General features: G+C 51.6%; 1 protein-coding gene across 2 annotated transcripts; it reads right to left on the minus strand.

The window, feature by feature from the left end:
* Positions 1 to 687: 687 nt before the first annotated feature.
* Positions 688 to 33,726, minus strand: PARD6B (par-6 family cell polarity regulator beta). 2 transcript variants are annotated; one of them, XR_011359724.1, is made up of 4 exons: positions 33,510 to 33,726; positions 19,337 to 19,559; positions 3,656 to 6,869; positions 688 to 3,535 (listed from the first exon to the last, which is right to left on the minus strand). XR_011359724.1 is itself a non-coding variant. In XM_069952463.1 (3 exons), the coding sequence occupies exons 1-3, from the start codon at positions 33,576 to 33,578 to the stop codon at positions 6,034 to 6,036; spliced, it is 1,128 nt and encodes a 375-aa protein (XP_069808564.1). In that variant the 5' UTR covers positions 33,579 to 33,726; the 3' UTR covers positions 688 to 6,033. The 2 variants fall into 2 exon arrangements, 1 of the variants encoding a protein (XP_069808564.1); XM_069952463.1 differs by having other exon boundaries at positions 688 to 6,869.
* Between the last annotated feature and the right edge of the window lie 25,008 nt (positions 33,727 to 58,734).

Below are 58,734 nucleotides of genomic sequence, written 5' to 3' on the forward strand. Positions count from 1 at the left end.
CAGGACAGGACTTCCAGCATGTGACCGGTGGGCAGCACCAGGACAGGACTTCCAGCATGTGACCGGTCGGCTGCACCAGGACAGGACTTCCGGCATGTGACCGTTGGGCTTCACCAGGACAGGACTTCCAGCATGTGACCGGTGGGCAGCACCAGGACAGGACTTCCAGCATGTGACCGGTGGGCAGCACCAGGACAGGACTTCCGGCATGTGACCGGTGGGCAGCACCAGGACAGGACTTCCAGCATGTGACCGGTGGGCAGCACCAGGACAGGACTTCCGGCATGTGACCGTTGGGCTTCACCAGGACAGGACTTCCAGCATGTGACCGGTGGGCAGCACCAGGACAGGACTTCCAGCATGTGACCGGTGGGCTGCACCAGGACAGGACTTCCAGCATGTGACCGGTGGGCAGCACCAGGACAGGACTTCCAGCATGTGACCGGTCGGCTGCACCAGGACAGGACTTCCGGCATGTGACCGTTGGGCAGCACCAGGACAGGACTTCCAGCATGTGACCGGTCGGCTGCACCAGGACAGGACTTCCGGCATGTGACCGGTGGGCAGCACCAGGACAGCACTTCCGGCATGGGACCAGGGGGCCCCACAAGCACCGTTACCCATCACAATACAACATATCCCAGAGACCACCAGGAATAAAAGCGTCAGGCGTCAGAATCTATTGGTTTATTTTTCCATTTGTAAAAATATAAGACATGACGTACTGCGAGCAATGATCCCATCTCATCCGATTGTGAAAAATTATAACTTCATTTTAGTGATATAAATGCATATTTTACAGATTGTAGTAAAAATACTGACATCCCACATAAAACATTCAGATTCATGTAAAAATCACATTATAGCCGTAGAAAGAGCAACGTCACATGTGACACACATTGGGGGCGGGGCACTGCCAGGTACTGGTGGTGCCATAGGGGTGGGGCATAGCCAGGTATTAGAGGGAACTGCAGGGGTGGGGCATAGCCTGGTATTAGTTGCATCTCAGGGGCGGGGCATAGCCAGGTACTAGTGGCACTGTGGGGCGGGGCATAGCCAGATACTAGTGGCACTGTGGGGGCAGGGCATAGCCAGGTACTAGTGGCACTGTGGGGGCAGGGCATAGCCAGGTACTAGTGGCACTGTGGGGGCAGGGCATAGCCAGGTACTAGTGGCACGGTGGGGGCAGGGCATAGCCAGGTACTAGTGGCACGGTGGGGGCGGGGCATAGTCAGGTACTAGAGGCACTGTGGGGGCGGGGCATGGCCAGGTATCAGAAGGAACTGCAGGGGCGGGGCATAGCCAGGTACTAGTGGTACTTTGGGGGCGGGGCATAGCCAGGTACTAGTGGAACGTGGGGGCAGGGCATAGCCAGGTACTAGTGGAACGGTGGGGGCGGGGCATAGCCCGGTACTAGTGGAACGGTGGGGGCGGGGCAGGTAATTATGACGCAGTTAGCCTCATGCCCCTCCACCACCAGCACTGTACTATTACATCCCATTAAAGTCAACATATAATGTTCAGTTACTTTGTCCTTTACTGATCCTGAGGATCAGAGGCTGCTTCGTGTCTCTAGTCACATCCAGAGCTGCATTCATAAAGCTGCTAGGAGTTGGGGAGCATAGCACCCATTAGACCCAGAGCAGCAATCACAACCCTGCCTTACATCATGCAATGCAATATGGGAACTCAGTTGCCACCTGCCCAGATTCAGGTCACATGACTGTGGAGTGTAAATGCAGCTCTGGATGTGACTGGAGTACATCCAGTATCGCCACCGCCCTCGGTCAGCTTGCCGCAATGCACTGTGCAAGATTTAGAGATTTTTTTTTTGTTCATCATCACTACATCACCCATAATCCAGAAAAACAGAGGAACCAACAGAACTACGAATGCAGCTCTGGATGTGATGTGAAATTATGCAGTTACTGGGCATTATATGCAGATTACATCCAACAACTCCACAGGGTCAGGGAGCGGCCATTGAGGTGGTGAGGGCCCCGCCCCCGTGACTTCATTGCCTTGTCTAGATTGCTCCAGGATTACTTACATCAGAATATAACAGTCATGTGATCCATCACAGATCTAACCTCACCCACCACATATCACACTGGGGTAGTCACCGACTTGTGCTTCTAGAGAGGCTCCCCTAAAGGGGAACACCACCCATGAATTTCCCACTTGACAGCTCCACCATTGCAGCGGCAGCCATCTCATTTTCTGTGAGAAGTGGAGCCCCCCTTTAAGGGACTGTTACATTATGTTCACACAATTATAATCTATACTGGAACACAGTTACTGCCCCATAAGGACTGGCCGGTGTGGAGGATCTGTGGCGGCTCTGCGTGGCGTCTAGAGTCGAGGCCGGATGCCGCCTGCACCATACGCTAACATATGGAGGGATTTGTGCTCTCCGGGGTTAAAGGGATCGTTCACCAAAAAAGGTTTTCTTTCAAATCAACTGGTGTCAGAAAGTGCCAGAGATTTGTAATTTACTTTTATATATATAAAAAGTCTTCCAGTACTTATCAGCTGCTGTATGTCCAATACACCAAAGAATACACCACTTCCTGCAGGACATCCAGCATCTGATAAGTACTGGAAGATTTTGTAATAGAAGTAAATTATAAAATCTCTGGTACTTGCTGGGAACAGTTGATTTGAAAGATTTTTTCATTAAACATTATATAGAAAAATAAATATTATGAAGCGTCTGCAATAAACCTCACCGGCTGTGACAGCGCTCTTATACTATAGAGAAGATGGCGGCATTGTTATAATACAGAGACCCCACCATCTAGCTGGCGGGAAGCATGCGTCCTTTATAGTGGATATGCCCAGTACCTATGGCCGCCATATGTATCCGCCGAAGGGGATTGTGGGTAATGTGCTTCCTGTCCGTCATTAGTTACACAGGATTCTCAGATACGGAGATTATATACACAGTAATAAATTATGTTATCAACGTAAAAGCAAAAAAAACAAACAACTAAACGGCTCCGAAAGGCGGTGAGCGGCGTCTGTAACGGTAGCAGTCATGGTATAGGGGAGGGGTCTGATGCTACGTCGGCTCTGATCGAGCGCCTGTAACGGTAGCAGTCATGGTATAGGGGAGGGGTCTGATGCTACGTCGGCTCCGCTCGAGCATCTGTTACGGTAGCAGTCATAGTATAGGGGAGGGGTCTGATGCCTACGTCGGCTCCGATCGAGCGTCTGTTACGGTAGCAGTCATGGTATAGGGGAGGGGTCTGATGCTACGTCGGCTCCGCTCGAGCGTCTGTTACGGTAGCAGTCATGGTATAGGGGAGGGGTCTGATGCTACGTCGGCTCCGCTCGAGCGTCTGTTACGGTAGCAGTCATGGTATAGGGGAGGGGTCTGATGCCTACGTCGGCTCCGATCGAGCGCCTGTAACGGTAGCAGTCATGGTATAGGGGAGGGGTCTGATGCTACGTCAGCTCCGCTCGTGCCCCTGTAACGGTAGCAGTCATGGTATAGGGGAGGGGTCTGATGCCTACGTCGGCTCCGATCGAGCGCCTGTCAGTCATGGTATAGGGGAGGGGTCTGATGCTACGTCCACTCCGCTCGAGCGTCTGTAACGGTAGCAGTCATAGTATAGGGGAGGGGTCTGATGCTACGTCGGCTCCGATCGAGCGCCTGTAACGGTAGCAGTCATGGTATAGGGGAGGGGTCTGATGCTACGTCAGCTCCGCTCGTGCCCCTGTAACGGTAGCAGTCATGGTATAGGGGAGGGGTCTGATGCCTACGTCGGCTCCGATCGAGCGCCTGTCAGTCATGGTATAGGGGAGGGGTCTGATGCTACGTCAGCTCCGCTCGTGCCCCTGTAACGGTAGCAGTCATGGTATAGGGGAGGGGTCTGATGCTACGTCGGCTCCGCTCGAGCGTCTGTTACGGTAGCAGTCATGGTATAGGGGAGGGGTCTGATGCTACGTCGGCTCCGCTCGAGCGCCTGTTACAGTAGCAGTCATGGTATAGGGGAGGGGTCTGATGCTACGTCGGCTCTGATCGAGCGCCTGTAACGGTAGCAGTCATGGTATAGGGGAGGGGTCTGATGCTACGTCGGCTCCGCTCGAGCGCCTGTAACGGTAGCAGTCATGGTATAGGGGAAGGGTCTGATGCCTACGTCGGCTCCGCTCGAGCGTCTGTTACGGTAGCAGTCATGGTATAGGGGAGGGGTCTGATGCTACGTCGGCTCCGCTCGAGCGTCTGTTACGGTAGCAGTCATGGTATAGGGGAGGGGTCTGATGCTACGTCGGCTCCGCTCGAGCGCCTGTAACGGTAGCAGTCATGGTATAGGGGAGGGGTCTGATGCTACGTCGGCTCCGCTCGAGCGTCTGTTACGGTAGCAGTCATAGTATAGGGGAGGGGACTGATGCTACGTCGGCTCTGATCGAGCGCCTGTAACGGTAGCAGTCATGGTATAGGGGAGGGGTCTGATGCTACGTCGGCTCCGCTCGAGCGTCTGTTACGGTAGCAGTCATGGTATAGGGGAGGGGTCAGAACAGAGAGCGCACCTCTGGAGCTTAATGCACATTGATGTCCTGCAGAAGAGACTGTGGCCTTTATACCCCAGAGACGCTCAGTGTGTGACAGGAAGAGGTAGGGGCTCCGATACACGTATAGTCTATTGCCCAGCCGCCAGCCCATTGGTAGATATACCTACGCTGTAAGATGCTGCATTGATATTAAAGGGGGTTCAGAGGACCTCCTTCCGTCATAGAGCAGATACCACCAATCTACTGTTCAGGACTGTGGGCTGCGCCCAGCGCCGCTCTCAGTACTGGCAGGTGATCGGGTGGGTGAGGGGGTTCTCCACGGCTCCTTTATAGCGGACCTGGTGCAATTAATCTTTTCATATACAATCATAACCCATCTGTTATAGCAGCATCAGACTTATATTATATATACATTTGTAGTATGGTGTCAGACTAGGCACTGGAGCCGTGGGGACAGGGGGGCAGAGGAGTCCGGCCTGTGCCCACAAATCCCCCAAACCAGTGCCAGCCTTTACTTATACAGAAAGCTGGGGTTTGTGTATACAGCAATGGGGGAGGGGGGGGGGGGGTGTCACATGTATCAGTGACTCCATATCCACAGACCTGACGACTACACACAGGGATCACATGATGGAGGCCGGTGGGTCATTAGAGAGACTGCCATGGGGCAAGAGATGAGGCTTGTGCCCTCCCAGTAGGCATCTAAGGTCACTAAGGCCTCCTTACCTTGGAGAAGATGTTCTGATTGGTGGTGTGTCCTGAGATTGACAGCTGCTTCACCAATCAGAATAGAGGAGACTGACTGATATGTATATAAGTGATATGTATATTCGCCATAGCCTCTATGGATTGCAGCTGTATATAGGATATAGCTACCTCACTCCCAGCATCCTCTGTGTGTAGGCGACAGAACCGACCCCAACCACTGTATTACCGCCATGTGCAGTTACATCCAGTTACAGGTAACTATATACATTAAACGCTAAACCAGGCCTAACCAGTAAGAGATACCGGACAGGGCTGAGGAGTCGGTGACCGTCGGGTCCTGACCAGCACATCACTACTGGGTCAGTAATTCCAGTGTAGAATACAAAGTCCGATCATGGTACACAGACGCCAAACCCTCACTAGCCGCCGACATACAACGGAACATTTCATTTCTGCTCAGACTGGACACAAACAAAAAAATGAAAATACAAAAACGCAGACTATTGTGCACACAGATGCAGGCGCCTCGGCGGGGGTCGCGAGGGCCTTTTGTTCGCCTATGGAATGTAAAACCAACGTAAAAACACTTAATTCTGTTTTTTTTCCTTCATTTCACAAAAATAGAATTGCAAGCTCTGCGGAGATCGGACAAGGACCGCGCATGAGATAAACTATACAATATATTTTCTTAATATAAAAAATGATTGCGCAAGTAGAATGTCACACGAATCAAAAGGCTAAAAACTAAAAAAAATAAAATAATAATAATAATATGTGCAAGGAGGCAGCGCCAGTCACCACGCCTGGCCTTCACAGTGTAATGATGGTGCCGTCTTCTTCTAAGATCTTAGTGTCGTGGTTGTGGCCAATGTGGTCCAGGCTGCCGGAGCTGGCAGATAAGTGTGTGCGGTACGCGGACGATATAAATCCGTTCTGCGGAGAGTCATGGTAAGAGTTGTGTTGGGTCAAGGACTCCAGGCTGTCGGTGGACGGCGCAGCTCGGGGGATGACGGAGGTGCTGCCCTCCTCTATGATAATGTCCTCGTCATCGCTCTGTGCCTCTTCAGGATGGAAGTTCTGAATGATCTGTTGTGGGGGGAGGTTGCTGTAGGCACTCGTGCTGCTGTCTGTCGACTGTCCGGAGCTGCCAGAGTTCCTGCTGTTGCGTACCACGTTGTTGCGCTGGTTGGCCGGTCGCACCGTAATGATGAGGTTGTGGCTGTTTGCAATCATCATATCGGTGACCTGGTCCAGGCTCTTTCCGGAAACTTCGATGCCGTTGACTTCGAGGACTTCATCGTTTACAGCTAATAATCCGGTGCTTTGGGCGAGTCCTCCAGGAACGAGCCTAGATATGAAGATGCCCGGCACTTTCTCCAAGCCGTGTGGTGTCACGCGAACGCTGGAGCCATCCCGGATGTAGAAGCCCAGAGGTTTCTCCATTCCGTGTTTGTAGAGTCGCACTCGGCGATGGGTTTCGGGAAGGATGTCGACATCGATGATGGAGGATACCGGCCTAAAGTCGCTGGGCATCCCGATCACAAGGTGAGGCTTCTTCTTGGTGATGTCGGGACGAAGAACCGTTGTAAGTACATTCTTCTTTTTGGTCAAGGTGTCGGTACCAAAGGCGCTGTAGTCCGCTTCTTCTGTAGGGGGATGAAAAAAGCAAAATTAACAATGAGCAGGAAAGAGACAAGATCATGTAAGAACATTTTGTACAGGGCGAGTCTCCTCTCTCCCACTTACAGAGAGTCCTGAGAAACCTAGAGACCATCTACAAAGAGTCCTGAGAAACCTAGAGACTATCTACAAAGAGTCCTGAGAAACCTAGAGACCATCTACAAAGAGTCCTGAAAAACCTAGAGACTATCTACAAAAAGTCCTGAGAAACCTAGAGACCATCTACAGAAAGTCCTGAGAAACCTAGAGACCATCTACAAAGAGTCCTGAGAAACCTAGAGACCATCTACAAAGAGTCCTGAGAAACCTAGAGACCATCTACAAAGAGTCCTGAAAAACCTAGAGACCATCTACAGAGATTCCCGAGAAATCTAGAGACCATCTACAGAGAGTCCTGAGAAACCTAGAGACCATCTACAGAGAGTCCTGAGAACCCTGGAGACTACCTACAAAAAGTTCTTAGAAACCTGGAGACCACCACAGCAACAGCATTGTAAATTCTGGTTCCACACTTACAGGGACTCTGCTTATAATGAGACGAGGATGAGACCCCCCCATGGACCTCGCTGCCAGGGACGCGCCCAGTACCCACCACAAACTGCCTGAATTTCTCTCCCATTTTGGATGAATTTACTGGCTCTATAAAGTAGTTTGGTTACACGGCAGAGTCTGGCGATTGTTATCACGGACAATTCCTGTTTTACTTTGAAGCCGCAGGATCTATAATATGAATTATATATGCTGAAGGAGATGGTTACCGTGCCGCAAATGAAGGTGAAATTAGAGGCCGAATCCGTATAACCCGAGCCAAGGCAACAAACACTTGGGGCTGCAGCCATACACTGCTTCATTGTTTACAGGCGAAACACATGACCCTGGCCTGCTCACAGCTGAAGGCTTGTTACTATGGATCAGCGAAGGTAATCCTGTGAGAGCTACACCCAGCAAGGAAGGCCCCTCGCTCTGACCTACACCGTATACACAGACCCTGGGCTCTCACATACACCGTATACACAGACCCCGGGCTCTCACATATACCGTATACACAGACCCCGGGCTCTCACCTACACCGTATACACAGACCCCGGGCTCTCACATACACCGTATACACAGACCCTGGGCTCTCACATACACCGTATACACAGACCCCGGGCTCTCACCTACACCGTATACACAGACCCTGGGCTCTCACATACACCGTATACACAGACCCCGGGCTCTCACATATACCGTATACACAGACCCCGGGCTCTCACCTACACCGTATACACAGACCCCGGGCTCTCACATACACCGTATACACAGACCCCGGGCTCTCACATACACCGTATACACAGACCCCGGGCTCTCACCTACACCGTATACACGGACCCTGGGCTCTCACATACACCGTATACACAGACCCCGGGCTCTCACATACACCGTATACACAGACCCCGGGCTCTGACCTACACCATATACACGGACCCCGGGCTCTGACCTACACTGTATACACAGACCCCGGGCTCTCACATACACTGTATACACAGACCCCGGGCTCTGACCTACACCATATACACGGACCCCGGGCTCTGACCTACACCGTATACACAGACCCCGGGCTCTCACCTACACCGTATACACGGACCCTGGGCTCTCACATACACCGTATACACAGACCCCGGGCTCTCACATACACCGTATACACAGACCCCGGGCTCTGACCTACACCGTATACACAGACCCCGGGCTCTCACATACACCGTATACACAGACCCCGGGCTCTCACTACACCGTATACACAGACCCTGGGCTCTCACATACACCGTATACACAGACCCCGGGCTCTCACTACACCGTATACACAGACCCCGGGCTCTGACCTACACCGTATACATGGGCCCCGGGCTCTGACCTACACCGTATACACGGGCCCCAGGCTCTGATCTACACTGTATACACGGACCCCCGGCTCTGACCTACACTGTATACACAGACCCCCGGCTCTCACCTACACTGTATACACAGACCCCCGGCTCTCACCTACACCGTATACACAGACCCCCGGCTCTCACATACACCGTATACACAGACCCCGGGCTCTGACCTACACCGTATACACAGACCCCGGGCTCTGACCTACACCGTATACACAGACCCTGGGCTCTCACATACACCGTATACACAGACCCTGGGCTCTGACCTACACCGTATACACGGACCCCGGGCTCTGACCTACACCGTATACACAGACCCCGGGCTCTGACCTACACTGTATACACAGACCCTTGGCTCTGACCTACACCGTATACACAGACCCCCCGGCTCTGACCTACACCTTATACATGGGCCCCGGGCTCTGACCTACACCATATACACGGACCCCGGGCTCTGACCTACACCGTATACACAGACCCCGGGCTCTGACCTACACTGTATACACAGACCCTTGGCTCTGACCTACACCGTATACACAGACCCCCCGCTCTGACCTACACCGTATACACGGACCCCGGGCTCTGACCTACACCGTATACACAGACCCCCGGCTCTGATCTACACCGTATACACAGACCCCGGGCTCTCACATACACCGTATACACGGACCCCGGGCTCTGACCTACACCGTATACACAGACCCCCGGCTCTGATCTACACCGTATACACAGACCCCGGGCTCTCACATACACCGTATACACGGACCCCGGGCTCTGACCTACACCACATATACAGACCCTGGGCTCTGACCTACACCGTATACACGGACCCCGGGCTCTGACCTACACTGTATACACAGACCCCCGGCTCTGACCTACACCGTATACACAGACCCCCGGCTCTCACATACACCGTATACACGGACCCCGGGCTCTCACCTACACTGCATACACAGACCCCCGGCTCTGACCTACACCTTATACATGGGCCCTGGGTTGTCACCTACACCTTATACATGGGCCCTGGGTTGTCACCTACACCTTATACATGGGCCCTGGGTTGTCAACTTCACCTTATACATGGGCCCCGGTTCATGTGATGCAGTTCAGCATCCATAGTGATCTATACATGTACAGTAAAGAGCTGAATACACACAGCAGCTCCCAGAATCCTCTGTGCAGCCTCATCTATTGCGAGTAGAGACTGCGGCTAACCAGAATGCGGCTGGACGGGTTGTTGCGCACACACCTGGCAGGTATGCGGGGGCCGCGCCTCTGACACCTGAGGGCAGCACATCCAGGTCAGGCTCACACCGTCCTGTTATATCATTATCTAGTGAGCGCAAGTTTAGTCACCGCTCACCTTTACCCTCCATGACCGGGCGATGACATCACCACCGGGAAGTGAAATAACTATCCCGTAATAAATCGGGAGCCCCCCCCCCAACCTGGTATCTGCAGAAGTAACACGTCAACCTCACTGACTGGCAGAGCAGCATTCCAGGTGCAGTAACCTCTCCAGCCCTGTAGGGGGCGCTCCAATCTCCCCACACATTATATCAGTGCCCAGGCTCTGGTATTATCCTCTATCACATGCTGGTTGTTAAAGGGGCATACAACACAAGATGTCCGCGCTATAAGCATAGTCACATGCCTCACAGCAGCTCTACATCCCCAGTATATGGCGGCACAGAGGCCCTACATCCCCAGTATATGGCGGCACAGAGGCCCTACATCCCCAGTATATGGCGGCACAGAGGCCCTACATCCTCAGTATATGGCGGCACAGAGGCCCTACATCCCCAGTATATGGCGGCACAGAGGCCCTACATCCCCAGTATATGGCGGCACAGAGGCCCTACATCCCCAGTATATGGCGGCACAGAAGCCCTACATCCCCAGTATATGGCGGCACAGAGGTCCTACATCCCCAGTATATGGCGGCACAGAGGCCCTACATCCCCAGTATATGGCGGCACAGAGGCCCTACATCCCCAGTATATGGCGGCACAGAGGCCCTACATCCCCAGTATATGGCGGCACAGAGGCCCTACATCCCCAGTATATGGCGGCACAGAGGCCCTACATCCCCAGTATATGGCAGCACAGAGGCCCTACATCCCCAGTATATGGCGGCACAGAGGCCCTACATCCCCAGTATATGGCTTCTGGCTCCTGTGGAGCGCGGCATGCTGGGAGCATCTCATACACACTCATATACCTGACTATTAACAATACAAGTATGCGCCACCACAACCCCCATCAGTGAATCACCCAGTACTGGAAACGGTCATGTGACCCACGCCGGGCTGAGCCGAGGGTTCATCGCCCACTGCAAGGAACGTTCCTCCTCCATGGTGCCGGCCGTGCCAGGAACCAGACATTCCTGAGAGTTTTACATTCTGTGCACTAGCTGCAACCTGCCGACCCCCGGACCACCCACCGCCCCCACCCTCCCCATCATCCTCTGCTCCCACTCCTCACAAGAGTCAGAAGAATCTGCAGCACCGCAAGATAGACCAAATGCAAAGAGAGGTTACCCACAGTATCACAGGCATCACACATCCCATAGTGCAGGGTATAGCGTCACACATCCCATAGTGCAGGGTATAGCGTCACACATCCCATAGTGCAGGGTATAGCGTCACACATCCCATAGTGCAGGGTATAGCGTCACACATCCCATAGTGCAGGGTATAGCGTCACACATCCCATAGTGCAGGGTATAGCATCACACATCCCATAGTGCAGGGTATAGCGTCATACATCCCATAGTGCAGGGTATAGCGTCACACATCCCATAGTGCAGGGTATAGCATCACACATCCCATAGTGCAGGGTATAGCGTCACACATCCCATTGTGGAGGGTATAGCGTCATACATCCCATAGTGCAGGGTATAGCGTCACACATCCCATAGTGCAGGGTATAGCGTCACACATCCCATTGTGGAGGGTATAGCGTCACACATCCCATTGTGGAGGGTATAGCGCCACACATCCCATAGTGCAGGGTATAGCGTCACACATCCCATAATGGACAGTATAGTCACACATCCCATAATGGACAGTATAGTCACACATCCCATAATGGACAGTATAGTCACACATCCCATAATGGACAGTATAGTCACACATCCCATAATAGACAGTATAGTCACACATCCCATAATGGACAGTATAGTCACACATCCCATAGTGGAGGGTATAGCGTCACACATCCCATAGTGGAGGGTATAGCGTCACACATCCCATAATGGACAGTATAGTCACACATCCCATAATAGACAGTATAGTCACACATCCCATAGTGGACAGTATAGTCACACATCCCATAGTGGACAGTATAGTCACACATCCCATAGTGGACAGTATAGTCACACATCCCATAGTGGACAGTATAGTCACACATCCCATAGTGGACAGTATAGTCACACATCCCATAGTGGACAGTATAGTCACACATCCCATAATGGACTGTATAGCGTCACACATCCCATAATGGACAGTATAGTCACACATCCCATAGTGGACAGTATAGTCACACATCCCATAGTGGACAGTATAGTCACACATCCCATAGTGGACAGTATAGTCACACATCCCATAATGGACTGTATAGCGTCACACATCCCATAATGGACAGTATAGTCACACATCCCATAGTGGAGGGTATAGCGTCACACATCCCATAATGGACAGTATAGTCACACATCCCATAGTGGACAGTATAGCGTCACACATCCCATAACTGACAATGGGATGAGCGCAGCTCCCGGGATCAATAATACAGCTGTGAAAGGAATAGGCAGCGGGGATTGGGCAACCTCCTGTCCTTATGTGCCCTTTACCATGAAAGGGAACATTAATACCTGCTGGGCGGCCGCCAGCTTCACCCCATTACACCAACCAGGCCGCTCCATTATCTGCTGCCGGAACAATGGCTCCTATTATACCGGGCCGCCATCTCCGCCAGCCGCCTCACTGATCACACACATATATATATATATATATACACAGCATGAGAGGGGCTAGCTGTAGCGGCAGCCCTACTGCATGTCACCCAGCTTTACCTGGACACAGATATGTATGTATGGGTGTGTGTGGTGCATATATATATATATATATATATATATATACATACACACACAATGTACACAGGGTAGTCCAAAAGCAGGTGGCCAGTATATTTAATAGGGTTATTGTTATTATTATTAGGGTTATTAATCTCCCATCGGGGAAGCTTTATCAAACATGGTGTACAGTGACACAGGCTCAGTCGTCCCCGGCAACCAATCAGATTCCACCTCTCATTCCTCGCAGACACTTTGGAAAATGAAAGGTGGAATCTGATTGGTTGCCGGGGGCGACTGAGCAAGTGTCACTGTACACCATGTTTGATAAATCTCCCCCCATAACCCTAATATATATATATATACATACACACACAATCACAGCATACACTTACATTGCACACAGTCTATCTATACACACACACACACCTGACAAACCTATATCAGAGCGTATACATCCATTATATACACAATACACATAGTGTTACACTGGAGGCAGATGTTGGGGAACAGGTGGGGTCCCCTATAGGACATGAGACTCTCCGCTTTTCACTAAGATGTCCAACCACATAAGAGACCCCCCTCCCCTCTCACTGCAGGATCAGCAAAATCAGCAAGGCCCCCCCCCCCCCCCGAGGGAAGGGGACCCCAAATACTATAGGGGTGTGGGGGTGGAAACCGGACCGGAGCAAGAAGGGTCCCCCATTATTCTTTGTGCTATGGCATACACACTGTATACACACACATATACAGTATATACTGCACACACTACCACATCTAGAACTTTGCCTGTGATCCTAGACTGGCCTCATTGTGATCCGGGTGATCTTGGTGGCATCATACTCTGGCACATGGGGCATTACAGGATGGAGCCGTACTTGGATAGTATTACTGCAATGAATAGAAGGACAGGACCTGCGCTCCACTGCTCATCCTTTATTCAGTGGCTGATCCCCTGCAGTACTGCCAGGAGTGTGCACTATGGCCGACCCATACACTGAGCCCCTGCAGTACTGCCAGGAGTGTGCACTATGGCCGACCCATACACTGAGCCCCTGCAGTACTGCCAGGAGTGTGCACTATGGCCAACCCATACACTGCGCCCCTGCAGTACTGCCAGGAGTGTGCACTATCGCCGACCCATACACTGAGCTCCTGCAGTACTGCCAGGAGTGTGCACTATGGCCGACCCATACACTGCGCCCCTGCAGTACTGCCAGGAGTGTGCACTATGGCCGACCCATACACTGAGCCCCTGCAGTACTGCCAGGAGTGTGCACTGACCCATACACTGAGCCCCTGCAGTACTGCCAGGAATGTGCACTATGGCCGACCCATACACTGCGCCCCTGCAGTACTGCCAGGAGTGTGCACTGACCCATACACTGAGCCCCTGCAGTACTGTGAAGAGTGTGCACTGACCCATACACCGAGCCCCTGCAGTACTGTGAGGAGTGTGCACTATGGCCGACCCATACACTGAGCCCCTGCAGTACTGCCAGGAGTGTGCACTGACCCATACACTGAGCCCCTGCAGTACTGCCAGGAGTGTGCACTATGGCCGACCCATACACTGAGCCCCTGCAGTACTGCCAGGAGTGTGCACTATGGCCGACCCATACACTGAGCCCCTGCAGTACTGCCAGGAGTGTGCACTGACCCATACACTGAGCCCCTGCAGTACTGCCAGGAGTGTGCACTATGGCCGACCCATACACTGAGCCCCTGCAGTACTGCCAGGAGTGTGCACTGACCCATACACTGAGCCCCTGCAGTACTGCCAGGAGTGTGCACTATGGCCGACCCATACACTGCGCCCCTGCAGTACTGCCAGGAGTGTGCACTGACCCATACACTGAGCCCCTGCAGTACTGTGAAGAGTGTGCACTGACCCATACACTGAGCCCCTGCAGTACTGCCAGGAGTGTGCACTGACCCATATACTGAGCCCCTGCAGTACTGCCAGGAGTGTGCACTGACCCATATAGCCACCCCTGTGAGAGATGGTACCAGGTCTTCCCCTGCACAGTGTAACGACTCTCCTCCAGTGACAGCGCACAGGTGTTAGGCTCCACCCCCACTATCTGTACTAATACTCTTTAACCCTTTAGGGCTGCTGAACAGGAAGATGTACCACGTATATTGAATTTCTAGGTCAGTGTGTCTGAGGAGAAAACCTGTCCTCCCAAGATCCGCAGGTTGTTCTGCAACCACAGACGGTAAAAATAACCCAAGCGGTAAATACCATGGCCGACACCGATCCCTGACAGTGAGTGTGACAACCCTCAGGTGCTGCTGTCACCAGACACCAGGAGATGGTGCATATAACATGGCCGCCAGGGGATCATACACATATCTAGTGCTTCAGTCCCATCAGCTCTAATGGCAGGACAAGTCCAGAGGCTTAAGGCCACTGGATGCAAGAATCCTTCCATTCACCGACAGCAAGCAGAGATAGAAAGGACTGGAAGCACAAAGTCTACGAGAAAGCTGCGGAGCTGGGTTATACAACAATGACGTCTGACGACATAAGAGCGGCTCCGGTGCTGGCTCCTCAGGGGATCACCAGGGCCGTGTTATGGCATCCGTGTATCATCCACACACACAGAGGAGTCACCAGGCAACACTATACAAACACTCCGACCCCACAGCACCCACAGGACCTCGCTGCAGACACCCACTCTCCTCCCTGGGAGCCCCACAAATGCATCATCATGATCCTATCGCTGAGCATAGATAGCTATCCTCCAGTTGTGTAGGTGCAGTCTACATCCTCAGATCATCCTGAGCTTCCTGGTTCACAAACAGAACTACAGCAGGAACGAAGCAAAGTGCCACCTCAGGATGGGCCGGCAGCTCGTCAGAAAGTCCCTGCTGCTCCGGGTGCCGGGAAAAGCTGGATACAGTCCTGGGGCACCTCTCCCACTTTCCCAGGACTGGATCCAGCTTTTCCCGGCACCTGGGGAGGAGCGGCATGGACGTCCTGACAAGCTGCCGGCCGATCCTAAGGATGCGCTTCTCTTCGTTCCTGCTGTCGATACGCTCGTCCCTGGTTGTCACTGAAGGTCAGGCACCAGCGTCATCGGGAGGTCTTATACCGGATCCTCATAGCAAACTGAATACAAAACTCAATTGTAGAGTCTGTTACGTCTAGGAAACTGAATACACGCAATGGAGGAGCCGGTCCTGGCTGCGCCAATCTACAGAGAACGCCCTGAGGCCAAATCCACACTGGATGTGGAATCTGTTGTGTGAAAGAAACTGTGCGGCCGATTGCAACATCTAATATAGTAATATAATCAGCCCATTATACGGCAGGAACAAGACACCGCGTTCATGGAGACCTGGCAACCACTCGCATGGCCTGTGTGTGGGGATATAGAGATATATATGGGTACTCCCATGTCAGAGTCGTCTGCCCTGTCCCCAGCATGACAGATAAGAAGCTGAACACCCAGGGGCTGACCGCTGGGAACACCACTCATCCACAGAACAGGGACCTAACAGTTCCCACAATTAAAGGGATTGTTCACTAAAAAATGTTTTCTTTCAAACCGCCTGGTGTCAGAAAGTCTCAGATTTGTAATTTATTTCTGTATAGAACTCTCCAGTCATCCCGTACTTATCAGCTGCTGTATGTCCTGCAGGAAGTGGTGAATTCTACCTGTAGGACATACAGCAGTTGATAAGTAATGAAAGACTGGAGGTTTCTATGGAAGTAAATTACCAATCTCTGTCATTTTTTGGCACCAGTTGAAGTGAAAAAGAATCTCTTTGGTGAACTGTCCCTTTAAATCTGCTGCTAAGTTCTAAGTAAACACAAAGTCAGATTAATAGCCCAGAAATCCCCGACACCGAGGAGACGGTGAGAAAACACAAGGTAACCAAAGTCTGTGCGTCACTCCAGGCCGAAGAGAGCGGTGCCGTCCCGAGGAAACGCTGAGCTCCGCAGGACGCAATGTGTGGGAGGGGGGTTATCTACCAAAGAAACTAATTGCAAAAAAACAAAGAGTTACTAAAAGGGCTTTCTAAGGAGAAGAAACTAGAACTGAATTACAGCAAGGTCCAGTGCACAGAATAGCACAGCGCCTCTCCACCCACAGCGCCATATCGCTTCTCCACCCACAGCGCCATATCACCTCTCCACCCATATCGCCTCTCCAACCACAGCGCCATATCGCTTCTCCACCCACAGCGCCATATCGCTTCTCCACCGATATCGCCATATCACCTCTCCACCCATATCGCCTCTCCACCCACAGCGGCATATCGCCTCTCCACCCACAGCGCCATATCACCTCTCCACCCATATCGCCTCTCCAACCACAGCGTTATATCATCTCCACCCACATCGCCATATCGCCTCTCCCCCCACAGCGTTATATCACCTCTCCACCCACAGCATTATATCACTTCTCCACCCATATCGCCATATCACCTTTCCACCCATATCGCCTCTCCACCCACAGCGCCATATCGCTTCTCCACCCACAGCGCCATATCACCTCTCCACCCATATCGCCTCTCCAACCACAGCGTTATATCATCTCCACCCACAGCGCCATATCGCCTCTCCACCCACAGTGTTATAACATCTCCACCCACAGCGCCATATCACCTCTCCACCCACAGCGTTATATCACCTCTCCACCCACAGCACCATATCACCTCTCCACCCATATCGCCTCTCCATCCACAGCGCCATATCACTTCTCCACCCACAGCGCCATATCACCTCTCCACCCACAGCGCCATATCACCTCTCCACCCACAGCGCCATATCACCTCTCCACCCACAGCGCCATATCACCTCTCCACCCACAGCGCCATATCACCTCTCCACCCATATCGCCATATCACCTCTCCACCCATATGGCCTCTCCACCCACAGCGCCATATCACCTCTCCACCCATATGGCCTCTCCACCCACAGCGCCATATCACTTCTCCACCCACAGCGCCATATCGCTTCTCCACCCATATTGCCTCTGCACCCATATCGCCTCTCCCCCCACAGCGCCATATCGCTTCTCCACCCATATTGCCTCTGCACCCATATCGCCTCTCCCCCCACAGCGCCATATCGCTTCTCCACCCACAGCGCCATATCACCTCTCCACCCATATCACCTCTCCACCCATATCGCCTCTCCACGCACAGCGTTATCTCATCTCCACCCACAGCGCCATATTGCCTCTCCACCCACAGCATTATATCACCTCTCCACCCACAGCACCATATCACCTCTCCACCCACAGCGCCATATCACCTCTCCACCCACAGCGCCATATCGCCTCTCCACCCACAGCGCCATATCGCCTCTCCACCCACAGCGCCATATCGCCTCTCCACCCACAGCGCCATATCGCCTCTCCACCCACAGCGCCATATCGCCTCTCCACCCACAGCGCCATATCGCCTCTCCACCCACAGCGCCATATCGCCTCTCCACCCACAGCGCCATATCGCCTCTCCACCCACAGCGCCATATCGCCTCTCCACCCACAGCGCCATATCGCCTCTCCACCCACAGCGCCATATCGCCTCTCCACCCACAGCGCCATATCGCCTCTCCACCCACAGCGCCATATCGCCTCTCCAACCACAGCGCCATATTGCCTCTCCACCCACAGCATTATATCGCCGCTCCACCCACAGCGCTATATATCATCTCTCCTCCCACAGCGCTATATCCCCTCTGCACCCACAGCGCCATATCCCCTCTCCACCCACAGCGCTATATCACCTCTCCACCCACAGCGCTATATCACCTCTCCACCCACAGCGTCATATCACCTCTCCACCCACAGCGCCATATCACCTCTCCACCCACAGCGCCATATCACCTCTCCACCCACAGCGCCATATCACCTCTCCACCCACAGCGCCATATCACCTCTCCACCCACAGCGCCATATCACCTCTCCACCCACAGCGCCATATCACCTCTCCACCCACAGCGCCATATCACCTCTCCACCCACAGCGCCATATCACCTCTCCACCCACAGCGCCATATCACCTCTCCACCCACAGCGCCAACATACACAATACGGCACTAGGAATAGCTGGTCCTTCAAATGTAAACTCGAGAGAGAGATGGAGGTGGAGCCTTGCAGGTGGTGGCCGGACACCTTCCTTCTCTATGACATCATCTGCACGCTGATCTCCACGCTCATCCTGATTGATGGTCAGATGCAGATTTACATTTATTCTACCCACATTTCTTCATTACACTCTGTAGCTGCAGATGCTGAACATGCAGGGGGTGCTCTGTATAGTGTCTCCTCTATAGATGAAGGAGAAAACCCTGTATATGGGAGCACAACTCAGCTCCTAGGGGGGTTTGGCCTATAAACATACTTGCTGACTGTTTCCAACTCACGTATCACCCAGCCACTAGACTGACCAGAAAAGCTGATCCTTATGGCGGCCCCAGACGTTACCTTTCCTCTGTAGGAAGATCCGCAGTAAGGGGTTGGCGGTGGTGATGGCTTTATGGTAGTTGTCGTCATTGTTGATGGGCAGCAGGTCTCCGTGGATGTCCGCGTATCCCACCAACACGTCCACGTTGGGGATCTTATGCACGTGTTGCAGTAATCCATAGAACTCTTCAAACTTTCCAGGCTTGGATCTTTCTAAAGCGAAACGACGGAACTCTGCGCCAAACTGGAAGGATATAAACATTAAGCTGCGTCAGTCACAGAAGTTATAGCGGATAATAGACATAGACATATCCCACCCATGCAGAGGGGTAAATGGTGGCCGGCTGACGCTCATCCACATATACCGGCCCTCTCACCCCCAGCACAATATCAAAGAGGAACTATCAGCAGGTGAGACGACTATAACCCGCTCATATGTCCCTACTGCACAGGAGATGCTGAGGATGATGGGATGTCTCCAATAGCGTGTCTCCTATAGCGTGTCTCATAGTATGTCTCCAATAGCGTGTCTCATAGTATATCTCTCATAGTATATCTCTCATAGTATATCTCATATAGCGTGTCTCATATAGCGTGTCTCATATAGCGTGTCTCATATAGCGTGTCTCATATAGCGTGTCTCATATAGCGTGTCTCATATAGCGTGTCTCATATAGCGTGTCTCATATAGCGTGTCTCATATAGCGTGTCTCATATAGCGTGTCTCATATAGTGTGTTTCCAATAGCGTGTCTCCAATAGCGTGTCTCATAGTATGTCTCCAATAGCGTGTCTTATAGTATGTCTCATATAGCGTGTCTCATATAGCGTGTCTCCTATAGCGTGTCTCCTATAGCGTGTCTCCTATAGCGTGTCTCCTATAGCGTGTCTCCTATAGCGTGTCTCCTATAGCGTGTCTCCTATAGCGTGTCTCCTATAGCGTGTCTCCTATAGCGTGTCTCCAATAGCGTGTCTCCAATAGCGTGTCTCCAATAGCGTGTCTCCAATAGCGTGTCTCATAGTATGTCTCCAATAGAGTGTCTCATAGTATATCTCTTATAGTATGTCTCATATAGCATGTCTCATATAGCATGTCTCATATAGCATGTCTCATATAGCATGTCTCATATAGCATGTCTCATATAGCATGTCTCATATAGCATGTCTCATATAGCATGTCTCATATAGCATGTCTCATATAGCATGTCTCATATAGCATGTCTCATATAGCATGTCTCATATAGCGCGTCTCATATAGCGCGTCTCATATAGCGCGTCTCATATAGCGCGTCTCATATAGCGCGTCTCATATAGCGCGTCTCATATAGCGCGTCTCTTATAGCGCGTCTCTTATAGCGCGTCTCCAATAGCGCGTCTCATAGTATGTCTCCTACCTTCCTTGGTGCTGTTCCTGTGCAGTCTTTTGCTCCACAGTCCAGTGAGACCAATAGGAGCACTGCCCACCCCACTCTATTCATTACCATTAGAAAGGGGCCGGCCGGCCGTGGGCAGATGGGCACTATGGCAGCGGCAGTCGCATAATCGTTAAATCGTTCGGAACGAAGTGATAATCGTTTGGTTGAATAGCAGTTAACGATTTAAACGACGAACGAGAAATTGCTGATCGCTTAATAAGACCAGGACCTATTTTTATCGTTGCTCATTTGCATGGAATAAGATGTCGTCCGGTCGCTCGCAGTAGCGACCGCAAGAACCATCATAAGTAACGATCATCGTTCCGTGTAAATGGGTGAACGATTTCAGGTCGTTAGCAATAGCGGTCGTTTGAGATTGTTTATCGTTAACGATTATGTGAACAATAATCGTCCCGTGGAATATGGCCCCAACAGTCTAACCGGACCGCAGGGAACACGACTAACTGCACTGGAACGGCACATAGGAGGAAGGTAAGAGACATCCCATCATCCTCTACGTCTCCTGTGCTGATAGTTCCCCTTTAACCACATTGTATCTAACCTGCTGAGAGTTCCCCTTTAACCATACTGGAATGGTACTAAAAGTCTGCTTAGTGCTTTGCCTGTGTACCTGTCAATCATGACTAATACTGCAGCATTCTCCAGGTGCACCAGGAAGCACTGGATGAACAGTCACAAGTCCTGATCATCGTGGGAAGGGCAGCAGCGCACAGACTTGTAGGACAATGGAAAAACAGCATGATAACAATGGGAAAGACTACAAAACGGTGGCACCAATCAGCAGGAACTATAGGCGGAGGCGCGGCGAGGGGTCGGCGTTTACGGTTGTGTCCAATAAGATTGGCCAGAACTGGCAGGGGCCCCGTTGACTCAGTCTTTCTGTTTTGATGGAAATGTCCCGGAGCCATTGTTTTGCACCCCGGTCTGTCGTCAGCTGTGTACGACCCGATACCTTCTGCTGGGACCAGACACACCTATATGTGACTAAGAGGTCAGCGCACAGGACAATGCCGGGAGCCTGAGTCAGGCAGATAAACAGCCAATACCTGGCCGTGCCTCAGCCGTGGCGGCACACTCACCACCGCAGGTATGCGGCTCCCAGATTAACCCCTGCAGCTCCTGCACTAATAACATACAGGCTATTAATAGGAGCCGCAATACAGTAAACAGCGGAGGAATGTCGGCTTTATTGCTCCCCAGAAATGTGTGGGGTGAACCCTCTAATTTACTATTAACAACCACATAGCGAAGTCACCAAAAATGCCGCCAAACTGGGATGATGCCATTGTTAACCCGGTCAAATATGGAGGAAAGAGAAGCTAATAAACCGAGCAAAGCGAATGTGGGACAAATATATCTATATACACCAGATAGAGAAGCGTCGGCCTCATCCGAAAACATCCCCGCACCCAGCAGACTCTCCGGAGCGCGCATGATTTGCAGCAATGGGTTGCAGCGCTGCTACATGAAACATGGAGGTTAATAAACCAGCGACCAGCGACGAAGCGAAAAAACCACATTATAGAGACTCCAAAGTGCGGATAATAAGCTGGAAGGAGGGTGGCTTATTCCAGACAAGCGTGTGCCAACGTGGGTGTATATACATATATGTGTGTGCCAACGTGGGTGTATATACATATATGTGTGTGCCAACGTGGGTGTATATACATATATGTGTGTGCCAACGTGGGTGTATATACATATATGTGTGTGCCAACGTGGGTGTATATACAAATGTGTGTACCAACGTGGGTGCATATACATATATGTGTGTGCCAACGTGGGTGTATATACATATATGTGTGTGCCAACGTGGGTGTATATACATATATGTGTGTGCCAACGTGGGTGTATATACATATGTGTGTGTGCCAACGTGGGTGTATATACATATATGTGTGTGCCAACGTGGGTGTATATACAAATATGTGTGTGCCAACGTGGGTGTATATACATATATGTGTGTGCCAACGTGGGTGTATATACATATATGTGTGTGCCAACGTGGGTGTATATACATATATGTGTGTGCCAACGTGGGTGTATATACAAATGTGTGTGCCAACGTGGGTGTATATACATGTATGTGTGTGCCAACGTGGGTGTATATACATATATGTGTGTGCCAACGTGGGTGCATATACATTTATGTGTGTGTGCCAACGTGGGTGTATATACATATGTGTGTGTGCCAACGTGCGTGTATATACATATATGTGGGTGCCAACGTGGGTGTATATACATATATGTGTGTGCCAACGTGGGTGTATATACATGTATGTGTGTGCCAACGTGGGTGTATATACAAATGTGTGTGCCAACGTGGGTGCATATACAAATGTGTGTGCCAACATGAGTGTATATACATATATGTGTGTGCCAACGTGGGTGTATATACATGTATGTGTGTGCCAACGTGGGTGTATATACAAATATGTGTGTGCCAACGTGGGTGTATATACATATATGTGTGTGCCAACGTGGGTGTATATACATATATGTGTGTGCCAACGTGGGTGCATATACAAATGTGTGTGTGCCAACGTGGGTGTATATACATATGTGTGTGCCAATGTGTGTGCGCATGTATATATATATATATATATATATATATATATATATATATATATATATATACGCATGCCAATGTGGGTGTATATACATATGTGTGTGTGTGTGTGCCAATGTGTGTGTATATTTGTGTGTGCATGTGCCAATGTGGGTATATATCTATGGGCAGTGCCTGTTTCCCCCAGGCATGATGCTGCCCCACCATGGGTCACTGAAGGGATGGTATGGGGCAGGGCAGGGCTTGCTTCCTTTTTCTATGTAAGAATCATGGAGCCTCTGAGCTCTTGGAAGCTTTCAGTGCAGCAGAGGTGTTTTTGTCCCCTTCTACAGATCTGCTCCCCTACACAGTCCTGTCTCTGAGCTCTACAGGCAGCTCTTTCCTCCTCCACACAGTCCTGTCTCTTAGCTCTACAGGCAGCTCTTTCCTCCCCCACACAGTCCTGTCTCTTAGCTCTACAGGCAGCTCTTTCCTCCCCCACACAGTCCTGTCTCTGAGCTCTACAGGCAGCTCTTTCCTCCCCCACACAGTCCTGTCTCTTAGCTCTACAGGCAGCTCTTTCCTCCCCCACACAGTTCTGTCTCTGAGCTTTACAGGCAGCTCTTTCCTCCTCCGCACAGTCCTGTCTCTGAGCTCTACAGGCAGCTCTTTCTTCCCCTACACAGTCCTGTCTCTGAGCTCTACAGGCAGCTCTTTCCTCCCCCACACAGTACTGTCTCTGAGCTCTACAGGCAGCTCTTTCCTCCCCCACACAGTCCTGTCTCTGAGCTCTACAGGCAGCTCTTTCCTCCCCTACACAGTCCTGTCTCTGAGCTCTACAGGCAGCTCTTTCCTCCTCCACACAGTCCTGTCTCTGAGCTCTACAGGCAGCTCTTTCCTCCCCTACACAGTCCTGTCTCTGAGCTCTACAGGCAGCTCTTTCCTCCTCCACACAGTCCTGTCTCTGAGCTCTACAGGCAGCTCTTTCCTCCCCCACACAGTCCTGTCTCTGAGCTCTACAGGCAGCTCTTTCCTTCACACAGTCCTGTCTCTGAGCTCTACAGGCAGCTCTTTCCTCCCCTACACAGTACTGTCTCTGAGCTCTACAGGCAGCTCTTTCCTCCTCCACACAGTCCTGTCTCTGAGCTCTACAGGCAGCTCTTTCCTCATCCACACAGTCCTGTCTCTGAGCTCTACAGGCAGCTCTTTCCTCCTCCACACAGTCCTGTCTCTGAGCTCTACAGGCAGCTCTTTCCTCCCCTACACAGTCCTGTCTCTGAGCTCTACAGGCAGCTCTTTCCTCCCCTACACAGTCCTGTCTCTGAGCTCTACAGGCAGCTCTTTCCTCCCCTACACAGTCTTGTCTCTGAGCTCTACAGGTAGCTCTTTCCTCCTCCACACAATCCTGTCTCTGAGCTCTACAGGCAGCTCTTTCCTCCTCCCCCACACAGACCTGTCTCTGAGCTATACATGCAGCTCTTTCCTCCTCCTCCGCACAGTCCTGTCTCTGAGCTCTACAGGCAGTTTTTTCCTCCCCCACACATTCCTGCCTCTGAGCTCTACAGACAGCTCTTTCCTCCCCCACACAGTCATGTCTCTGAGCTCTACAGGCAGCTCTTTCCTCCCCCACACAGTCATGTCTCTGAGCTCTACAGGCAGCTCTTTCCTCCTCCACACATTCCTGCCTCTGAGCTCTACAGGCAGCTCTTTCCTCCTCCCCCACACAGTCCTGTCTCTGAGCTCTACAGGCAGCTCTTTCCTCCTCCACACAGTTCTGTCTCTGAGCTCTACAGGCAGCTCTTTCCTCCTCCTCCACACAGTCCTGTCTCTGAGCTCTACAGGCAGCTCTTTCCTCCTCCTCCACACAGTCCTGTCTCTGAGCTCTACAGGCAGCTCTTTTCTCCTCCACACAGTCCTGTCTCTTAGCTCTACAGGCAGCTCTTTCCTCCTCCACACAGTCCTGTCTCTTAGCTCTACAGGCAGCTCTTTCCTCCTCCACACAGTCCTGTCTCTTAGCTCTACAGGCAGCTCTTTCCTCCTCCACACAGTCCTGTCTCTGAGCTCTACAGGCAGCTCTTTCCTCCCCTACACAGTCCTGTCTCTGAGCTCTACAGGCAGCTCTTTCCTCCTCCACACAGTCCTGTCTCTGAGCTCTACAGGCAGCTCTTTCCTCCCCCACACAGTTCTGTCTCTGAGCTCTACAGGCAGCTCTTTCCTCCCCCACACAATCCTGTCTCTGAGCTCTACAGGCAGCTCTTTCCTCCTCCTCCTCCACACAGTCCTGTCTCTGAGCTCTACGGGCAGCTCTTTCCTCCCCCACACAGTCCTGTCTCTGAGCTCTACAGGCAGCTCTTTCCTTCCCCACACAGTCCTGTCTCTGAGCTCTACAGGCAGCTCTTTCCTCCCCCACACAGTCCTGTCTCTGAGCTCTACAGGCAGCTCTTTCCTCCTCCACACAGTCCTGTCTCTGAGCTCTACAGGCAGCTCTTTCCTCCTCCACACAGTCCTGTCTCTGAGCTCTACAGGCAGCTCTTTCCTCCCCTACACAGTCCTGTCTCTGAGCTCTACAGGCAGCTCTTTCCTCCCCCACACAGTCCTGTCTCTGAGCTCTACAGGCAGCTCTTTCCTCCTCCACACAGTCCTGTCTCTGAGCTCTACAGGCAGCTCTTTCCTCCCCCACACAGTCCTGTCTCTGAGCTCTACAGGCAGCTCTTTCCTCCTCCACACAGTCCTGTCTCTGAGCTCTACAGGCAGCTCTTTCCTCCTCCACACAGTCCTGTCTCTGAGCTCTACAGGCAGCTCTTTCCTCCTCCACACAGTCCTGTCTCGGAGCTCTACAGGCAGCTCTTTCGTCCTCATGGCTTGGCATTTGCTCTGATGTATTGTGAGTTTTGATACCTTATAGAGACAGGGGCGGAGTCTCTCCAGATCCCGTCCAATCAGATGGATTTACCATTGGTGACTCCAGTCTAAGTGCAGAAACATTTCAGAGATGATCAGGAGGAGCTGAAGGTCACCGGTCATAGTGAAGGCTCCTAATACTTATGGCCATGTCAAGTTTTGCATTTTGTCCACCATCCAATTCACTCCTCTCATTATTGAGGTCATAATGATGGTGAACAAGGGGCAACATAACATGTGACCAGGGCTTAAGACTGTCTTATGCAGAGTGTGTGTGTGGGATGTGACGCCGGGTCCAGAAGTCCTAGCCACCGTCCAGGTAAAGGGGTTTACCATTATATGAATATGTTACACCTGTGTAGGCCCTGATTGTGACTGGTCCCTGAGCTAGATAGGACAATATAAACCCCTGACCTTATGCCTAACTTGTGCCCCTCAACAAAGGCTGTGGCTGTAACATACGCCGGGCGGGGGCTATGTATGTGTGTATATAAATGTGTATATACTGTCTGTGTATGCACCCAGGACACACACACACATATATACATATATATATATATATATATATATATATATATATATATATATATATATACACTGTATGTGTATATACTGATGACTGGGTATATCCTATATGTGTAGGCACTGATGACTATGTATGTAACCTGTGTGTCCCTGTATGTTACTATAGATGTGTGAGGTAAGTGTATGTATGTAACCTGTGTGTTCCTGTAGATGTGCGTAAAGTGCACAGAGCTGAACACGGATGACTACTGCTGGCAGTGAGGGGGGGGGGGGGGGGGTCTCTGTGTGTGTGTGTGTGTGTGTGTGTGTGTGTGTGTGTGTGTGTGTGTGTGTGTGCGCGTGTGCACCACCAGGCCCAGGCTGAAGCACTGGAGGCGGGCCGACCCACCCTTAGTGGGAGGAAACCTCCGCCCCTCTATGATAGGGTTCCAAGGATTCTAATGGAGTCACGTCATGGAGGGGCGGGGGTTTCTTCCCACTGGGGGTGGGTCGGCCGCCTCCAGTGCTTCTGCCTGGGCCTGGTGGTCCAGTCACTTTAAGATTTCTGCTGGCCGACAGTGAACATATCCATTCCTGCTTACAGTCAGAGAGCTGAGGGTCTGTGACAGTGTATCAGTGCACTGCAGGTTAGGTGGATAACTGTGAATGTTAGAGCTAGGGATGGTCCGAACCGAGTTCGGTTCGGGTTCATACGAACCCGAACTCTCGGCAATGATTCCCGCTGTCTGCCCGCTCCGTGGAGAGGGTGGATACAGCTGGAGGACCACCTGGAAAACTGGGATACAGACATAGCCTATATCCTAGTTTTCCAGGCGGTCCTCCCGCTGCACGGAGCGGGCAGACAGCGGGAATCTGATGCCGAGCGTTCGGGTTCATACGAACCTGAACCTCGGCAGTTTCGGACCATCCCTAGTTAGAGCCTCCTCCTATACTCAGCACAAAGAGCTGGAGACATTTTCCAGGAACTACTACCTGCCAGCTGAAGGCTGAACGTGAAGTATCAAAGGTTACAAAGGAATAGAGGCCGCTGCTAGAGGAGGCCACTACAGGAGACTGCTAGAGGAGGCAGCTAAAGGTGGCTGCTAGAGGAGGCAGCTAGAGGAGGCAGCTAGAGGAGGCAGCTAAAGGAGGCAGCTAGAGGAGGCAGCTAAAGGAGGCAGCTAAAGGAGGCTGCTAAAGGAGGCAGCTAAAGGAGGCTGCTAGAGGAGGCAGCTAGAGGAGGCAGCTAGAGGAGGCTGCTAGAGGAGGCTGCTAGAGGAGGCTGCTAGAGGAGGCAGCTAGAGGAGGCTGCTAAAGGAGAATGCTAGAGGAGGCAGCTAAAGGAGAATGCTAAAGGTAGCTGCTAGAGGAGGCAGTTGCTAGAGAGGGCAGCTAAAGGAGGCCGCTGCAAGAGGAGGCAGCTAGAGGCGGCTTTTACAGGAGGCGGCTGCTAGATGAGGATAAACACACCAGATAAAGAGGTGAATGGAAAAAGGCCACGAGGTCAGGTAGAGCCTGATAGTGAGGAGTGTGGGGCGGCCTGTGGTCTGTGTGTAACGGCGGCACAGCAGTACAGTCACACAGCCTGCCAGCAGAGAGGCAAGGACCCCGCTATCCCGGACATCTCACACAACCCCGGCGTCAGCTCTCACAGATTTACACGGCCCACAGCAAACACATATAAGAAACCACAAACCATGCAGCCGTGGCACAGAGGATTTAAGGAAAGGTGCAGCCTGTGCAAAGAAACAACAAAACAACCAATAGCAAAAACCCAGAGAGACGCTGTGTAAGTGTACGCAGGCCTGCTGCTGCAGCAATGTGCCCGGAGCGCTCGGGGTTCACCCGCTGCTCTGCCCGCTGACCTGGTGAACAGTTCAATGTGACAGGATAAGTCCTGGGCCTCGCTGCTGTACGGGATTAAGACCTGTGCAGGAGGTGACGCCACACGGCGAGACGTCCGACCTAATAATAACCCTGGTGTTACCCGGCCGCTCCATCACATCCCACCAGCTCAGCAGGACAGTGAGGGGCTAGTGAGGTCTATACGAACCAGGCTCACACCTAGAAGTTTTATCAACTATTTAGAGGATCAAAACTACAACTCCCAGCATTCCCAGACAGTGCTAATATGGCCCCCACAGCACCTCTCACCCTTCCTTCTAGCTAGAACCTGATGGAAGAGGATGGACATGGACTTCAAGGACAATACACCCTGCTCCATGTGTACTAGAGGGCAGGAGCAGTATATACCGCTGTGTACAGTAGGGCGAGCAGTGTGACATCACCAGATTACTGGGAGCGGACTCTGGAAGCGCACACTTCTTGACTCTATTACGTAAGAGCAGGGCAACTTCCTATCCGCATATTCCCGGCACTGCTGCTCCCAATACTATATATAGTAGCCACACACCTAGCCGGGAGCGTTACCTAACTGTGATAGTGAGTGATACTATGTGAGAGTGAGGAGGGGGCACACAGGGGACGGGCACACACAACTGTGATAATGAGTGACACTATGTGAGAGTGAGGAGGGGGCACACAGGGGACGGGCACACACAACTGTGATAATGAGTGACACTATGTGAGAGTGAGGAGGGGGCACACACAACTGTGATAATGAGTGACACTATATGAGAGTGAGGAGGGGGCACACATATCTGTAACAAGTGATAGTGAGGAGGGGGCACACATATCTGTAACAAGTGATAGTGAGGAGGGGGCACACATATCTGTAACAAGTGATAGTGAGGAGGGGGCACACATATCTGTAACAAGTGATAGTGAGGAGGGGGCACACATATCTGTAACAAGTGATAGTGAGGAGGGGGCACACATATCTGTAACAAGTGATAGTGAGGAGGGGGCACACATATCTGTAACAAGTGATAGTGAGGAGGGGGCACACGTAACTGTGATAATGAGTGATACGATGTGACAGTGAGGAGGGGGGCACAGAGAGCTGCAACAAGTGATAGTGAGGAGGGGGCACACAGGGGACGGGCACACATAACTGTGACAAGTGATACTCTGCAGTGATAGTGAGGAGGGGGCACACAGGGGACGGGCACACATAACTGTGACAAGTGATACTCTGCAGTGATAGTGAGGAGGGGGCACAATGTAGACAAGCAGTAATGCAGGGAGGTGTCATCACATCCCACACACAATAACTTTCTTTCTGGGATCCCCCACAGTCTCCTCTCCTGCACAGGCTGCTGCCCCCCACCCCCCGCTTCTCAGGAAGGTCCTGCCCTCTGCCTGAACTACAGCATATCCCCTGCCCCCACCCCAGCATATCCCCTGCCCCCACCCCCAGCATATACCCTGCCTAACCTGCCCCCACCCCCAGCATATACCCAGCCTATCCTGCCCCCAGCATATACCCTGCCTAACCTGCCCGAATTACAGCATATCCCCTGCCCCCACCCCCAGCATATACCTTGCCTAACCTGCCCCCACCAACAGCATATACCCTGCCTAACCTGCCCCCACCCCAGCATATACCCTGCCTAACCTGCCCCCACCCCAGCATATACCCTGCCTAACCTGCCCCCAGCATATACCGTGGCTAACCTGCCCCCACTTCCAGCATATACCCTGCCTAACCAGCCCCCAGAATATACCGTGGCTAACCTGCCCCCACTTCCAGCATATAACAAACCCCCAGCATATACCCTGCCTAACCTGCCCCTACCCCCAGCATATACCCTGCCCTCCCAGCAGGTGTTACTGCCATGGACCTGTTCTCTGCTGGTACCCCCCTATGTTGACCATTCTCCCTCTGTGAAGGTGTGATTAGACAAAGAAGTGACTTAAAATAACTCAGGGTGTAGGAGAGGTATAATACAGATAGTATTAGATATATATGTCCATATAAACTCAGACTAATTACAGTGTTTTAATAACACCTTACAACAGATTATTGTACTCTTCCTCCCCCGGCATGTGCCCCTCCATGTCCCCTTCTCCTCCTCCTCCCCGGCAGGTGCCCCTCCAAGTCCTCTCCTCCTCCCCCCGGCAGGTGCCCCTCCATGTCCCCTCCTCCTCCTCCTCCTCCCCGGCAGGTGCCCCTCCATGTCCCCTCCTCCTCCCCGGCAGGTGCCCCTCCATGTCCCCGCCTCCTCCCCGGCAGGTGCCCCTCCATGTCCCCTTCTCCTCCTCCTCCTCCCCGGCAGGTGCCCCTCCATGTCCCCTCCTCCCCCCCGGCAGGTGCCCCTCCATGTCCCCGCCTCCTCCCCGGCAGGTGCCCCTCCATGTCCCCTTCTCCTCCTCCTCCTCCCCGGCAGGTGCCCCTCCATGTCCCCGCCTCCTCCCCGGCAGGTGCCCCTCCATGTCCCCTTCTCCTCCTCCTCCCCGGCAGGTGCCCCTCCATGTCCCCGCCTCCTCCCCGGCAGGTGCCCCTCCATGTCCCCTTCTCCTCCTCCTCCCCGGCAGGTGCCCCTCCATGTCCCCTCCTCCTCCCCGGCAGGTGCCCCTCCATGTCCCCTCCTCCTCCTCCTCGGCAGGTGCCCCTCCATGTCCCCTCCTCCTCCTCCCCGGCAGGTGCCCCTCCATGTCCCCTCCTCCTCCCCGGCAGGTGCCCCTCCATGTCCCCTCCTCCTCCTCCTCCCCGGCAGGTGCCCCTACATGTCCTCTCCTCCTCCCCCCCGGCAGGTGCCCCTCCATGTCCTCTCCTCCTCCCCCCCGGCAGGTGCCCCTCCATGTCCCCTCCTCCCCCCCAGCAGGTGCCCCTCCATGTCCTCTCCTCCCCCTCCCCGGCAGGTGCCCCTCCATGTCCCCTTTTCCTCCCCGGCAGGTGCCCCTCCATGTCCCCTCCTCCTCCTCCCCGGCAGGTGCCCCTCCATGTCCCCTCCTCCTCCTCCCCGGCAGGTGCCCCTCCATGTCCCCTCCTCCTCCTCCCCGGCAGGTGCCCCTCCATGTCCTCTCCTCCCCCCCGGCAGGTGCCCCTCCATGTCCCCTCCTCCTCCCCCCCGGCAGGTGCCCCTCCATGTCCCCTTCTCCTCCTCCTCCTCCCCGGCAGGTGCCCCTCCATGTCCCCTTCTCCTCTCCTCCTCCCCGGCAGGTGCCCCTCCATGTCCCCTTTTCCTCCCCGGCAGGTGCCCCTCCATGTCCCCTCCTCCCCCCCGGCAGGTGCCCCTCCATGTCCTCTCCTCCTCCTCCTCCCCCCCGGCAGGTGCCCCTCCATGTCCTCTCCTCCTCCCCGGCAGGTGCCCCTCCATGTCCCCTTTTCCTCCCCGGCAGGTGCCCCTCCATGTCCCCTCCTCCTCCTCCTCCCCCCCGGCAGGTGCCCCTCCATGTCCTCTCCTCCCCCCCGGCAGGTGCCCCTCCATGTCCCCCCCTCCTCCTCCTCCTCCCCCCCGGCAGGTGCCCCTCCATGTCCTCTCCTCCCCCCCGGCAGGTGCCCCTCCATGTCCCCTCCTCCTCCTCCCCGGCAGGTGCCCCTCCATGTCCCCTCCTCCTCCTCCCCGGCAGGTGCCCCTCCATGTCCCCTCCTCCTCCTCCCCGGCAGGTGCCCCTCCATGTCCCCCCCCCCTCCCCCCCCGGCAGGTGCCCCTCCATGTCCTCTCCTCCTCCCCGGCAGGTGCCCCTCCATGTCCCCCCTCCTCCTCCTCCTCCCCGGCAGGTGCCCCTCCATGTCCCCTTTTCCTCCCCGGCAGGTGCCCCTCCATGTCCCCTCCTCCTCCTCCTCCCCGGCAGGTGCCCCTCCATGTACCCTCCTCCCCCCCGGTAGGTGCCCCTCCATGTCCTCTCCTCCCCCCCGGCAGGTGCCCCTCCATGTCCCCTCCTCCTCCTCCCCGGCAGGTGCCCCTCCATGTCCTCTCCTCCTCCCCGGCAGGTGCCCCTCCATGTCCCCTCCTCCTCCTCCCCGGCAGGTGCCCCTCCATGTCCCCTCCTCCTCCTCCCCGGCAGGTGCCCCTCCATGTCCCCTCCTCCTCCTCCCCGGCAGGTGCCCCTCCATGTCCCCTCCTCCTCCTCCCCGGCAGGTGCCCCTCCATGTCCCCTCCTCCTCCTCCCCGGCAGGTGCCCCTCCATGTCCCCTCCTCCTCCTCCCCGGCAGGTGCCCCTCCATGTCCCCTCCTCCTCCTCCCCGGCAGGTGCCCCTCCATGTCCCCTCCTCCTCCTCCCCGGCAGGTGCCCCTCCATGTCCCCTCCTCCTCCTCCCCGGCAGGTGCCCCTCCATGTCCCCCCCCCTCCCCCCCGGCAGGTGCCCCTCCATGTCCTCTCCTCCTCCCCGGCAGGTGCCCCTCCATGTCCCCCCCTCCTCCTCCTCCTCCCCGGCAGGTGCCCCTCCATGTCCCCTTTTCCTCCCCGGCAGGTGCCCCTCCATGTCCCCTCCTCCTCCCCGGCAGGTGCCCCTCCATGTCCTCTCCTCCCCCCCGGCAGGTGCCCCTCCATGTCCCCTCCTCCTCCTCCCCGGCAGGTGCCCCTCCATGTCCCCTCCTCCCCCCCGGCAGGTGCCCCTCCATGTCCTCTCCTCCTCCCCGGCAGGTGCCCCTCCATGTCCTCTCCTCCTCCCCGGCAGGTGCCCCTCCATGTCCCCTCCTCCTCCTCCCCGGCAGGTGCCCCTCCATGTCCTCTCCTCCTCCCCGGCAGGTGCCCCTCCATGTCCCCTCCTCCTCCTCCCCGGCAGGTGCCCCTCCATGTCCCCTCCTCCTCCCCCCCAGCAGGTGCCCCTCCATGTCCCCTCCTCCCCCCCGGCAGGTGCCCCTCCATGTCCTCTCCTCCTCCCCGGCAGGTGCCCCTCCATGTCCCCTCCTCCTCCCCGGCAGGTGCCCCTCCATGTCCCCTCCTCTGGCACGCACCTTGCTCTTCACCTCCACGGTGCCCAGGGACCTGCTGCTGGTGCCCGCAGTCCGGTAGCTCCGGTTCATGGTGCCGCTCTGCGCTCTCCTCCTCTCTTCTCGTTATCCACCTTGCGCCTGGAAGGTATTCCCGTGTGACACGGAGACCGGGGCCGCCTACGTCACTGCTCCACCCCCTGATGGTGCGCGTCATCGTCCCACCCACTGCTCCTCGACGCGCCACGCCCACCACACGGCAAAAAGGACACCTGAAAAGGAACGCTGCGTTACGTCATGACGTCACCCGGGTCCGGCTACCATAGCAACCACAACAAATGTGACAGACGAGGGTTAACGAGGCCGCTCAATGCGTAAAATACCAGACGTACCTCTCTATATAGTAACATCTACCTGTGTGTAAGATCCCCCCCATATAGTGATCTACCTGTGTGTAAGATCCCCCCCATATAGTAACATCTACCTGTATGTAAGATACCCCCCATATAGTGACATCTACCTGTAAGATACCCCCCATATAGTAACATCTACCTGTATGTAAGATCCCCCCCATATAGTGACATCTACCTGTATGTAAGATACCCCCCATATAGTGACATCTACCTGTATGTAAGATCCCCCCCATATAGTGACATCTACCTGTATGTAAGATCCCCCCCATATAGTGACATCTACCTGTATGTAAGATACCCCCATATAGTAACATCTACCTGTGTGTAAGATCCCCCCATATAGTAACATCTACCTGTATGTAAGATACCCCCCATATAGTAACATCTACCTGTATGTAAGATACCCCCCCATATAGTAACATCTACCTGTGTGTAAGATCCCCCCATATAGTAACATCTACCTGTATGTAAGATATCCCCCCATATAGTAACATCTACCTGTATGTAAGATCCCCCCCATATAGTGACATCTACCTGTATGTAAGATACTCCCCCCCATATAGTGACATCTACCTGTATGTAAGATCCCCCCCATATAGTGACATCTACCTGTATGTAAGATACTCCCCCCCATATAGTGACATCTACCTGTATGTAAGATACCCCCCATATAGTAACATCTACCTGCATGTAAGATACCCCCCATATAGTGACATCTACCTGTGTGTAAGATCCCCCCCATATAGTGACATCTACCTGTATGTAAGATCCCCCCCATATAGTGACATCTACCTGTGTGTAAGATACCCCCATATAGTGACATCTACCTGTATGTAAGATACCCCCATATAGTGACATCTACCTGTGTGTAAGATACCCCCCCCCATATAGTGACATCTATCTGTATGTAAGATATCCCCCATATAGTAACATCTACCTGTAAGATACCCCCCATATAGTGACATCTACCTGTATGTAAGATCCCCCCCATATAGTGACATCTACCTGTGTGTAAGATACCCCCATATAGTGACATCTACCTGTATGTAAGATACCCCCATATAGTGACATCTACCTGTGTGTAAGATACCCCCCATATAGTGACATCTATCTGTATGTAAGATACCCCCCATATAGTAACATCTACCTGTATGTAAGATCCCCCCCATATAGTAACATCTACCTGTATGTAAGATACCCCCCATATAGTAACATCTACCTGTGTGTAAGAAACCCCCATATAGTAACATCTACCTGTATGTAAGATACCCCCCCATATAGTGACATCTACCTGTAAGATACCCCCATATATAGTGACATCTACCTGTAAGATACCCCCATATAGTGACATCTACCTGTATGTAAGATACCCCCCATATAGTAACATCTACCTGTATGTAAGATCCCCCTCATATAGTGACATCTACCTGTATGTAAGATCCCCCCCCATATAGTGACATCTACCTGTATGTAAGATCCCCCCCATATAGTGACATCTACCTGTATGTAAGATACCCCCCATATAGTGACATCTACCTGTATGTAAGATACCCCCCATATAGTAACATCTACCTGTATGTAAGATCCCCCCCATATAGTGACATCTACCTGTATGTAAGATACCCCCCATATAGTGACATCTACCTGTATGTAAGATACCCCCCCATATAGTAACATCTACCTGTATGTAAGATCCCCCCCATATAGTAACATCTACCTGTATGTAAGATCCCCCCATATAGTGACATCTACCTGTATGTAAGATCCCCCCCATATAGTAACATCTACCTGTATGTAAGATACCCCCATATAGTGACATCTACCTGTATGTAAGATACCCCCCATATAGTGACATCTACCTGTGTGTAAGATACCCCCCATATAGTAACATCTACCTGTGTGTAAGATCCCCCCCATATAGTAATATCTACCTGTGTGTAAGATCCCCCCCATATAGTAACATCTACCTGTATGTAAGATCCCCCCCCCATATAGTAACATCTACCTGTATGTAAGATACCCCCCATATAGTAACATCTACCTGTATGTAAGATACCCCCCATATAGTAACATCTACCTGTATGTAAGATACCCCCCCATATAGTGACATCTACCTGTATGTAAGATACCCCCCCATATAGTGACATCTACCTGTATGTAAGATACCCCCCCATATAGTAACATCTACCTGTAAGATATCCCACATATAGTAACATCTACCTGTATGTAAGATACCCCCATATAGTAACATCCACCTGTATGTAAGATACCCCCCCCATATAGTGACATCTACCTGTATGTAAGATACCCCCCATATAGTGACATCTATCTGTATGTAAGATACCCCCCCATATAGTAAAATCTACCTGTGTGTAAGATACCCCCCCATATATCCCCCATATAGTAACATCTACCTGTATGTTAGATATCCCCCCATATATCCCCCATAAAGTGAACCGAAGCAGCAAATACTTACCATCTATTATGACAATTGGCATCTATGTGTCACAGTTCTCACATGGCGATTAGTCTGCGTTATATTCACCCGCCCCAATGTCTGCTGTGTCTACTGTGGGGTTAGAGTCCGGGAAAGGGCCTGGAGGGGCTACAGGACAACGGGTTGATGAGGTACCGGGTTACAAAGGAATACCTGGGGTGATGCAACTTCCCAATGCTTGTCCCAAGTACCGGACTATCACTCCTATCATGGCAGGAATCTATCCATGGATGCGGGGAGTAGAGATACGTCTTCCACTGACTAGTTGAGTTGAAGCGCGCATGCGCAATGCTGCTGAGGTCTGGATCCTATTCTATGGTGGTGAGCCGAGACTCACCACTCATTATGGACTTGATTTGTATTCTGTCGTCCGGCTCAAGCTGATTTTTTGTATTGTACACTACACCTTGTACACACTATGAGATATATTCTTATATATACTTAACATATTATGTTTGCTAGTCAAACCATAATTGTATGCACGATTTTTAACCAATCACTGTTTAGCACTAATTATGCACTCACTATGCACCTGTATAAGAAGATCTGTTGTTCTGATAGTAGTCACGCTTGAAAAAGACGACGGAGGTCGTTGAAACGTCGCAATTTTGACTTTGCTGTGCTGTCAGACCATGAAATAAATATCACCTTTGTTTTTTCACTAACTGGAGTGCTGTGGGCAATTCCTTGGATATTTAACTTTAAGTCTTGGTCGAGACTACCTGCTGGCACCCTATGCAATCAATTGCTGTTGTAGTGCTGCTCAGAGATTGAAGAGTATAACTTACCTGTATATAACTCTTCCCCCATATAGTATAACTTACCTGTGTATAACTCTTCCCCCATAAAGTATAACTTACCTGTATATAACTCTTCCCCCATATAGTATGACTTACCTGTATATAACTCTTCCCCCATATAGTATAACTTACCTGTATATAACACTCCCCCTCACATAGTATGACTTACCTGTATATAACACTCCCCCCCATACAGTATAACTTACCTGTATATAACACTCCACCCCCATATAGTATGACTTACCTGTATATAACACTCCTCCCCATATAGTATGACTTACCTGTATATAACACTCCCCCCCATACAGTATAACTTACCTGTATATAACACTCCCCCCCATATAGTATAACTTACCTGTATATAACACTCCTCCCCATATAGTATGACTTACCTGTATATAACACTCCCCCCATATAGTATAACTTACCTGTATATAACACTCCCCCCATATAGTATAACTTACCTGTATATAACACTCCCCCCCCATATAGTATAACTCACCTGTATATAACATTCCCCCCTCATATAGTATAACTTACCTGTAGACACACGTCATCCTGTGTCTTACACACACGTCACCCCGCGTCTTACACACACACACCACCCTGCATCTTACACACACACACACACACCACCCTGCATCTTACACACACACACACACATCACCCTGCGTCTTACACACACGTCACCCTGCATCTTACACACACATCACCCCGCGTCTTACACACACACCATCCCGCGTCTTGCACACACACACACCATCCCGCGTCTTACACACACACGTCACCACGCGTCTTACACACACACAATCACCCCGCATCTTACACACACACACACGTCACCCTGCGTCTTACATCACCCCGCGTCTTACACACACACACGTCACCCCGCATCTTACACACACACACACACACACATCACCCCGCATCTTACACATCATTCCGCGTCTTACACACACGTCACCCCACGTCTTACACACACATCATTCCGCGTCTTACACAGACACAGCACCCCATGTCCTACACACGTCACCCAGTGTCTTACACACACACATACACCCCCCCGTCTTACACACACACACGTCACTCCGCGTCTTACACACACACACACACAGCACCCCGCAACTTACACAACCACACAGGATCCTGTGTCTTACAAACATACATTACTACGCGTCTTACACACACAGCACGTGGCGTCTTAAACACACACATGGTACCTTGCGTCTTACACACACATGGTACCCCTCGTCTTACACACACACACAAGGCAGTCTGCGTCTTAGAAACACCGATAAGGCATGCCACGTCTTAAACACACACAGCACCCCACGTCTTACACACAGCACCCCACGTCTTACACACACACATCATCCTGCGTCATATACACGTGTCACCCGTGTCCTGTATTTATGTTTCAGAGTGATGAGGCTGGATAACTGATCTGTTACTGGTAATGAAGAATATGGAACACAGCTGAATGTGTGAACTGCTGCGTATTCCTGTATATACAAAACAAGGACGCAGGATGGGATTACTCTGGATCACACTGTAGGGTACTGGCCTCTATAGCCCGAGCTCGGGAGCCATATGGTACTGTGCTTACAGCTTTGCCTCGTACTATCAGCCGCCCAGGAGAGAATCAGGAGATAAGGTGTCGGCCACCATTCAGAGGCCTGGTAATGCTGAGAGCTTACAAGTGCAATATACTCAGGCGCTCTCCAGTGATGACAGCGGCGCGGCACAGGCGGCCATACTTGTGGTAACCATGGAATTTATGGCTGTGATGATTGCGGCAGCGCTGTTCCATATAGAGAGGCTCTTGGCCGCGGAGGTCGCCTCTTATCAGCTTTTATTGATACTAGATAAGTTGTCAGGTTCTCCAGTGAAATAGTCAGAATTTCTGGAGTTCCTGAGCAGGGTGTAGCCAGGGCCGTAGGAAAGCCTCAGCCAAGGCAGGAAACCTATGATTTCTGACAGGTTTGGATGGGCAGAATAAATGTGCATACCTTTCACAGGCCGCTCGTATGCCTGGAATCTGGGACTCATCAGGTGTCGCTTACATAACCAGGTGTCTCTGACAGGAACAGGAACAGCCGGTCAGGGGTGTACAGGAACATTCCGTAAGTATCAGAACTGAGCACCGACACATCCTGTCCCCTGAACCTACACATGGATGTGTGCACCGCCTCCTGTATCTATACATAGAACATACCTGTACAGGATAGAACAATGGCGACCACTACACTGCATTGAGCACTGGGCGGATAGAATGATCCCTAGCAGAGAAAGTGTGACCATAGAGTGGAGAATCCATTTCTTTAATCCACCATAAGCGGCACTGGGCCACAAGAGGCAAGGAAAAATACTAGGATTATAAGGGTCCCTGTGCAAATTTGTGAAACATTGTGCAAATTCATTCTAGTACAGAACGGAAAAACCCTCCCAAGCCAAACCCGAGACTTCTCCAAAAGGTAAAGTCCCCCATCTGCAGTTGGTGGTGTCCATATGAAAGCCCGAGTCTATCAGCCAGCCATAAAAAGTAAACACAAGAAGGAGATGGAGCCCACAAAGCATCCATAACCCTGCAGGCCAGAAGGCAAGAGCCCAGGACTGATGGCTGCTCCTCGCTTACAAGGATCCGACCCCCTTACATGTGCTGATCAGAGATGAGCGAACCTGGAGCATGCTCAAGTCCATCCGATCGTTCGGCATGTGATTAGCGGTGGCTGCTGAACTTGGATAAAGCCCTAAGGCTATGTGGAAAACATGGATATAGTCATTGGCTGTATCCATGTTCTCCAGACAACCTTAGAGCTTTATCCAAGTTCAGCAGCCCCAGCTAATCAAATACCAAACGTTTGGGTTCGGATGGACTCCAGCATGCTCCAGGTTCGCTCATCTCTAGTGCTGATCTTCGGTTGTCCGTGGCAGCAAACGGGTGCTAGAAATCGTCCATCATTTGCAGTGTGATTAATAATTTTTATTTATATAGCACCAACATATTACGCGGCAATTGTTTAATTCACTTAATTGCGCAGCCTGCAGTATTCATGCATCCATTTACATGCGTTGCTACTGGAAACACATCCCATGTACATAGAGAGACGAAAGCGGATAGCAATACACTTCTAGTGATGTACAAGATGTGATCTGCCAGAGCAGTAGGGATAAACGAACCGGCCGAGGTTGGGGTTCGTTTGAACCTGAACTCTCGGCTTCTGATTCCCGCTGTCTGGCCGCTCCGTGGAGAGGGTGGATACAGCCTGAGGACCGCCTAGAAAATGGGGATACAGCCTATGGTTATGGCTGTATCCCAGTTTTCCAGGCGGTCCTCAAGGTTGTATTCACCCGCTGCACGGAGCGGGCAGACAGCGGGAATCAGAAGCCGAGAGTTCAGGTTTATATGAACCTCAACCTCGGCCGGTTCGCTCATCTCTACCGAGCAGGAGAGGTTTTCTAAGGGGTCTGGACAGTTCCTGACATGGACAGAGGTGGCAGCAGAGAGCACTGTGGCAGACTGGAAAGAATACACCACCAAGTACTAGAAGAATGGAGAGTTTTAAATAGAAGCAAATTACAAATCTGTATAACTTTCTAACACCTGTTGATAAAAAAAAAAAATTGTCAAAGTTCCCCTTTAAGCTCATAGCTTCACTCTGGCATGGACAGCCACAGAAGTGGCAAAGTGTAACTTAAGGCCCTATTCCACGGAACGATTATCGTTCATAAACTTGCTCCAACAACCGCTCATTAACGATCACTAAAGATTTTTTTTAGCGAACGACAACACATAATACATGTGGGAACGTGAACATTATATGTAGTGTAACCATTATTTTGCAGTCGTTACATGGTCATTTAAAACAACCTTTTTACGAACGACTGAAAGATTTCTAATTTTACGAACCGATTAGCGAATAATAACGATTTTTTTCGACATGCTGAAAAACAATTTTGAACGACAATATAACGATTTCGCCTTTGTCGTTCGCTCATTTACACCAATTCCACAAAGCGATTATCGTTAACAAATGGTAGTTGGAGCGAGTTTATGGACGATAATCGTTCCGTGGAATAGGGCCTTTACTGTGCTGCACGCACATATCTGGCCCAGTGTGCACACAGCCTGATCACATCATGAGGAAAACCTCATATATATAGTCTAGACAGAAAGTTATCAGTGGGATGATTCTCCTCAGGGCCCCTGTATCTCCAGAATAATCCTGAGAGCACACAATGGGTGTAAATGATTATATCCTGCACTTTCCTCACAAGTCCCACTCTCTCCAGCCGACCTGAATCTCTACAAACGCTTCTCCTTCTATATTTAGTATCAGGACAAAGCCCTAGACCAACAGAGGCCGCACAATTGTCTTACTACCTATTGTCAGTCTATCACCCTGATTATAGACTCAGGCCATCAAAGCCTTCCCCTACTGTGACTACTCATCCGAAGCCCAGAAACCCTCTGTTTACCCCAATTAGTCCAAACATTCAGTAACAATGCGGTCACGGGGCCGGGCCCTCACTGACTGGAGGGGGACGCCGGGCCCCTGACACTGCCATATCACATAGAGATTGTAAAGCCTGTATAATTCTATCACAGCTCGATATCCAGGAGAGCTGAAGATGGTGTCAAGGCAGAACAGCGGCCTCAGACCCAACAATCCCCATATCCATCATCTCCACTTATAAGACTTATCCTGAGCAGAGACATCCTATATACCAAGCCCATACAGTAGCCGTACCTCCCTACGCGGTACGATAATGAGGGGAAAGCGAGCGCCAACCTGTCAGTTCAGTGGTCACTTCTCTCTCGTTCACCGTTCACTGCCTGAGAGTGTGATGCAGCAAGAGGGTCTTCCCATTGAAGTCAGCGTCGGTCTGTTGCCGCTGCTCCTATTACTCGGTGAGACGCGCTGCAAACCGTCACTGACATGATCAGGATTTTTTAACGTTTTGAAAGACCACGATCAGCTGACGTTGTTGATCTCTGCTGATCATGATCTTCTACATGTAGCGATTATTAGCCTGAATGGCCGGTAAGCCAACAAATGGGGCCAATAATCGTTTCACGTAATAGCGCCTTAAAGGAGAAGTCCCACAAAATTGAAAAAAGGCAGACGGGGTGGGGGTAAAATAAAGTACAGCCCCGCTCCCAAACCGATTGACAGCCACCGGTGTACTGCAGCTCCTCTAGCTGCAACGTTCTTTACTGGGCTGAGTACACTACCCAATCACTGACTAACTGAGCGCGCAATCACTCAGCTGGGACGTAACGTTGCAGCAGGGAGAGTCGGGTATGTGACGTATTGAGAAGTCGGAGATGACAGCCAGGAACCCCGGAGCGGCATAACTGAGGCTTGAGGACGGGTGAGTTTACTTGTTTATTATTTTCTTGTTCCCCTTTAACTCATGTGACAACACAGCCATCCATCATGTCCTGCACTCCTCCCACCTGTCTATGGCATCAGATACCAGCAGAATAGTGAGTGCAGCTCTGGAGCATAATACATGGTGTAACTCAGGATCAGTAATGTAATGTATGTACATAGTGACCCCACCAGCAGAATAGTGAGTGCAGCTCTGGGATATAATACAGGATGTAACTCAGGATCAGTAATGTAATGTATATACATAGAGACCCCACCAGCAGAATAGTGAGTGCAGCTCTGGAGCATAATACATGGTGTAACTCAGGATCAGTAATGTAATGTATGTACATAGTGACCCCACCAGCAGAATAGTGAGTGCAGCTCTGGAGTATAATACATGGTGTAACTCAGGATCAGTAATGTAATGTATGTATATAGTGACCCCACCAGCAGAATAGTGAGTGCAGCTCTGGAGTATAATATAGGATGTAACTCCTGGACACTCTTCCAGAGCCCCAGGAGTCTGCAAAAGTCCATGGCATTGAAATCAGCCACCCCAAACAAGACTGGGACAGCAGGCTTAAGATCACTGCTCAGAGGGTGGATCAGTGGAAGGGTTGGTCTTTGACCCTCAGGGAAAGGGTTAACCTCATCAAAACAATTCTGCTCTTTGCTGATATATCTGGGCAGTGTTTGCATTTTGCCAGAACCTCTCTGCACTCGGGTCTACAGTGTGTTCTTCCAACTGTTATGGTGGAATAGACTGAACCTAGTCAAGAGGGAGGCTACTTACCGTATGAGGAGACAAGGGGGGTTGTGTATGGTAATTACTTACCGCACAAGCAGACAAGGGGGGTTGTGCATAGTCAACCCCGTGGTGTACCTTACTTAAAGGGAACCTGTCACCCCCCGTGCCGGGGTGACAGGCTCCCGGCCCCCCGTTAGAGCCCCATATACTCACCTAATCCCTCCGGGTCCCGCTTCTGAAGATGGTCGGGTGATGAAGATCTCAGCCGCTGCAGCCCGGCGCGCGCGCTGAGAGATGAGTCCAACACCCATAGAGAATGACAGGAGAGTCCAGCACTCCGTCATTCTCTATGGGTGTTGGACTCATCTCTCAGCGCGCGCGCCGGGCTGCAGCGGCTGAGATCTTCATCACCCGACCACCTCCAGAAGCGGGACCCGGCGGGATTAGGTAAGTATAGAGGGCTCTAACGGGGGGTCGGGAGCCTGTCACCCCGGCACGGGGGGTGACAGGTTCCCTTTAAGACCAACATTGCAAACCTCTGGAAAGAGAGGGCTTTTCCGTGGGTATTCTCCTGTAGGGGATGGTTTTGGCCTTTCTTCCAGGAATGGGAGACAGGAGGGCAGGTGAAGGATCTTCGCACACCACACGGGCATCTTCCGGCTTATGCTACCCTGGTTCTGAAGGTCGTTCGTCTGTGAATCTGAAGTGCAGGAGCTCTGAGGATCAGGGATGTCCCTGGGAGGAGCGTGGAGGCATGCTGGAAAGCATGAAGCATTTCATTGTCCCTTTAAAGGAGAAGTCCAACTAAAATTTTTATTTAAGTATTGTATTGCCCGCCAAAAGGTATACAAATCCCCAATATACACTTATTACCGGAAATGCTTATAAAGTGCCTTTTTCCCCGCACTTACTACTGCATCAAGGCTTCACTTCCTGGATAAAATGGTGATGTCACTCCCTGGATAACATGGTGATGTCACAACCCGACTCCCAGAGCTGTGCGGGCTGTGGCTGCTAGAGAGGATGATGGCAGAGGGATGCTCAGTGTCCCTCCAGTGCCCTGTGTCCCTCAGTGTCCCTCTGCCATCCTCCTCTCCAGCAGCCACAGCCCGCACAGCTCTGGGAGTCGGGTTGTGACATCACCATGTTATCCAGGAAGTGACATCACCATGTTATCCAGGAAGTGAAGCCTTGATGCAGTAGTAAGTGCGGGGAAAAAGGCACTTTATAAGCATTTCCGGTAATAAGTGTATATTGGGGATTTGTATAACTTTTAGGAGGCAATACAATACCTAAATAAAAATTATCATCGGACTTCTCCTTTAATACAGAGGTTTACAACAGGGTGGGTGTTTGCATAGGGTGCCCCAGGGTCTCTCCTATGCGGAATGGGCCTATGGAGCATTCAGAAACCTTGGTGGCTGGAACCTGTGCACTTTATTCCTAGTCAGCATAGTGGTCAGGTAGCACATGTGGAGTGCACGGTGTTTAGTGTCCCCTGCCCCCTGTGGATGAGGTGGTTAGGGGCACACTCAGTAACCTGGTGAAGGTGCACTATTATGAGTAGAGAGGCTGTTAGGGCCTTTTGGAGGGGTTCTGCCTTTAAAGTGCCTTAGCCTGCGTCTCCTCTTCTGGTGGTGGCTGATGCTGGCACATTAGTCTTGTTTTGTGCCGTGGATATACAGGTATATAGGGCTTTCAGGCTGTGTGTGGGGCTGAGAAGCCCCACTATGGTTGGCTGTGTATGTTTGTTATATTGTTTGTATATATTATTAGTGTGTTTATTTGTATATTTAGTTTGCATATTTTGGCTTGGGTCTCCACCTGGGGTTGGGGTTTATTGTTACTTTTGGTGGGGTTTATATGTGGGGAGAGAGGGTTTGTTTGATGAGCATGAGGCTGGATCAGCCAATATGTTTATGGCCTTGTATATATTGTACAGTTATGTTATATATATATACTGTTGGTTTGTTGCTGTAATGTTTTATATTTTTAAATAAAAGATCTACAGGGTAAGAGCATTTACACAAGCAAATAACCTTCTGTAACCTTTATTCTGAACACTATAAGTGATAGAGTAACAATTCCAGATAAGCAGGTACGCACAGTGTTATTCTCTCTCATTGTCTGATCATTGTGTCACAATGTCCCTAGTCAACTATAAATGAAGTATATATACATTCACTCCACAATGTCCCAGCCATCGGCGATAACTCCTGTGGTGATAAGCACCTTTTTACACCATCGGTGGAGCACTTTCTGGCTGCTTGTTCAGTCCTTGCACCTATGGACAGTAAGCCATTATTATGCACACTTGCTGGTGTAACTGACACTACTTGTGCAGGGGAGGCCTTTATGTTTACAATGTCGTTTGGTTATAAAGTGTAGCTACAGGCTTGTGTACGCTGTGCAGCCATGTTCAGACTACTCCTATGCACAGATGTCCTCTCAGGCTATGTGCACACTGAGGAATTCTAGAGGAATTGAAGCAGAAAGTTTTCAGGCAGAATTCAAGCCCCCCATTGACTTCTATAGGATTCCTCTAGCAGATCTACAGCAGAAAATTCTGCTCGGAAATTCTGCAGTGTGAACAACAGAGCAGAAAACCCATTGAACACAATGGGACTTTTCTCTGTACATATTTAACGGGAGGAATTTCAAGCTGAATTCCTCGCCTTTTCCTCAGTGTGCACATACCCTCAGACAGAAACTCTGAGCTCCAGCAGAGCCCTTTGCATCTCTATGGCCCTGGCTCTTCTCTTTGTCAGGCAGTTTCAGGGAGGAATGCTTCCATATGAGTGGAGGGAGACGTAGCAGCTGTCAGGGCCCTCCTGATAAATACACCGGCTGCACACACTCAACCTTTGCCCCCTTGTTCTCTGAAAACTCAGCTGAGTCAGGAATCCACCTATTCATTGCATGGGAGGAGAGTTTTGCAGAAATGTGGAAGATCCTGTTTTTTTGCATCGAAAATACCACTGGAAATTTGAATGTAGACTCCATTCCTGCAATGTTTGGGCCCCCGAACTCTAGGAGCCAAACGTCCTACTCCACTTTCATCTCTTCAGCGTGTTCTCAGGAGGGGCTCCCTATTGTGTAAGGGTGTGGGCAATATTCTGTATACCCCCACTGGCTCTCTGGTCAGCTGTGTGTGTATCAGACCCGCTATAGACCACCCCCAAGAGCGCGGCTCTATGAGGATTACTAGGTAAGCTGGTCACCCATGGGCTGATCCAGCGGCTCAGGATTTAGGACTGTAAGCTTAGCAGACAAGTGGGACATAAGTGATAGACGCTCCTAACCAGGCTCAGAAATGCTATGGCCTGTCCCAGAGGAAAAACTGCAGAACTATCACATGTAAATACATCTTCTATCTACCAATCATACAATGCTGCAACTCTGGAGGGGACTGCAGGTGAAATGATGTAAAAGCAGAATAGTGAGTGCAGCTCTGGAGAATAAGACACGATGTAACAGCAGAATAGTGAGTTCAGCTCTGGAGCATAAGACACGATGTAACAGCAGAATAGTGAGTTCAGCTCTGGAGCATAAGACAGGATGTAACAGCAGAATAGTGAGTGCAGCTCTGGAGAATAAGACACGATGTAACAGCAGAATAGTGAGTGCAGTTCTGGAGAATAAGACACGACGTAACAGCAGAATAGTGAGTGCAGCTCTGGAGAATAAGACACGACGTAACAGCAGAATAGTAAGTGCAGCTCTGGAGAATAAGACACGATGTAACAGCAGAATAGTGAGTGCAGTTCTGGAGAATAAGACACGATGTAACAGCAGAATAGTGAGTGCAGCTCTGGAGAATAAGACACGATGTAACAGCAGAATAGTGAGTGCAGTTCTGGAGAATAAGACACGACGTAACAGCAGAATAGTGAGTGCAGCTCTGGAGAATAAGACACGACGTAACAGCAGAATAGTAAGTGCAGCTCTGGAGAATAAGACACGATGTAACAGCAGAATAGTGAGTGCAGTTCTGGAGAATAAGACACGATGTAACAGCAGAATAGTGAGTGCAGCTCTGGAGAATAAGACACGATGTAACAGCAGAATAGTGAGTGCAGCTCTGGAAGATGAAACAAGACATAAATTAGGGCCCTATTACACCAACAGATATCCAACAGATTTTCTGACAGATTTTTTAAGCCAAAGCCAGGAATGGATTTGAAAAGAAGTCAGTCTTTCCTTTATGACCTGTTCCCTGTTTATAGTCCATTCCTGGCTTTGGCTGCAAAAATCCTTCAGACATCATTGCTGTAATAGGGCCCTTACACTGAACAATTAGTGAATGAATGTGGAATTACAGCAAACGATTACGATATAATGTTTTTTGGTATGATAACAGAACCAGTACAGGCCAGGTATGAAACCTGGTCCAGATAAGCCTGTGAACTGCTTTGTACTTAGTTCCTTATTAGCAGCAGTTTCATGACATCACCGGAGATATGAGCCTTACCCTTCTGATAACTACACGGACATGACACCTGGATGTGGTAAGGGACCCAACACTTTCACTATACTCACAGCTCCACCAACTACCAGGTCACCGTACAATACTGAGCAGAACGGGACAGCCGGACATCAGAAGGACTGCTATTTACCCCCATAGAGCAATACAGGACCAAGGGATAAACATGGTTGCATCACTGGATACATCTGATGCTAGCAGAGAGGAGTGACAGCCATAGTATAGCCCCCCATATAACGCACTGGCTCAGAACTTGTGGATGCTCCAGGACTAGATATTTGGGGATTTATTCACTTTAGTCACTCCAGAAATGAACAGTGCTCAGTGTATGCGGGAGAAGTGCAGGCTGCATTCAGGACAGTGACCCTACCATGTCTTGCAGGGTATTAAGCCCCTGCAGCGCATTGTGCCCCTTGCCGCCGTGCAGCGTATTGTGCCACCCACCACCCCACAGCGCATTGTGCCCCCTGCCGCCCCGCAGCATATTGTGCCACCCACCACCCCACAGTGTATTGTGCCCCCTGCCGCATATTGTGCCACCCACCACCCCGCAGCGTATTGTGCCCCCTGCTGCCCCGCAGCATATTGTGCCACCCACCACCCCACAGCGTATTGTGCCCCCTGTCGCCCCGCAGCGCATTGTGCCCACTGCCGCCCGCAGCGTATTTGCCCCCTGCCGCCCGCAGCGTATTTGCCCCCTGCCGCCCGCAGCGTATTTGCCCCCTGCCGCCCGCAGCGTATTTGCCCCCTGCCGCCCGCAGCGTATTTGCCCCCTGCCGCATATTGTGCCACCCACCACCCCACAGCGTATTGTGCCCCCTGCCGCCCCGCAGCATATTGTGCCACCCACCACCCCACAGTGTATTGTGCCCCCTGCCGCCCCGCAGCATATTGTGCCCCCTGCCGCCCCGCAGCATATTGTGCCACCCACCACCCCACAGTGTATTGTGCCCCCTGCTGCCTCGCAGCATATTGTGCCCCCTGCCGCCCCGCAGCATATTGTGCCACCCACCACCCCACAGTGTATTGTGCCCCCTGCCGCCCCGCAGCATATTGTGCCCCCTGCCGCCCCGCAGCATATTGTGCCACCCACCACCCCACAGTGTATTGTGCCCCCTGCTGCCTCGCAGCATATTGTGCCCCCTGCCGCCCCGCAGCATATTGTGCCCCCTGCCGCCCCGCAGCATATTGTGCCACCCACCACCCCACAGTGTATTGTGCCCCCTGCCGCCCCGCAGCATATTGTGCCCCCTGCCGCCCCGCAGCATATTGTGCCACCCACCACCCCACAGTGTATTGTGCCCCCTGCTGCCTCGCAGCATATTGTGCCACCCACCACCCCGCAGCGTATTGTGCCCCCTGCCGCCTTGCAGTGCATTGTGTCCCCCAACGCCCCGCAGCGTATTGAGTCCCTCGCTGCCTCCTCATCTACCTCCAGATCAACAAGCTCATTTGCATGAAAACAGCGGTGTGACATCACACATAACCCCACCGGGGAGAGCGTCCCGGACAGGCAGAAATGAAGGGGTATCCTAGTTTATAGATGGATCAATGAAGAGTTTAGTGACTTTCTCACTCACTTTGTATGTTACCCATTTCAGCATCTCTGTTTGCCGTCAGTGAATGGGGCAGATTCTTAGGGTTCTATCAGACTAAGTGATTTATTTGATGATTAATTATAAACGACCTGAAATCATTTACCCAATCACACGGAACAATAGTCGTAATTTTCTTGCTGTCGCCCTGTGCTTGCTGATCAATGGCTCCAGAGCAGCAGCAAATCCCCATAGAAAACCTCTCCTGCTCTGGACAGTTCCTGACATGGACAGAGGTGGCAGCAGAGAGCACTGTGTCAGACTGGAGAGAATACACCATTTCCTGCAGGACATACAGCAGCTGATAAGTATGAAAAGACTGGAGATTTTTTTTTTTATAGAAGTAACTTAAAAATCCAAACAACTTTTTGACACGAGTGATTTAAAAGATTTTTTTTCTGCCAGAGTACCCCTTTAACTTTAGGTTTGTGCCCCTATTTGAGTGCATTTTGGTTCAAAATTGCCCCAAACATAGTTAGTGAGTGTCTGAAGTGAATGGGGCCCCTGTCGGCTATCACACAGAGGATGAGGATCACCCTGATAGATGGCGGCTATCACACAGAGGATAAGGATAACCCTGATAGATGGCGGCTATCACACAGAGGATGAGGATCACCCTGATAGATGGCGGCTATCACACAGAGGATGAGGATCACCCTGATAGATGGCGGCTATCACACAGAGGATGAGGATAACCCTGATAGATGGCGGCTATCACACAGAAGATGAGGATAACCCTGATAGATGGCGGCTATCACACAGAAGATGAGGATAACCCTGATAGATGGCCGGCTATCACACAGAGGATGAGGATCACCCTGATAGATGGCGGCTATCACACAGAAGATGAGGATCACCCTGATAGATGGCCAGCTATCACACAGAGGATGAGGATAACCCTGATAGATGGCCAGCTATCACACAGAGGATGAGGATAACCCTGATAGATGGCGGCTATCACACAGAGGATGAGGATCACCCTGATAGATGGCGGCTATCACACAGAGGATGAGGATCACCCTGATAGATGGCCGGCTATCACACAGAGGATGAGGATAACCCTGATAGATGGCGGCTATCACACAGAGGATGAGGATAACCCTGATAGATGGCAGCTATCACACAGAGGACGAGGATCAGCCTGATAGATGGCGGCTATCACACAGAGGATGAGGATAACCCTGATAGATGGCGGCTATCACACAGAGGATGAGGATAACCCTAATAGATGGCCGGCTATCACACAGAGGATGAGGATCACCCTGATAGATGGCCGGCTATCACACAGAGGATGAGGATCACCCTGATAGATGGCCGGCTATCACACAGAGGATGAGGATCACCCTGATAGATGGCCGGCTATCACACAGAGGATGAGGATAACCCTGATAGATAGCGGCTATCACACAGAGGATGAGGATAACCCTGATAGATGGCCGGCTATCACACAGAGGATGAGGATAACCCTGATAGATGGCGGCTATCACACAGAGGATGAGGATAACCCTGATAGATGGCGGCTATCACACAGAGGATGAGGATAACCCTGATAGATGGCCGGCTATCACACAGACGATGAGGATAACCCTGATAGATGGCCGGCTATCACACAGAGGATGAGGATCACCCTGATAGATGGCGGCTATCACACAGAGGATGAGGATCACCCTGATAGATGGCGGCTATCACACAGAGGATGAGGATAACTCTGATAGATGGCGGCTATCACACAGAGGATGAGGATAACCCTGATAGATGGCGGCTATCACACAGAGGATGAGGATAACCCTGATAGATGGCGGCTATCACACAGAGGATGAGGATAACCCTGATAGATGGCGGCTATCACACAGAGGATGAGGATAACCCTGATAGATGGCGGCTATCACACAGAGGATGAGGATCACCCTGATAGATGGCGGCTATCACACAGAGGATGAGGATAACCCTGATAGATGGCGGCTATTACACAGAAGATGAGGATAACCCTGACAGATGGCAGCTATCACACAGAGGATGAGGATAACCCTGATAGATGGCGGCTATCACACAGAAGATGAGGATAACCCTGATAGATGGCGGCTATCACACAGAAGATGAGGATAACCCTGATAGATGGCAGCTATCACACAGAGGATGAGGATCACCCTGATAGATGGCGGCTATCACACAGAGGATGAGGATAACCCTGATAGGTGGCGGCTATCACACAGAGGATGAGGATCACCCTGATAGATGGCGGCTATCACACAGAGGATGAGGATCACCCTGATAGATGGCCGGCTATCACACAGAGGATGAGGATCACCCGGATAGATGGCGGCTATCACACAGAGGATGAGGATCACCCTAATAGATGGCCGGCTATCACACAGAGGATGAGGATAACCCGGATAGATGGCGGCTATCACACAGAGGATGAGGATCACCCTAATAGATGGCCGGCTATCACACAGAGGATGAGGATCACCCTGATAGATGGCCGGCTATCACACAGAAGATGAGGATAACCCTGATAGATAGCGGCTATCAAACAGAGGATGAGGATAACCCTGATAGATGGCCGGCTATCACACAGAGGATGAGGATAACCCTGATAGATGGCGGCTATCACACAGAGGATGAGGATAACCCTGATAGATGGCGGCTATCACACAGAGGATGAGGATAACCCTGATAGATGGCCGGCTATCACACAGAGGATGAGGATAACCCTGAAAGATGGCCGGCTATCACACAGAGGATGAGGATCACCCTGATAGATGGCGGCTATCACACAGAGGATGAGGATAACTCTGATAGATGGCGGCTATCACACAGAGGATGAGGATAACCCTGATAGATGGCGGCTATCACACAGAGGATGAGGATCACCCTGATAGATGGCGGCTATCACACAGAGGATGAGGATAACCCTGATAGATGGCGGCTATCACACAGAAGATGAGGATAACCCTGATAGATGGCGGCTATCACACAGAAGATGAGGATAACCCTGATAGATGGCCGGCTATCACACAGAGGATGAGGATCACCCTGATAGATGGCGGCTATCACACAGAAGATGAGGATCACCCTGATAGATGGCCAGCTATCACACAGAGGATGAGGATAACCCTGATAGATGGCCAGCTATCACACAGAAGATGAGGATAACCCTGATAGATGGCCGGCTATCACACAGAGGATGAGGATCACTCTGATAGATGTCGGCTATCACACAGAGGATGAGGATCACCCTGATAGATGGCGGCTATCACACAGAGGATGAGGATAACCCTGATAGATGGCGGCTATCACACAGAAGATGAGGATAACCCTGATAGATGGCAGCTATCACACAGAGGATGAGGATCACCCTGATAGATGGCGGCTATCACACAGAGGATGAGGATAACCCTGATAGATGTCGGCTATCACACAGAGGATGAGGATAACCCTGATAGATGGCGGCTATCACACAGAGGATGAGGATAACCCTGATAGATGGCGGCTATCACATACAGGACGAGCATCAGCCTGATAGATGGCCGGCTATCACACAGAGGATGAGGATAACCCTGATAGATGGCCGGCTATCACACAGAGGATGAGGATAACCCTGATAGATGGCGGCTATCACACAGAGGATGAGGATAACCCTGATAGATGGCGGCTATCACACAGAGGATGAGGATAACCCTGAAAGATGTCGGCTATCACACAGAGGATGAGGATAACCCTGATAGATGTCGGCTATCACACAGAGGATGAGGATCACCCTGATAGATGGCGGCTATCACACAGAGGATGAGGATAACCCTGATAGATCGCGGCTATCACACAGAGGATGAGGATAACCCTGATAGATGGCGGCTATCACACAGAGGATGAGGATAACCCTGATAGATGGCGGCTATCACACAGAGGATGAGGATCACCCTGATAGATGGCGGCTATCACACAGAGGATGAGGATAACCCTGATAGATGGCCGGCTATCACACAGATGATGAGGATCACCCTGATAGATGGCGGCTATCACACAGAGGATGAGGATAACCCTGATAGATGGCCGGCTATCACATACAGGACGAGGATCAGCCTGATAGATGGCGGCTATCACACAGAGGATGAGGATAACCCTGATAGATGGCCGGCTATCACACAGAGGATGAGGATAACCCTGATAGATGGCGGCTATCACACAGAGGATGAGGATCACCCTGATAGATGGCGGCTATCACACAGAGGATGAGGATCACCCTGATAGATGGCGGCTATCACACAGAGGATGAGGATAACCCTGATAGATGGCGGCTATCACACAGAGGATGAGGATCAGCCTGATAGATGGCGGCTATCACACAGAGGATAAGGATCACCCTGATAGATGGCCGGCTATCACATACAGGACTAGGATCAGCGCTGGAGTGTGATCTGTATTCAGCCGGTGTTGTGAGGCAATAGACCTGACTGCACACGTGTGGATGTGAGGAGGATCTGCATAACGCTGACTACACATCATCCGCACGATCATGACTCTCATTTATAAACAAGAGATAGGAATGATTGTGATATCTGCACAGCGGATGTGAGAAGGATCAGCAAGCGTCTGGGTCACATGATTACTCCACACTGATCATAGACCAGCAAGTGCAGTGCGGCCCATAGAGGCTCCAGTGTTCAGGAGTCCGAATAACAGGAACACATCACCCTCCCAGGGCTCATGACTTTTCCAGGCTGATCATTCTTTTTTTCCCACCAGAGTACCCCTTTAAGGCCATATTAGACAGGCCAAACTGTGTCGTTTGATCGCTGGCCTTATTATACAGGATAATATCTGCCTGATTATATTAGATGGAGGTCCAACTGCTGGGACCCCCACAAAAACAGGGGGCTCATAGACTGAATGGAGCAAGTCTGCCATGCGCTCTGCTGCTTTATTCAACTCTATGGGGGAGATTTATCAACGGGTATAAATATACACCTGGTGTAAACTGCCCACAGCAACCAATCACAGCTCAGCTTTCAACTCTGGTAAAATATAAGAGGAGCTGTGATTGGTTGCTGTGGGAAGTTTACACCAGGTGTATATGTACATCCTTTGATAAATCTCCCCCTATGGGTCTGATAGCCAAGTATACATGCTATATCTATCTGTGACTACACAGGGGGTCCCCCCCATCCCTGAGTGGTATAGCTGCAGCAACCAAAGGTGGGCAGGATCAACAAAACAGCTGAATTGGATATTTTGGGGGACAAACAATCCCCCTCTATTCATACAGACATGTAGGGAGGCACCCCCTCCCCTCCATTCATACTGACATGTAGGGGGGCACCCCCTCCCCTCCATTCATACAGACATGTAGGGGGACACCCCCTCCCCTCCATCCATACTGACATGTAGGGGGGCACCCCCTCCCCTCCATCCATACTGACATGTAGGGGGGCACCCCCTCCCCTCCATTCATACAGACATGTAGGGAGGCACCCCCTCCCCTCCATTCATACTGACATGTAGGGGGGCACCCCCTCCCCTCCATCCATACAGACATGTAGGGGGGCACCCCCTCCCCTCCATCCATACTGACATGTAGGGGGACACCCCCTCCCCTCCATTCATACTGACATGTAGGGGGGCACCCCCTCCCCTCCATTCACACAGACATGTAGGGGGGCACCCCCTCCCCTCCATTCATACAGACATGTAGGATGGCACCCCCTCCCCTCCATTCATACAGACATGTAGGATGGCACCCCCTCCCCTCCACTCATACAGACATGTAGGGGGGCACCCCCTCCCCTCCATTCACACAGACATGTAGGATGGCATCCCCTCCCCTCCATTCATACAGACATGTAGGATGGCACCCCCTCCCCTCCATTCACACAGACATGTAGGGGGGCACCCCCTCCCCTCCATTCACACAGACATGTAGGATGGCATCCCCTCCCCTCCATTCATACAGACATGTAGGATGGCACCCCCTCCCCTCCATTCACACAGACATGTAGGGGGGCACCCCCTCCCCTCCATTCACACAGACATGTAGGGGGGCACCCCCTCCCCTCCATTCATACAGACATGTAGGATGGCACCCCCTCCCCTCCATTCACACAGACATGTAGGATGGCACCCCCTCCCCTCCATTCATACTGACATGTAGGGGGACACCCCCTCCCCTCCATTCACACAGACATGTAGGGGGGCACCCCCTCCCCTCCATTCACACAGACATGTAGGGGGGCACCCCCCCTCCATTCACACAGACATACATGTCTTACTTTGATTATAATACTAATGTTGTGTGAAATGTGAGGAGTGGGAGGGGAGCCCTCCATCATATCTGTGTGTGCGGAGGATCGGGGGTCTACACCTTCCTGACACCCACAGCGGATTATTAGGTGCAGCAACAATTCAATGTAAAGGTCTTAAAGGGTCTCTCCCCGGCCAGATATGGCCGACCCCCGCAGATCACATAGAGATCAGTGACTCAGTTACGAACCCAAATTGCGGCCAAATCCAATGGCTGCCCTGAGCAAATCCGACCCGAAAGGGATTATGGGAAATATGCTAATCTCTGCTAAGGATAACTCCCAGTATGCCTGGACAGACAAAGCTGTGTCCACTTGTGCAGACTATTACACCTCCTGGGTATAGTCCCATGAAGTGTATACGCTGCAGACTATTACACCACCTGGGTATAGTCCCATGTCGTGTATACACTGCAGACTATTACACATTCTGGGTATAGTCCCATGTAGTGTATACGCTGCAGACTATTACACATCCTGGGCATAGACCCATGTAGTGTATATGCTGCAGACTATTACACATCCTGGGTATAGTCCCATGTACTGTGTATGCTGCAGACTATTACAGATCCTGGGTATAGTCCCATGTACTGTATATGCTGCAGACTATTACAGATCCTGGGTATAGTCCCATGTACTGTGTATGCTGTACACAGGAACTGCTGGGGGAATAACCTGTGGAGCTGTGACAGCCGTTCCTAGAAGTCTGATAGATCCTGTGATAACTATATACAACATGCAAATCCCATAGCGATCGGCACACGTGTCACTGTGATGACGAATGGAGGAAGGAAACATTTGCACATTGTGCAGTATAATATGTTCTCCTGACTGTAAACAACAAATGAGCTGCACATGTGTGTGTGCATATATATATGTCTGTGTGTGCATGTATAAATATGTGTGCGCGCGTATATATATATGTGTGTGTGTGTGTGTGTATATGTGCGTGTATATATATATATGTGTGTGTGCGCGTGTATATATATATACATATGTGCGTGTTTATGTATGTATATATACATATATATATATATATATGTGAGTGTTTGTGTGTATATAGGTTGCTGTGAAATGATAGAATCAGTGATTTGATCAAATTCCGGGAAATGATAAAGCGACCGTGCCGTTCCATAATTTCCCTGAAGAAAGTCCGTGATTTGATCAAATGCCTGACCCCTTTCAGGTAAATGATGGAATGAACTCTTATTTCCCCCTGCGACATAGAATTTGCCTACCGTATTGCCTCCTGCTCCCCCAGCCTGTCCGCTCTGCTCCCCGTCCGCCCCAACGCCGTATGCCTGCCGGGAGGTGTGCCGCTCTGCTCCATGTCCGCCCCACCCTGAGACATGCCTCCTGCACCCCCAGCCTGTCCGCTCTGCTCCCCCGTCCGCCTCCGGTCCCATCTGCCCTGCCGCCATATGCCTGCCTGGGAGGTGTGTCGCTCTGCTCCCCCGTCCGCCCTGCGCCTGCCTGGGAGGTGTGCTGCTCTGCTCCCGCCTCCGGTCCTGTCCGCCCTGCCACCATATGCCTGCCTGGGAGGTGTGCCGCTCTGCTCCCCCGTCCGCCCTGCCGCCATATGCCTGCCTGGGAGGTGTGCCGCTCTGCTCCCGCGTCCGGTCCTGTCCGCCCTGCCGCCATATGCCTGCCTGGGAGGTGTGCCGCTCTGCTCCCCCGTCCGCCCTGCCGCCATATGCCTGCCTGCGGGGTGTGCCGCTCTGCTACCCCGTCCGCCCTGCCGCCATATGCCTGCCTGGGAGGTGTGCCGCTCTGCTCCCCTGTCCGCCCTGCCACCATATGCCTGCCTGGGGGGTGTGCCGCTCTGCTCCCCCATCCGCCTCCGGTCCTGTCCGCCCTATGCCTGCCTGGGAGGTGTGCCGCTCTGCTCCCCCGTCCGCCCTGCCGCCATATGCCTGCCTGGGAGGTGTGCCGCTCTGCTCCCCCGTCCGCCCTGCCGCCATATGCCTGCCTGGGAGGTGTGCCGCTCTGCTCCCCTGTCCGCCCTGCCGCCATATGCCTGCCTGGGGGGGGTGCCGCTCTGCTCCCCTGTCCGCCCTGCGCATGCCTGGGAGGTGTGCCGCTCTGCTTCCCCGTCCGCCCTGCCGCCATATGCCTGCCTGGGGGGTGTGCCGCTCTGCTCCCCCATCCGCCTCCGGTCCCGTCCGCCCTGCCGCCATATGCCTGCCTGGGGGGTGTGCCGCTCTGCTCCCCCGTCCACCTCCGCCCCGACTTGTTCATTCCATCATTTCCCTGAAAGGGGTCAGGCATTTAATCAAATCACTGACTTTCTTCAGGGAAATGATGGAACGGCGTGGTCATTTTATCATTTCCCACGATTTGATCAAATCCCTAACTCATAGTTAGTGTGTGTGTGTGTGTGTATATTTATACATACATACAATGGTGCCTTGGATTACGAGCTCGTAATCCAATCTTAAAGCAAAGGAAATTGTCCCATAGGAAATCACTGATATGGTATAAGAGCTCACAGTTTTTCAAAATTGTGACTTGGTGTAAGAGCTCCCTGTACTGGGTGGGAGAGAGAGTGGGGGAGGGGCATGGTCTGCATAGCGGGGTCTACAGCCCTGTACTCTGACCCAGGAAGTCTCCCTTATCTTCCAAATCATAGCAAATCCACTTCAGGCTGGGGCTTACATCAGGGGACAGGACTGTGGAGGTAATCTCTCCATAGCTGTAAGGCCTTATGCACACGTTCAGTAATTTTTTCTGGTCCTGAAACAACCCGCTAAAATTTACGGATTGGACATCCGTATTGCATCCGTATTTCCGTAAATCCATTTTTACTACTCCAATGCTTTTCAATGCACTTCATCCGTATTTTTTTACGGAAATACGGATGCCAACATGTTACAATCCGTAAACAATTGATTTCAATGAGAGGATCCGTAAAAAAATCAGGGTCTGCACCGGGTCCGTACTAGGACATGTCCTTTTTTTTTTCAGGATTGATTTTCATCCATTTCTGCTACTGATAGTGTGAATAGTGTGAATAGCCCAATAGACATCAATGTGCACTAA

Source organism: Dendropsophus ebraccatus, chromosome 14 (genome assembly GCF_027789765.1).
Source record: "Dendropsophus ebraccatus isolate aDenEbr1 chromosome 14, aDenEbr1.pat, whole genome shotgun sequence".
Lineage (NCBI taxonomy): Eukaryota > Metazoa > Chordata > Amphibia > Anura > Hylidae > Dendropsophus > Dendropsophus ebraccatus.

Bases quoted from the DNA above. Each gene is read 5' to 3' on its own strand.
- PARD6B (XM_069952463.1), bottom strand. From the start codon at position 33,578: ATGAACCGGAGCTACCGGACTGCGGGCACCAGCAGCAGGTCCCTGGGC. The intron at 19,560-33,509 runs GTGCGTGCCAGA...ATATCCTTCCAG, and splicing joins CCGTGGAGGTGAAGAGCAAG to TTTGGCGCAGAGTTCCGTCG. The intron at 6,870-19,336 runs GTAACGTCTGGG...ATCCCCCTACAG, and splicing joins GATCTTCCTACAGAGGAAAG to AAGAAGCGGACTACAGCGCC.